This window comes from Quercus lobata, chromosome 4 (assembly GCF_001633185.2).
Source record: "Quercus lobata isolate SW786 chromosome 4, ValleyOak3.0 Primary Assembly, whole genome shotgun sequence".
NCBI classification, from domain to species: domain Eukaryota; kingdom Viridiplantae; phylum Streptophyta; class Magnoliopsida; order Fagales; family Fagaceae; genus Quercus; species Quercus lobata.
Window position 1 is genome coordinate 42,247,465 of NC_044907.1, and position 72,089 is coordinate 42,319,553.

General features: G+C 35.6%; 4 protein-coding genes and 1 pseudogene across 5 annotated transcripts; 2 read left to right on the forward strand and 3 right to left on the reverse strand.

Annotated features, from left to right (window-relative positions):
- Positions 1 to 4,164: 4,164 nt before the first annotated feature.
- Positions 4,165 to 12,331, reverse strand: LOC115986388. Of its 2 annotated transcripts, XM_031109339.1 has the most exons (6): positions 12,161 to 12,331; positions 11,906 to 12,001; positions 10,375 to 10,495; positions 9,812 to 10,248; positions 8,989 to 9,328; positions 4,183 to 5,603 (listed from the first exon to the last, which is right to left on the reverse strand). In XM_031109339.1, the coding sequence occupies exons 2-6, from the start codon at positions 11,938 to 11,940 to the stop codon at positions 4,527 to 4,529; spliced, it is 2,010 nt and encodes a 669-aa protein (XP_030965199.1). In that variant the 5' UTR covers positions 11,941 to 12,001; positions 12,161 to 12,331; the 3' UTR covers positions 4,183 to 4,526. The 2 variants fall into 2 exon arrangements, with proteins under 2 accessions (XP_030965200.1, XP_030965199.1); XM_031109340.1 differs by lacking the exon at positions 11,906 to 12,001 and having other exon boundaries at positions 4,165 to 5,603.
- A 5,039-nt stretch (positions 12,332 to 17,370) lies between these two features.
- LOC115985217 lies at positions 17,371 to 18,723 on the forward strand (annotated as a pseudogene).
- Positions 18,724 to 31,009: 12,286 nt separating this feature from the next.
- Positions 31,010 to 32,376, forward strand: LOC115987946 (beta-D-glucosyl crocetin beta-1,6-glucosyltransferase-like). Its single transcript, XM_031111555.1, has one exon. It carries the CDS (start codon positions 31,016 to 31,018, stop codon positions 32,207 to 32,209), a length of 1,194 nt encoding a protein of 397 aa, XP_030967415.1. The 5' UTR covers positions 31,010 to 31,015; the 3' UTR covers positions 32,210 to 32,376.
- A 3,588-nt stretch (positions 32,377 to 35,964) lies between these two features.
- On the reverse strand, positions 35,965 to 36,933 carry LOC115985218 (NAC domain-containing protein 91-like). The gene has a single exon (XM_031108184.1). The coding sequence runs from the start codon at positions 36,931 to 36,933 to the stop codon at positions 35,965 to 35,967; it is 969 nt and encodes a 322-aa protein (XP_030964044.1).
- Positions 36,934 to 40,923: 3,990 nt separating this feature from the next.
- On the reverse strand, positions 40,924 to 41,472 carry LOC115985219. Its single transcript, XM_031108185.1, has 2 exons — positions 41,395 to 41,472; positions 40,924 to 41,241 (listed from the first exon to the last, which is right to left on the reverse strand). The coding sequence occupies exons 1-2, from the start codon at positions 41,470 to 41,472 to the stop codon at positions 40,981 to 40,983; spliced, it is 339 nt and encodes a 112-aa protein (XP_030964045.1). The 3' UTR covers positions 40,924 to 40,980.
- Positions 41,473 to 72,089: the final 30,617 nt, after the last annotated feature.

The window sequence follows — 72,089 nt, forward strand, 5'->3', positions numbered from 1 at the left end:
CTATAAATCAGTTGTCTATAATCAGAAGTCAGCAATTAATTGTACGTATCAAGAAGCCAAGAAAACAAATGGACTTTGTTTTTTTTTCCCAGAATAATTGATTAAATTGTATAATCCATGGACTTATCATAGTCAATTTAAAATTTTCACACCAATAACTTGTCTATCTAAATGGTAACAGTTCTATATAAACAAAATTATAACTTAAAGAAATCAACAAAAACCTATAAAGAATTTACCATACAACTTAGCATTGAGAATTATCAATTACCAAAATATCAGTCATCTTAATCACAATATCTGTAATTCACTCTAGCCATTAGTAGCAATACAAATTCTCTAATCTCTGCTGTAATTCAATCTACGCTTGAGTTATAATAATACAACAAATAAACAAAACAAAACAAAAATACAATTCATATATATATAAATAGTATCCATAATATAGGGTTGTAATTTTAAGCAAATCTAGATTCCTAATTAAACTTGGAGTTGGAATACAAAACGTGATGGGTTAGGTTAGCCATCCTACAAACAAAAATTAAAACAATATTCATAATATAGGTGTTGTATTCCTAAGCAAATAACCCAAAAACAACACTATTCATAATATACATAATATAGGGTTTGTAATCCTAAGCAAATCTAGATCCCTAATCAAATTTGGAGTTGGAATACAAAAAATAATTGGCTAGGTTAGATGTTTTACAAACAAAATTTAAAAAAAAAAATATATAGAGGGAGATAGGACTGCATGAAGAAGAAGAAGAAGAAGGAGGAGGAGCTAGGAGATGGGCGTGCATTTGAAAGAGAGATTTTGATATCGGGGTTTATGGTTTTTTTGGAGACTCGGTGAGTGTGTTTGAGGGAGAGTGCTTTTTTTTTATTTTATAAATATTTCATCGGGTTTTGTTTTTTTGGTATATAGAGAAATTTAATATATATATATATATATATATTATTGATGTGAAAAATTGTGAAAGCTTCAAATCTTATGTGGCAAGCTCTTAGAAAGTCAAAAAAGTAATTAAAAAAAAAATGTTAGAGGCTTTGATTTTACAGTATATATAGATAATGTAATATCTAAAAGCATGCGAGTGTTTTTCTCTCTTTGGATATGAATGTTAGAGTGTCTTTGACTTTTGCTTATTTCTGATAGCTTATTTGCATAATATTTATCAAAATATATCATTTTAGTATTTTATAAGCAAATCTGTACAAAGCTCTATTATATAAGCCTAAAATAGAGACTAACCCAATAACTAACTCAAAATAGAAAATAACTAACTTGCTAATAGCTTTACCCACCTAAATAGTAGCAAATACTAAGGATCTATTTGAGATTCTATTTTGCTGAAATTGAAAACTTTTTATCGAAAGTATTGTAGATAAATGTAAAAGTTAACCGAAATAGTACAATGAGATTCATGAATAGTATCGAAAAGTGTAGTGGGGCCTAAGAATAGTAATAAAAATAAACTGAATAGTAAAATAAGCTAGTTTTTCAATCTGGAGCCAAACACACACTAACAAATAGAAACTCGATAGTTGGACTTAATCATCATGTGAGTGTTGCAACAGTGAGTTAAAACTGAACTAAAATTGTAGCTTTGTTCAATCTCAACTTCACATCGCTATCAATTAGTCCTAAACTGTTGCATCTTGAACTTATTCATATCTTAGCTTGATATTTTGAGAACATAAATGGGATATACATGGTTTTTAGACCTAGACTGTTCAAAAAACCAAAAAATGAAGAGGTTCAAGATTTTTAAGGTTTGACTGAGGTTGAATTGTGATTATGTCATAATTAATTTAGTAATTAATTAAAATATAAATTAATGTATATTAAATTTGTAAATATTAGCAAAATTGCCTAAAAATATCTATACAAAATGAAATAGACTTTCAAATAAATTTTTATGATATTATAAGGTTAATAGAAAATAATACAACATAAATAAACATGAAAAGAAACTTGTATAATTATCCTTCAAGTAGAAATAATTTTGATTAAATTAATTTTTTTTTTTTTTTTTTAGTAAGTTTCCATGCAAATGATTTATTCTTAAATCACAAGTAAATTTAGCAAAGAAAACAAATTTAGTAAATATTTAATAAATTGAGATAGAGGTGATAAAATAAGTTGAGAAATTATAAATCATGTAAGTATAAAATTAATATAATAATAGATCATAATTAAACACAAGGAGTTCAAGTGGTCTATTGGTTATAATGCTAATCTTTTTTTCGTTTTCTTTTTTAATAGAGTTGCAATGCTAGTCTTGGTTCTAAAGCGAGGGTGAGATCTTAGGTTTTACACCCCATAGCACCCAATTCAATTCATTTTCGTCCATTTTTGTCCACTTTGGTTTGCTCTTAAATCTATGATACTTCTTCTTCTTCTTCTTCTTTTTTTTTTTTTTTTTTTTTTTTTTTTTTTTTTTAATTTTATAAATGGTTTGCTCTGTAATCCATGATACTCCTTAAATATACAAAAAATATTATAGAAATATAAAACCTAAACCATTATGGGTTCTAATAACTTTTTGTTTGAGAAAACAAACTTAGGCTATGTTTATTTTGGGTGAAAATCACTTCCGGAAATGCGGGTGTTTGGTTGGTCCGGAAAATAGAATTTTCCGGAAATCAATTTCAGTTGACCGAAAAAAATACGCTTTGACCACGGAAATGAATTTCCGTTCCTATTTTCACTTCAAATGAATTCCGGAGAGAGAGAGAGAGAGAGAGAGAGAAGAGGCGAACCCCGAGCTCCAGTCCGACGATCGCATGCACCAGTCGCACCGGTCTCGTCGATCGCAGCACTGCGCCGATCGCACCGCGCCGCTTGATCTCGCGAGGTCCAGTCCACCGATCACACCTTCGATCTCGCCTCCGCGCAATCTCGCCTTCGACCCACTGATCTCTCTCTCTGTGTGATTTTGATTTCTGTGTGATTTTGATTTTTGTTGTTGTTGTGGTGGTGTGGTGGTGGTGTTTTGGTGGTTGTGGTTTTTGATTGCCGGAGTTTGCTACCATGGGTTGAATTGTCGTGTGAAAAATTTGTAGGAAAATAGCATTTTCAACAATACAACCAAACACCAGAAAAAAATTTTCACAACATTTTCTGAAATGCAACCAAACACTTAAAAATATTTTCCTTTCCGGAAAATAAGTATTTTCTGGAAAATCACTTACATGAAACAAACACAGAACATGAAACAAACACAGAATAGCAATTCAAAATCGGAATGGTGTTTGGATATGATTCTTACTGTTGAACAAGTGATCTTGAATTCTCGATTTGAATTTAAATGGAATTGAGTGACCCCATGTATTATTTACATACAAACCAATTGTAGTTCTGTTTGAAACGTTCATGAATTCAGGCTTGCTAGATTGGTTACCTTGGGTATGTACTGGGTCTTAGTTCTAGACTATAGTCATCTAGGATCGGAACTGATAAATTCCATCAAACTGTACAAGACATGGCCAGGTTGAACTTCCATTAAAAAAAAAAAAAAACACACAAACAAACAAACTTGTATGAGATTGATTTCTTTCGCCATAATTTACAGGAATTAGAGGATTTAAGGAAAGAAGAAATATCCATTTTTGCATAGCATACAAATCTGAATTTCTAGTACGTGTTTTATTTTATTTTATTTTTTTATATAAAAAAAATCATGTAGTTTTTTACCATTGCAATAAATACACGCATTTTAAAATCAATATGAGAGAAAAATAGAGAGAGAAATGCAAGAAGAGGCATATTTACACACGAGCAAATCTTGAACTCGCCTTAAAATAAATACATCATGAAAAATCTTAAAATTAATTTGTTTTAAAAATCTTGAACTAACCTTAAAATAAATACATTAAGAAAAATATTAAGATTGAATTTATTTATTTATTTTTATAATAGGTGAATGGGAGGGGAAAGGGAGGTAAAAATTCAACCCACATAGAACACGACAAAAAATGCTATTACTGCTAGATTATTACTTAAACCCAAAAATTAAATCCTACTATGGTGAATCAATAATGCAAGCTTTTCAAAGCATGAGAGAAACTGTAAAACAATGGCATATAAAAACTTATTAAGAACTTCAAGCAAGCAGTAGACTTAAACAAAGGATAATCCTTCAAAAACATCACTGAAGATCATCTAATGAACTAAAATTTATTGAATACCCAACATTTGACATATCGGAATTTGTTTTATCCCCCAAACATAGAGGGGAAGAAAAATGATGACTGAAAAGAAATACAGAATGTTTCTGAGCAGAAATTTAGATAGGGAAAAAAGAGAGAAAAAGATACAAGATACACAAACGAGAATATGGTCCCTACCTCTATACAAAGTGGAAAACTGTCTCACTTCCATTCTGAATCCAAAGAGAGGTACAGATATGGACTTTTATGGCACATCATTACAACAATATTACACTACAAAACATGTATGCTGTAATCTTAGTGGTGAACCTGTAATTTTAACAACCTAATTGATTATTTATGGTAAGCTACTACATATACATATTGGATCTACCATGACCATCATAAAACATGTTATCAGCAGGAGGTACCCCAACTGTCCGACTAGAAAAAGTTCGCGAAAATCCTTCACTAGGGGGCATCCTTGGCATTGTTCCAGTATAGGTGGGATAGGATGGATAAGAGGGCTGGGTTGAATTTGTGTATCTAGTGGAAGACGATAGGACTGTATCCCTGTAGGGATCAAATCGTGGCCTCTCAGAAGAATATCTTGACAACGTCCGACTGGTGAAATATGGATCAGATGTAGAAATATCAGATCTAGTCTCCAAGTAAGGACCGGTGACAAATCGATCACCTGCAGTTATTGCAACTCCTTTGTTGCGATAATAGTTTGTGGTACTCAAGCCTGAATCAAGGAAGTTGCCTTGCATATTAGCTTCCACTGAATAATCGGTTGGCAGCCTAAAAAGCCCAGCACATCCAACAGGAATCTCCATCCTGTCCCCAGGGTTCATGGCAGGGACAGAAGGTTTAGCAACAGATCTTCCTTCAATTAAAGGCACCTGATTAAATTTATTTTGCAGTGATACCCTTGCTTGTTTAAGTGAATCCAGCACACTACTCAAATGATCAGATGGTTGATGTGGCACCAATGCATAGTGGTCATTTCGGCTCCCTGAAGTATTGCCCTTTTGGAAACTACTCCCAGCAACAGATGAAGTTGAATGCACCGACTGGTTTCCAGGGGAACCATGTGAGTGTGGCTCATTATGCAAGTTATGTGAATATTTATAATGGTAGGTTTCTTGTCTCTCTTCATTTTGCTTCTCCTTCGCCATAGGGAATGCAAATTCTTGAGTGGAAGATTCAGAAGCGAAGCTATTCATGTTATTCTGATGCTGTGTACCTCCCATATTGACACTTGAAGGTTGCAGAACACCATTGGGCTGAGCTTTGGACAATTCTTTAGGGAAGCAAACATCTCTCACCTCTGACTTTTCCTCTTCAGCATAGGAGGCGACTGCCTCAGCCAGGTGGGGAGCTTGTGCCTTGATGTCATCTCTATCCTCAGTGACATCTGAGTGGTTTCCAGGATCGCAGGAATCCTAAACAATTTATGATCCAGAGTCAAGAACTTAAGATTTAGTGGAAGAAGAATTAAATAAGATGGAAAAAGTAACAAAGAAACTATTTCAAGTACAAATCCAATATATATACATAACTAAATAACTAATACAACTAGGAGAATGATACTTTCTTTTACCTTGCTCATCCCTCATCTTGAGCCAGGGGTAATATGAAACACTTCAGAAGGCTAACGCCTAATAAAGGAGACTTACACCCCACGCACTTCCAGTCCAAATTATGCAAAAGCAAATTGCCTTGAACCGCAAGGGGCATAGCACAATCGAATTGATTGGGGATCACACCTCACGAAGTGAATGTTACTAGTTCAAATATCCCCCTCCCCTTTGCTTGGGGCCAAAACTTAGTTGTTTTGAAAAACAAAAACAATAAAATATAAAAATAAAATAACAAAAAAAGGGAAGGAAATTGCCCCGTTTATTAAGGCCAGTCAACTTGTGGAGATCAAAGGCCGATGGCCCCAAATGATGTATCTCACGCAAATTAGTCCATGATTATGGATAATGGTAGGTGCCAAAAGGTTTGAATTGGAAGAGGACAATTACAATGGTCAGGAGGTACTTATTAAGTGCATGAACTATAGATGGTAGTGGCTGTTGTAGCAACAGGGGTTGGTGGTAATAGTTGCAGCAGTGAAAGTAGTCAAGAGGACTGTAGTAATGAGTGGTGGCTGAGATAATGGAGGAGGTGTGGTAGCAGTGGTAGTGATTGGGCAGATGTTCAACCCATACTTTTTTTATTGGTAGATAACAAATGCACCCAGGGGACACTAAACCCACAACCTCACCCACCACCTTAGTCTTACAAGAAGAAGAGAGAACATTTGAGCTAAAGTTCATTCGCAAAGGTTCAATGCATACTTGTTTTATTCTCAGAAGCTCGTGTTTCCTAGTACCACTTTTTAAATTAAGAGAATATATTTGGAATAAGAATCACTCAAATGCGAGAACCCTTAAAGAATTACAAATGGACACTCATGATGTCAAAAAAATCATCAATAGAACTACAGGACAAATTGTTTCAAAATAAACACAGCAATATATTACCAAACATGTTTTTGGGCAATGTCATCCATATTCCATACTCTGGAACAAGAGTACAACATATAACAAAACCAGTCCCATATGCTCTAAACCTTCTTTTCTTTTTTTTAGTTGGAGGGAGGGTGTAGAGGAAGTAAATTTTGAATCCAATCTCTATCATATACATAAGTAACTATGATTTTAACCAAAAAAATAAAGCTCCCATGTGACAGCTACACTAACAGACATAGGAGTGCACTAGTGCATACATACATACCCACACTCACACACCCCCACACCACCCACCCACCCACATATCTCATATTCTCATTAGCAAAGAAATCGCAAAAACGTTGATCTCAAATTCTCGGTACTTTTTTCTTTAAGATTTTCCTATTCACGAGGGAGATGGGTTATTTTACGTAAGGATAAATTTAAATCAACATTTCTTTTTTCCTAATGACCAAAAGTATACATAACGTCATTAGGCATCAGCATTATATGCATTAACTTACAATATACTATTACTATTTACCACAAGGAAAAGCAATAAGAAACAAAAAATCAACTAGAACTAAGTATCTCAATGACAATCACATTGCACAAATAGAAGACATTACAAAAGCTTTTACTGCCAACACAGTTCAAATTCTTACATCATTCTTGTGCATAAAAGGAAGATGAGACATAATGATAAAATCAACCAACAGTAACAAACTAAAATCAAAGGAGGATAGCTCATTTTGATTAAAAGTATGATTACTATTCTCCCCACTTAAGTCTTTTTCATTGTTCCCATTCCAATAGCAAGTGGCAAATAGGATGGAAAAACTTCAAAGGGATTTCCTCTGAGGTGGTATAGGGGATGATCATAAATTTCCTACTTAATTGGCAAACTGTTTGTGCCTTTTTTTTTTTTTTTTTTGGGATAGGTACCAAACTGTTTGGGCTTCTGTTCAAGCTGGAGGATTAGGGAATAGAAAGCTGTTGGTTTTTCAAGATTTTACTTAGCAATGGTTGTGTGCATAAGCAGCGAAGAGAGATGCATGATGGGGTAAGGTGAAAGATGAAAAAAGAAATGTCCCTTCCTAGGGCAGATGGTGTTCAGACGTAGTAGGGGATTCTTACAGAGTGTCTATGGAAACACATTGGAGGTGTTTGGAAAACTTTCTTAGATTTGCAAGGTTTGAGGTAGACGATGGTACCAGGACTCATTTCTGGCATGCTTGCTGGAAAGGAGATTCACCTTTCTTGGGCAGGTATCTTGAACTCTTCATGATTGCCAGGGAGAGGGATGGACAAGTGGAAGATTACATAAGTGATTAAATGGAAGCCTATATTGGAACCCTATATTCCTGGGAGCAATTTAGTATTACTCCATGAAATTTACAGAGCACTTCTGGATCACTCATATTCTGTTAAAATTAGAAAGGAGGGAGCAGATAAAATGATTTGCAGAACAAGTGGATTTCAGGTTAAGAGCTACAAGGGGTTGAAATCCAGGGGGTGGGGGGAAGGGAGTAAGAACTCTGCCACATGATGCTTTCTCATGTGGACCACTGAGTTAGGGAAAATTCTGAGAGGATAATTTGAGGATGCATGGCAAAATAATTCTGGATAAGTGTTGTATGTGAAAGTTGAATAGAGAGTCTGCAAAACAATTATTTTACACTGCAAAAATGGCACAGGAGTTGCGGACACTAGTTTTATATCTATTCTTGGGTGATGTCGAGTTCAGTAGATGACCTTTTGGCAGGATGGAAAAAGGAAATTGGTAAGCATAATAATGGGGAGATTTAGCTATGTTTAATGTGGAGAATTAGAATTTGGAGAGAAAGGAACATGCACACTTTTTAAGGGAAAGGGCCTACCTATAGTGCAACAAAAGTTTTTATTCTTAAAGTACTTTTATGAGTGGATGTTGACTTCCCATTCTTTCTCTTCCCTGAGCTTTGTTAATTTACCAGCTCATACGAATTTTATATAATAGTCTTGGATTTTTTTTCTTTTGGCTTTTCCTTTGTATTCTATGTTTGTAATCCTTTTTGCATTTCTTCATTGAATTAGTTACTTATTAAAAAAAAATAGTAAAAAACTAAACAAAACTTTGTATAGCATACAAGTGACACTAAAAAGTTGAGGCAGAAGCAGAATCATCCAATGAGTTCTAGTTCAAATAGCACTTCCTCCTTCCAAAAGAATGGTTTGGAGGGTTAGGTCATGGGTTCACATCAACTGGATACATGTGCAATCTGTGAATAAGATTAAAATAAAGCTGAAGCAAAAGCGTTCAAATGGCTAAAAGGCCTCTAATGAAGCATACCGGTGTACTACTGTTATTTTCTCTGAACTTCTCTTCCCATTCTCTTTGAGCTTTTTCCATTTCTTCATATTGGCCAATGAGTTGTGCTTGATCTTCTAGTGCTTTTTCCATATCTCTGTCTCTTCCATATCCATTGCAATCAAGGTCATTATCTCCTACGTTCCTATGATTTTCTAAGCAACTTGGAAGTGGACCATCTTGTACAACTTTCTCTTGGATTTTAGAACCTTCTTTCAGCCCACCATTTGAGCAAATTGGAAAACCTTCTGAAGAGGTGGCCACTCCATTTTCTTCAGAACCAACCTTCACAGGCTTTGTTTTAAACTCCTCAACAACAGATCTGAGAACACAAGAAAAACAAACATAAATTTCTTCAATACACAGGTAGTGAAGTGTTGAGAACTAAATAGGAATGAGAAAATACATGGTGTACATTCAATACTTGACAAGAACTAAGAGAGTTGGAACAGAATCCGACCACCAGATGAATGAAATTAGTCAATTAAACAAAGAGTAGCATAGTTATAATCTTCTTTTTGCTTTATAATTTTTCCTTGTTATGTATTACTTTGCACAGATGTCAAATAGAAACTTTATGAGCATGATGATGTTGAAACTAACAAAATGTTTTAGATGGTGTCAGGGTTGCACAAGAACTACAAGCTAATAAAGCATATACTGTTTTATACAAAAGATGGCAAAACCACATTAACTCTTACAAACTTAATAATAAATTTCTTATGTTGATCAAATGAGGGAAAAAGAAAATAAATATTCTTATTTTTAATTCGAAAAAACAAGAGAAAAAGGAAAATGAACTGACCCTGCCTCTCTGCGTCTTATCTGGCGGCATGATTTACCTAAGTGATGTTTTGGGGAAGAAGAATCTGTGGAAGCCAAACTGCTCCTTCTTCTCATAGAAGAGTCCTTGTACTTCTGAAAATAACGTGGAGAATCATTGCGGCCTTTCCAAGACAAGCTTCTTCCACGTACTGGAGAAGAATCAAGGTCAGAACCTGAAAGATCCCCTGATTTATTTTGTCTGACTTTTGAATTGAAAGAGCAGTGCTCCTCTTCTGTTGTAGACTTATGAACTGCTTTGGATTCATGGGAAGTTTCTTCGTCTGAGCTCAAATCATATTCCTCAGAAACATCACTTAATCCTTGGCTTTCCAAAATGGCAAGAACATCTGCTGTTGCCTTCTCAGCTCTCTTTCGTTGAAGAGACACAATCTTTAGCTGTTCCTCCAATTCTGCCACCTAATTGATAAACATAACCAACATTTCAGGATGACAAACAGATCAAGAGAGAGAGATAGCAGTTCTTCACTCAGAAGGTCAAAAAAAGTTAACTCCAAAGAGTGCAGAAAATACATTAAAACATACCCTTTTTGCCAGTTCGTCAACTCTCTGCCTTGCACTTCTTGAGACAGATCTTTCTGACAGCAATCTTGCCCGAAGGAATTCAATAGTCATTGTAGATGAGTCTTCCATGCCAGAATTTGTTCTGATAAACAAGAAGCCCCCCAGTTAATTATATAAAAATTATAAAATTATAAAAAAAAATCCCAAAACCATTTTACATGATACAAAATACCTACATAATTTACACATGACACTTTGCGTTCAACCTAAAACATGGATGCCTTGTGTGCCTATGCATCCATGTGTGCTTATCACGCATTGAAACCATATGTTACTTAAATAATTGAATAAAACCACATACAACTTCTTTTCTTTTGACAATTCAATAGTTGGGGCTTGGGGGATTAAAACCATGGATGTCTACCTTGGAAACACTAGGAGATGCCAATTGAGCTACAAGACTTTTGGCACAAACAACTTCTTTTCTCACTGATCTTTCATAAATAAGAATCAAACCAAGCTTCACTTTATTAAGCAATCTAGCAGGTGGTTTACAATCCTTCTCAATGAATTCTTTTTACTTACCCAAAATAAATAAGTAACCTACCAACCTCCAAATAATCCAAACACTAAATACAATTTGTTTCAATGAGAAACACTAGGATCTCTCATATATCTAACATGAAAGGATATTCTTTCTGTCATGAATCTAGCTAACTGAGAAGACACCATGTGATAAATCCGTCTAAAGCTTCACCTGAGGATCTTCTCTAATTATCAACATAAAAATAAACAAGAAAATTTGTGACTACTACTTTTAAAACAAGCAGAACATTGATAGGGATTCAATCATAAATCTAGAAGAAACAAACAAAGAACCAAAGTAAATGAAAAGTGGAAAGAACAGCTTAATTTACCAGCTTGAACAAACCCCCGATACTCTAGCAACACAGTTTGAGAAATTCCTAATTAACAAACTGCAAACCATTCACCTCCAAAAAGAAGCTGAATTCCCAAATTGTTTATATTTAAATGGATACATTCTCTATCACTCTAACCAATAGTCAGACAAGGGGATTGGATTTCAAATCTTCTAGTTGGAGCTTGAAAGAATAGACTTTCACCTCAATCAACCCATGCAGTAGCACGGACTCAGTTGATCCACATCCTAAACAATAAAAAATCTATAATTTCAAAGTTTAGTTCTTTCATTTTCCAACATTTCCTTAGCAATTCAATCAAGCTGTAAGCAAAAACCAAAATCCAGACACTCCAAAGGATAACTATATGATTTTAGAAACTATTAAAACCACAAAATTACACAATCCCAATTGATCCTCAAGTTCAAACTTTCAATTTCCTAACTTCTCCTTAGCTTTCTCAGTAGCCAAACATAAACCAACAGAAACCTAGTACAAACAAACACTTCCAACAACAAAAAAAAAACACACATAAAACACAAAACCCAGAATCCAAAAACACTTCAATCAGGTAAATCCGTAACTAAAAGCACCAAAAACAAAGAAATGAAAGAGACCCAGATGATGATTACCTCTGATCTTGCTCTTCCTGGTCTGGATTAAGCATTATCAAACAGAAAAAAAAACAACCTCAAACCCACCAAAACCCCAACTTCAAAATTCACTCTCTGCAACAAAGAAAGACAGAAAATGACTCTGAAGAAAGAGCATAGAGCAGAAGAGAATAGAACCAAAAAAAAACCCAAAATGTGTGATTCACATAAAATAAAATAAAAAAAGCTATAGAGAATTTTTGAAGTTAGTAGTAGTAGTAGTTTTGGTCCTACCTCAAAAGGAAAACTCCATGTAACAGAACCGAGGACTTTTACTTTCACACTGAGGAAAAAAAAAGAGAGAGAGAGAATCTGGTCCGTTGAGAATGAAGACAGGAAGCTTCTTTTCCTTTTCACTCCGCCATCCACAAAACATAATAAATTTTGGGCCAAACAAAACCCACACTTCCTGTCCAATACACTCTCTTTGCTTTGATTTCTCTCTCTCTCTTTGTTTTTGTTTTTTGTTTTTCATTTTTAACTTTTTTTTTTTCCCATTATTCATAGAAAAAAAAAAGCTTTTTTTTTCCTTTAAAAAAGTTAAAGCTTTTTTCTGGGATTTCTATTTTTTTTTTTCATTGTTGGTCAAACTATATTCTTTAACTTTTCCAATGAGTTAAAAGTAGACCCGAAAACCAGAAAAAGTGTTTCTAGAAAATTGAAACAGAACTATTTTGTAGGGTTACTGCCAAATAAATTTAATAAAAAAATTATTTTCTTTTTTGGAAAAGTTAACCAACGTACGCTCTGCAAGAATAAATACTTGTAGTGTATGAGACGCAATAGTTGGAGTTCAAACTTTCAAGAGGAAACTTCATACACATATACACTTATGTGACGTTTAGTACGTGATAATGTTTTAAGATTCCCATAAATATTTAAAAATTCTTATATTTGGTTGCAAATCACACTAGGGAATTAGATATCAAAGGAATCTAGATTCCTCTTTTAACTCCATTTTAGTAGGAATGTGGATTCTATTTAAAATAGGTGGGTATCCAAATTCTTAAACTTAAAGGAAATTGTATTTTCTTATAAATTGACAATTTTATCCATTCTTCCTTATCATTTAAGCAATTTAGATAAAATATAAAACAAATCATCAACATCTTTTCTCACTAATACAACATTATTTCTTTTTGCCAAAACAATATAAACAGGATAGACAATTCTGTTGCTGTATTCATCTTTTTTTCTTTTAGATGATAGTTTTAATGAATTTGTTATAATTTATAGTTTATATATATTTTTTCATTATTTATTTAGAGGAAGGTTATTATTTTATTTTTTTAGACTTATATTGGATTTACAAATCTAAGGATAGAATGAGAAAAATAAATAATTCAGTTAAGATTTCTAGGAATAAACCAAACATTATAATTTCACATTCTTAAGAATCTTATTAAATTTCCAATTAAATCAAACATAGGAATAGTTACATTCCTAGACACTTTAGATTTCCCGTACCAAACGCTATCTTAGATTGGATTAAAGTAGAATTTCTATCTTATATATATATATATATTTATAAACTTTTTATGGAAAAGGAAAAAACAATTAATTTTTTTGACGACTTTTTATGCTTCTCTAACAAAAAGTAATGTCAAAATTTTTCTAAAATAGTTTATTAATAATTATCATAAAGGTAATAAGACCATTTTATTTTTTTTCAGCAAAAAAATATCTTTTCTTTTTCATTATTTTAAAGAAAAGATTAATAAGATCTGTTGTTATTCAATAGAAGGCCGCACAATAATTATTTCATCAATAACTCACATTAACGGACTTTAAAAAAAAAAAATTGCTACTTTTACACTATCTTTTTCTTTTTGAAGTAAAAAAAAAGGGGCTACTTTTACACTTATCTATAAACTTTGATAGACCAATTATTATTTATTGTACTAGTTTGTTACTGTTTAGTGATCAAATATTAAAAGTTAGTATTAAAATAATCGTATTTCTTTTTTAAACGAACGACTTACTATTGCTATTAGTTGACTTGCCCTTAAATGAACTAAAAGAATTGCCGACCCTAAGGCCTAAGTAGAATAAAGGAAAAAAAAAAAAATAAAAGCCAGTTTATTTATTTTATATATGGACAAAACTTATGTTTAGGTTCTGTTCTTTAGGATCTTATTTTAAGATTATGTTATATGATTATTTAACTTAAAAAATACACTTCCATCTATGAAAAAAAAGGCACATGATAGTGTAGAGAGGGAAAATTCTCGACCTATCACAAGCTGACACGTCACATTACCAAGTCCACAAAATACAGCCAATTACAGAGTACCATGTATTGCTGCTAGGTTTTGCTATCACTATTCAGAAGCCAACAGAAATTTGCCAAGTGTCATGCAAGAACCAATCAAGCAGCCTCGCACGTGTAAGCGATGACTCAAGCAACCTCGCACGTGTAAGCGATGACTCAAGCAGTCTAACATGTGTAAGCGATGACACAAGCAGACCAATTAGGCTGTGACATGTGTCACCAATCAAGTTCCGCCACGTGTCGCTCACCCACCCCAAAACTCCTATAAATAGAAGCCTTCCTGAGACATTTAGGAGGACCAGGATTCAGAAGGGAAAAAGCTCTGCTGGAATCAAGCCCTGAAGCCTCCAGGAACTTCAAGAACTTCAACCCCAAAATCGGAGAACATTCGAAGCAGAATCATCCAGATCATCTGCCTAGATCCTAAAGTTTGCGGGAATCAAGCTCAAAGGTCCGAAAACATCAACAAATCATAAATCAGTGAAGCTCTACAGATTCAAGCCTCTAAAGCCCCGAAGAACTTCCACCACAAATCTTCAAATACAAAGAACATTCGAAGCAGAATCATCCAAACTATCTGCCTAGATCTCAAAGTTCACTGGAATCAAGCTCAAAAGCCTCCAGAAACCTCAAACAACCACAAATCAGTGAAGCTCCACGGATTCAAGCCTCTAAAGCCTCGGAGAACTTCCACAACAAACCTTCGAAGACGACGAACGCCCGAAGAACACAAAGAACACGAAGAACAAAGAATTTCTAACAAGCTCATAGCCAGAGATTCATTGTAATTCTGTTCCAAAGATCTTCGATCCATTCCTCAACCAAATTGAAGTACATCGGGTGTTCGAATCAAAATCACATTACTACAAATCCAATCAACAAATCTTTTAAGGAGATCGAATCAGAGGATAACTCTTTTGTAATCACAAAGAATTGTACCACACAATCATCAATACAAATTCGCATTTGTGAAACTATTTTCACTTGTTCGACTTTATTTCCAAACGAGAGATTTAGTCGCTTACAGATAGAATCTTAAGAGAGGAATTTAAGAAACAGCACCTAAGTACTGTACTTAAATCTTGTTCTTTATATATTGTCCAATTATTAAAAGAATTTAGGTTAGTTTGTTCTTTGACATGGTTTTGAAAATCTATAGGGACGGCAGCATAGTTTGTTTGTTTGTTTTTTGTTTATATATATATATATATATATATTTTTTTTTTAATGCTTACTAGGATCGTCAATTATTATTTTGGGTGGGAATGAGACAATTTCAGGCAATATTGGACTCTACCTAAGCTGTGTTAGAGTGTGACTGATGATTAAAAATAAAAGTTATGTGCAAGGATATTTGTACTTATATAAAATTAGATTTTAAAAGTCATATATAAATAAGAAATGAAAATAAACCGACATTTTTAGCTCTAAAAAAAAATTCCATTCATACCAAAAAGAAGTTGAAGAGAAATTTGGGATGTGAGATACGTGTGGAGGGTAATGGTTAGAGTTTAAGTTTTTAGAAAAGAGTTTCATCACATATATACCTAAATTATGTTAGAGTATAATTTCTATCTTTTATATATATATACACACACACAATTTTGGAGTAATAATTGAGCTGTGCTTAAACCAAGTGGACACGTTGGGCTTTGGGCTAGACAGATTCCTAATGACATATGTGCTTGGGTTAGCGTAGGCCTATGGTCGAGAGATCCATATACTAACTAAAGTGGCTTGGGCTCAGTTGCAGCCCACAACTAGGAGATTCTTATAAATCGGCTCAACAATAGCTCATAAACCATGACAGCCATGCGTACAAGTAGGTCTTGTGTTTAGCAAAAGCCATAAAAACCTAAATGAATGAGATTGATAATAATTACACAATTTTTATATGGGACTTATACCAAAGCACGATGTTAAAATGTGAAATCATGTTTTGATTATTTCAAAACATGATTTCAACTGAAGTATATACAACAGTATGTAACTTAACGTGTGTAATAATAATTTGTGATGAATGAATTAAGGTTAGATTGGATTAACAAAAATACAAAATACCCTCTTGTCAAACTATTGTAACAAAATAATGACACAAACAAGATCCCTTGAAAGCTTTACTACATGAACATCAAGTTGCCATTGAGGAAAAAAGAAAAAAAAAAAAGAAAAAGAAAAAAGAAGAGTGATTCAACTACATGATTAAGCACAAGAAAGCAAAATAACTTAGAACTGAGAAGTCTGGTTCTCCCACAAGGTCCAAGCCCATGCTGATTTGGGGGCTATGGTAGGAGCAATGGTTTGGTTGGTCAAGATATGTGCAAATGGCCATCGCCACATTCAATGCGGGCTTTATCATGAAAAGGTGTATGATTACATTAATTATTATCCGTAACAATTAAGCATGAATCAACGTAATAATCAACGTATTAGAAATTAAGATTTTAATCCTTAGGAAATCATGTGGTGGGTGTCACACACATAATCTCTCCATGTCAAAAAAAACAAAAAGTGCTTAATAACTTCCTTTTAGATTTTGTTACAGCCTTTTAGTGATAATATGTAAAATAAAATGAATAGCAAAATAGGATTTAAAAAAAAAAAAAAAATCTGAAGTAAGATAGTAAGACTTTAGTTCTTGAAAAAATCGTACATGCATTGTCTTCAACAACAGAACCTCATCTATGTATATACCATTTAATTTTGAACTGAAATCATGTTTTGAATAGCAATTTTAGTTCAAAACTCTTTGAACTGAAATCATGACACAATTTCAGTTGAAAAAATAATTTGTGCATGCAACAATATATGTACTAAAAATCAGCCAAATGAAATTATCAGCATTTTGTGCGGTTGGCATCACTCATTACAGTAGCTAACCGAGTCTCAGTTGTTATCATTGATTCATTATCCAATGTAGTTCAAAAAGCACACGTATGTATTGAGTCTATTGACCCTTACACCAACCCTCTTGTCCTGCTTTCACGCCCTATGAATTCTCGCTGTAAAAGTTTTTTTTTCCTTCTCCTCAAGTCTCTCAATCCAGTGCCACGCCAACTCATGTTCAATTTAATAAAAACCATTCGGCATAACGCAAACCAATTAACACCAAGGAACAAATATAAGGAGAGAGAGAGAGAGAGAGAGAGAGAGAGAGAGAGAGAGTGCAAATATGGATGCTACACAAAGGAGGCTAAGCATTCTAATGCTACCATGGTTGGCTCATGGTCACATATCACCCTCCTTAGAGCTATCAAAGAAGCTCACTGAGAGAAGCTTTCACATATATTTTTGTTCCACACCTATCAACCTCGATTCCATCAAGCCAAAACTTTCTGAAAAGTACTCTCATTCAATACAACTTGTGGAACTCAATCTTCCATCATTGCCTGAGCTTCCTCCTCAGTATCACACAACCAAAGGCCTCCCACCCCACCTCAATAGCACCCTCAAAATGGCCTTTGACATGGCCAGTCCTAGCTTCTCCAACATGCTCAAGACCTTAAAGCCAGATTTGGTTATATATGATTTTCTTCAGCCTTGGGCACCGTCAATAGCTTACACCCATAATATCCCAGCTGTTAACTTTATAACTACTGGAGCTGCCGCGACTTGTTTTGTGCTTCATGCCATGAAAAACCCAGGTGAGGACTTTCCTTTTCCAGAACTTCATCTTCATAAATATATGAAAGTGAGGTTAACCAATTCGCTTGAAGGTTCTTCCACTGTCCACCCTTACATTAATGGCAAAGAACGCATTCTTCAAAGCTTTGCACTATCTTCTAATATCGTTTCGATGAAGACTTTTAGAGAACTTTAGGGGAAATATATTGATCTCCTTTCTTCTCTAATTGAAAAGAAGGTTGTTCCAGTTGGTCCACTTGTTGAAGACCCTGTATGTGAAGATGAGAAATCCAAGACCATTGACTGGCTTGACAAGAAAAAAGGGTCTTCAACTGTGTTTGTTTCGTTTGGTAGTGAGTATTTTCTGAGTAAGGAAGAAATGGAAGAGATAGCTCATGGGCTTGAACTTAGCAAGGTGGATTTCATATGGGTTGTTAGGTTCCCTGTGGGAGAGAAAATTAAGCTTGAAGAGGCGCTACCAGAGGGGTTTTTGGAAAGGGTAGGAGAGAGAGGAATTGCTGTTGAGGATTGGGCACCTCAAGCAAAGATTCTGAGGCATTCAAGCATTGGGGGGTTTGTGAGTCATTGTGGATGGAGTTCTGTGATAGAAAGCATAAAGTTTGGTGTGCCAATCATTGCCATTCCCATGCAACTTGATCAGCCATTGAATGCTAGAGTGGTGGAGGAAGTGGGTGTAGGTATGGAGGTTAAAAGAGACAGAGATGGGAAGCTTGAAAGAGTAGAGGTTGCAACTGTGATTAGAGAGGTAGTGATGGGGAATATTGGAGAGAGCATAAGGAGGAGAGCAAGAGAAATGAGTGACAGTTTAAGAAAGAAAGGAGAGGAGGAGATAGAAGTGGTGGTTGATGAATTGGACCAGCTTTGTGCAGCAAGAAGTTAGTTTCCATGGTTGCACCAATTCTCCTGATAGTAAATATATGTATATATATAGCCTTGTTTGGAATATGTATGGTGTTCTTTGAGCACTGTCTTTAACTGAAAAAACTGGATTTTTCAGGTCTTATATGAAGATGGGATGAGTTGATTCACTGGAGCATTCAAGATTTCAAAGGCAGTAGTTTTAAAGAAGTGCAAAATTGCCTAGGTTGCTTCAATCTACTGCATTCGGCTCCAACAAAATGCTCGGATTTTGTAATGGTGTTTCATCGGAAGAAGGTCATCTATTCCATTATAGATGACATTAGATTTAGAGCTAGCTCTTGTCATAGTAAATGTGAAAAGAACTCAAATCCAAAACAGGGTACTTTGTAGTTGTTTGAGAATTCCTTTTATCTGGGTGTCAGTGTAGTTAATTGTAGTGTAGTCTTTTGCAATAAAAGATCTTGATCATACAGAGATGGGAATTATTCCGACCTCAAATAATCACTAGTAAATCTTTGCAGGAACCACAGCCAGCTCTAAGAGTAGGCCACTGCCGCAACTCCATAGCCCACGCTGCATACTATTGAAAAAATCTTAAAATTGTGATCAAATAATTGGTTCCACAACAAGATTAGTTGTAACCACACTCATTGTTATTGTTGGTATGGGTGTTTCATACACAGGCTTTTTCCTTCGTGTCCCACATTGGTTAGAAGCGAACCATATGATGTTTTTATAATATTAAGTCGATAAGCGCAGTATTGGATATGAGCTTTCTATCACCCCTGCATGTTAAACCCAAATCCATTTAGTTTTGTTTTGTGCTATATTTTTTCCTTTAAATTTCTTCAGCCTATTGGGCATTAACTGGGTAGATTAATGCTAGAGATACAAATTATTTTACAAAATTTTTTACAAACTGTGTTGATGTAGTGAGTGATTATTAGTAAATGAAAAATTAATAATAATGGCGAGCTTAGTTTGATGAAAACCAATAAAAAGTTAACTACATTAACATTTTATAAAAATGTTGTAAAATAGTGCATTACTCTATTTTTTTTCATTTTATTTTCTTCATCCCATTGGGCATTAAATTTGTACAGTAACCATTAGAAGTTAGGCCTGTCAAGGTAACCATTAGGGGTTAGACCCATTGGAGAGCCCACATCCCTTCTCTTTAGTTCTTTTTTTCTCCTGCCGCAACTCTTTCTGCCTCTCTGCTCCTCCGTTCTTTTTCTTCTCCCACTAAATTTCAGCTCTCGTTTTTTGGTTTAAGGAAAGGCAAAGTAAAATTTTTTTCTTAGTTCTTCGTGATTGGACATGCATCCGTTTTGAAAATAGTTGCAAGTCTAATATTAGGGGTTGTTTGGCTAAAAGAGTTACATGTACCAAGTTCCATGTTGAGTGGCATAAATCAACATTTAAGAATAATGCTATTGCATGATTTTATAGTTTTGTAAGACCTAGTACTAGCTCTATGCTATAAACAATTAATGCAGTTGCCTAAGGGCTCAATTTAAAAAAAGCCCCTCAAATTTTAACCGATATCTTTATTTCGTTTATTGTAATAGTATTAAAAGCATGAGCAATGGTGGTGTAAAAAATTTAGCAATTTAGCGCCACAAAAGTTACTTTATTTATTTTATCACCTCACTTTACAAAACACTCAATATCAATTGTTTTTATTTTAGTATTCATCACAATAAAATAATATAAATAAGACAACAAAATAATCTATCTACTAAAATAAACAACAACCACCACCCCAACATAATAAAAAAATATTTTTTTTACCATCTTAGCTACCATGCAGAGCCATCTTTGGCTGTGCACTATAGCTCAACAGCAGGGAAAAAAAAAGGGTTTGCTCCACTGATGCAACCCACTTTTACTATATTTTGAAAGTAAATTTAGCTATGTACGTTCACAACATTTTTCATAATACTTTTACTTTCAAAATGCTAAATTTACTTTCAAAATATAGTAAAAGTTGCACTATCCCTTACTTTTGTAGATTTGGTTGGCCTCTCTTTTCAAATCTACAAAAGTTGCACTATCCCTTACTTGGGTGTATGCACCTCCTCCCTTCACTTCTCCTTTGCGCACGTATTTACCCCAATATCTGATTAAATTCATATTAGCCTATTAATCACCACAATTAAAATGAATAAAATAGTCTCTCTCCTTTTCAATATGAAATTAAACATTTTTACTAACTTCTCATATTCCATATAAACTCCCACATCTTTACATTTATGTTGTAATATAAATCAATTTTAATTATATAATATTAAAATGCTCCAGCAATCCCCCACCAATTTTAATATTAAATTTTTTAGTTAAAAAGATATTACCAGGCAAAGATAGGTCACTAAGCATCATGAAGGTGTGCTTTGCATTGAACCTTCACTTAATAAAACAGCGATCCCAACTCCAGAGTCGTATTGATCTTTGACTTGAATTAGAACTGCTTTTGGAAAATTAAGCGTCACTGCTTACACATAACAACCCAGGTGTTAACGTGAGCTTTTATAACTAACACTTTACGGCCATATGCGAATCCCAATTTTACGAGTGTATTTGAGATTAAGTCCAAATCTCATAGGGAGCGGCTCCACCCCCACTCTCACATAGGTGAAATTTTGTCAAGGGTGCTCTTGTAATTCTGACACCCCACTTATACGAGCTACAAATTTCATTAAGATTTTTTACTCAACCTCTCCACATTACATGATAAATGCACTTACATCATAGGGATGAACAATTAATTTTTTTTTTTTTACAAAATAAATAATTAAAAAAAATATATAATGCATTTCTTATGACCATCGTATGATTCGTTTTTCCCATTGAACCCAATTCTTAGGATCTCTGGTCTTTGGGTTGGGTATCCTCATACATGGTTCATGAATCTATGGACTTTAGTCCCATCCCCCTCGATGTATTTCAGACTCTATCTTTTGCCAAAGCCTTGGTAAATGGATTTGACAAATTATTCCAATCAACATCACTAAAAGCTTCAATCACAGCAGGATACTTTTTATAAAATAAGCCATAACTTTTGGTACCAACTAAATATCTAATGATTCGCTTAATAGCTAGCCAATGATCCTTACTAGGCTTGCTAGTAAACCTGCTAAGCACTCTTACTGCATATGTAATGTCAGGTTTAGTACAATTTGTAGCATAACGCAAACGACCAATGATGCTAGTATAATTCTTTTGATTAAAAATCTCATCATCATTATTCACAGGAAATAAATGAATACTAGAATCAAAAGGAGTAACTACACTTTTGTGATTTTGTGATCATGAAAATTATATTTTCTCAACATAATGTGATTGATCAAGAACTATTCCATCACATGTTTTTGTAATTTTCATGCCCAAAATAAAATTAGCCTCACCATAAGATCTTTCATATCAAAATGGCTTTTAAGCATATTTTTTGTCTCATTTATAACATGCATATTTGAGCCAAAAATCAACATATCATCCACATAAAGGCTAATAATAACATGTAAATTATTCCATGATTGAGAATAAATACATTTATCACATTCATTTGATTTATAACCATTCACAATCATGTAGGAATCAAAATTTTCATGCCACTGTTTAGGTGCTTGTTTTAAGCCATATAGGGATTTCGTTAGCTTACATACCTTACTTTCTTGTCCAGGCTCTATAAAGCCTTTGGGTTGGTCTATATAAATCTCTTCCTCTAGGTCCCCATTTAGAAAAACAATTTTTACATCCATTTGATGATTTTTCAAATCAAAAATTGCAGCAATAGCAATTAGCAATCTAATAGATGCAATTCTTGTTACCGGAGAAAATGTATCAAAGAAATCAAGATCAGCTTTTTGTTTAAAGCCTTTTGCAACAAGTCTAGTTTTAAACTTATCTATTGATCCATCCGGTTTCAACTTTTTTTCTAAGGACCCATTTACAACCTATGGTCTTACAACCCGATGGAAGATCTACTAATTTCCAAGTTGTATTAGAAATTAGATATTCCATCTCATCATTTACAACCTCTTTCCAAAATATAGCATTAGGTGACGTTAAAGCCTCTTTTAAATTTTGGGGATTTTTCTCAATGTTAAAGATATAATAATCAGGACCAAAATTCTTTTCAACTCTAGCTCTTTTACTTCTTCTAAGTTCCATTTCAAAATTTTCTTGATTTTGTAAATGAGAAGTAGAAGAACTAGGTTGTGACAAAATATATTCTTCACCCCCACTATTTTTCAATTTAAAAGGAAAATTTTCTTCATGATAAATTGCATCTCTATATTCAAAATTATTTTGTTTTCAAGATCAAAAAATCTATAAGCTGCACTATTAATCGCATAACCAAGAAAAGCATAGGTAGTAGCTCTTGTACCTAATTTAGGTATTTTAGGATGAGTAAGCCTTACATAAGTAAGACAACCTCATACTCTCAAATATTTCAAATTTGGCTTATGTCCTTTCCACACCTCAAATGATGCGGTATGTGACTTTTTATATGGCACCCTATTCAAAACATGACATGTAGTTAAAATAACTTCACCCCAAAAATATAAAGGTGCACCAGATTCAATTAACATGGCATTTGTTAACTCAATTAGAGTTTTATTTTTTCTTTCAGTCACACCATTAGAAGCAGGTGAATATGGTGCAGTAGTTTCATGGACAATTCTCAAAAACTGAACAAATGAGTTGAATGCACTTGATTCATACTCACGACTTCTATCACTTCTTATTCTTTTTATTTTTCTATCGAATTGATTTTCATCTTCTTTTATAAAATTTTGAAAATTTTGAAAATTAGCACTTTTACTTTTCAACAAATAAACAATTGTATGTTTTGAGAAATCATCAATAAAAGTGATAATATATCTATTTCTTCTACAAATTAAAATTGCCTCAAATTCACATAAATTAGAGTGAATTAACTCAAGCAATTCGGTATTTCTTACAACATTTTTATAAGGCCTTTTTGTAATCTTAGCTTGACTAAAAGTTTCACATTTTTCAAAATCTTTGATAGTCTTGGAATTAATCCTAAATTACTCATGATTCCCACATATCTACTATTTATATGACACAAACTAGCATGCCAAAAATTAATAGAAGAAAGCATACAAACCGAATTGGTAGATACTTTATTATTCTCATCATTTAACTTAAACATTCCATCACAAGCATAACCCTTGCTCACAAATAATCATTTTTTAGTGATTACATAATTATCAGATTCCATAGTTTGCTTGAAGCCAGCCTTGTTAAGTAAAAAGCTTGACATCAAATTCTTTCTCATGGACGGAGTATAAAGTACATCTTTCAATATTAGCACACGTTCAAAAGTGAATTTCAAATTGATCTCACCACTCCCAAGAACCTTGGTTTTGCTAGAGTCACCAAGCATAATTGTTTTTTCTTCTTCAAATGGAGTGTACAACTTCAACCAATCTTTGTCATAATAGACATGCCTTTTAGCACTAGAATCTGCCCACCACCCTTCAACATATTGCACTATATTGATGTTTGTAATCATAGCCATTAAAGTCTCTACAGTTATGTTAGCCTGTGGAACAGATTCACGTTTCTGAAATTCACAAAATCGAGCAATATGCCCACTCTTGCCACATACAAAACAAGATTTATTAAATTGATCTTGTGAAGGGGGTCCTTGATTCTTATTATAATTTTTATTCGGGTTTCCCTTTTCTTGAGGTCTATTATTATTTTTAAAGGCTCTCTTTTTAGGCTTCAATTGACCATTTCTAGGAAAATGATTTTTGAGCTTATTATTATTGGTTGAAATAAGGTTTACCTTTATGGTGGAATTACCATTGCACTCTTGTGTCATGAGTGCATCTTGTCCTCTAGCCTCCTCCTCCACACAGATGCATGTGATCAAAGTCTCCAAGGATGTCTCATTTTTTTTGTGCCACACAATATAAAATTAAACACATTACAATTAGGACGATTATTGGTTTATATAACATGTGTGTGAGATATAAGATGAATTAGTGAAAATAACACAATATAAAAGTGAACACATTACAATTAGGGCAATTATTGGTTTATATTTATTGTTCATGTAAATTGTACACATCTACATGAATTGTGTACAATATTATACACTTTTATGTAAAATATAAATTTCACATGAATAGTTAGATATAAAGTATAAACTAATCATTTTCCTTATAATTATTAGATTATTTTAACATATATATCAATCCATTCAATTCTTTTTTTCTAATTTTAATTATTGTGCCAATAACTAGGGAGATGAAGGGTCAAAATAATACTAAAATCAAATTCTCTTTCCTGTTTTCTCTCAATTTTTGAAGGAGGAAAAAATTTAATGGGCCCAAGAAGCATGGTTTTAAAAATCAATACGGTGAAAGAACCGGAAAAGGGACTGATTACCAATTTTCTAGTTGAACTGGGGTTCGACCAGTGGTCAAATCATTAGCATCATAAATAATTTAATTAATAATTTTAAATTATATAAATAAAAATATAATAAATTTTTTACTAATAATATGTAGGTAAAAATATTTTTTTTAAAAATTATGTGAGATTTCACATCTTATATTTAGAAAATAAAAATAGAAAAAAATAAAGGGACAATCTCACTTTTAGTCCCTACATTTTGAACTTTTTCCATTTTGGTCCTTACATTTTATTTTTTCCACTTTTAGTCCCTAAAACCAATTAGCGCGTCTCATTTTAGTCCTTTCCGACATCTAACTAGCAGAAAAGGCTGACGTGGCAGCCGGAGCGAATAAAAAAATAATATAAAATGCCAGTCAACATTTAATTTTTTTAAAAATAATTTATAAATTTTAACTAAATAAAAAAATTAAAAACAGAATTAAAAACAAGAACACAAAGAACACAAAAAAAAAACCCATAACCAAACACAAACTCAAATTTAAAAACACAAAAAAGAAGAAGAAGAAGGAATTCAAAATCCCAAAATGGCAGAACACAGGAGCATAGACCCAAAAAAATCATTAACCCAGAACAGCTTCCAGCTCATCCATCTCCGACGACGACGAAGAGTACGACGTCGGATCATGTTCCTCGCTGAACAGCTTCTTTAGTGGAATCCGAAGACACCGTACATCCTCATCTTCTTCTTCTTCTTCTCTGTTCTTCAAATCCTGGCCGTCGGTCATTTGTTGACTTTTGGTGGGGTTCTGATCAGACAGAAGGTCGCGATTGAACACCGGGAAAACCGGACCGATCTGACCGTCCAACACGACCACGTGGTCCTCGTCTTTACGAACGGACACGAACTCGAACTCCTCGTTTTCCTCGAACGCTTCCTCACCATCGTGATCACGATGATCAAACTCGCGGGTCACTTTAGCGGCTACGTCCACGAGTTTATCAGAAGAGTAGCTATTGAAGCTTGGACACACCGAAAGTTCCCAACTTTCTTCTTGCATTTGAACCCTCTTTCACACCCTTCCTCTTCTTCTTATTAAGCTTTTTTTCTGGGTTAATAAATAGGGGGATTAGTATTTTGTTTCTGTGTGAATAGTTGTGATGGTTGGTTCTGGGTTTGTGTTTGAGTTGGGTTTGGAATAGAGAGAGAGAGAGAGAGAGAGAGAGAGAGACGAAGGTTTGAGAATGTATGATTTTTTTGGGTCTATGCTCCTGTGTTCTGCCATTTTGGGATTTTGAATTCCTTCTTTTGCTTCTTTTTTGTGTTTTTAAATTTGAGTTTGTGTTTGGTTCTGGGTTTTTTTTTGTGTTCTTGTTTTTAATTCTGTTTTTAATTTTTTTATTTAGTTAAAATTTATAAATTATTTTTAAAAAAATTAAATGTTGACTGGCATTTTATATTATTTTTTTATTCGCTCCGGCTGCCACGTCAGCCTTTTCTGCTAGTTAGATGCCGGAAAGGACTAAAATGAGACGCGCTAATTGGTTTTAGGGACTAAAAGTGGAAAAAATAAAATGTAAGGACCAAAATGGAAAAAGTTCAAAATGTAGGGACTAAAAGTGAGATTGTCCCAAAAATAAATACATAACATTTAGTGACACTTTTCGTTTAAATTTAATTAATTTTTCTTGGAATGGACAATCACATTTGTTTAATTGTAATCATTAAAATAATAAAAATTATATATATATATATATATATAATGAATTAGTTAATGTTATATAAAAATTAAGTAACTTTTTAAGTTTATTCATTGAATTAACTAAAACTAATATTTTTTTAATCATAATTATCACAAAAAGGAATAGTAAAAAAAAGGCTAATTTGACGTGACTTTAATCAATTAGTCGTATAATATAATTTTTTTTGTAGTTGTACAACATACAACATGTAAGTAAAACAAAAACTAAAAGTAAAGCCGTATTAAAAGAAAATCAAAAGCATGTGGTTCTCTTTGATTCTAACTTAAAAACTAAAAAAAAAGATTTGGCTCTCATTGTTTTGTTGTGTATACAGCTAGCAAAGCATAGTTTTTAAAAATATAGGGGCTGTTTGATTGTGTTGTTTTTTTTTTTTTTTTTTTTTGAAAATGGCGCTGGCTTTCATTCATTTAACTGAGAATAGTCATGGTACAATGCATTAAGAGCTAGTGGAGGGGCCCCCTCCATCCAAAACATATCTTCTTCTATGTGTTTAGCATACCGAGCCATAACGTGCGCCACTGAGTTTGCTTCCCTGTTAACACGGCTGAATCTTACCCATCTAAGTCCATGCGCCAGCCATTGAATATCTTGGATAATGTGGCCAAGACGTGACTGGGCTGCCGTAGAAGACGTGATAGCTTGTATGATCGCAGCGTTGTCTCCTTCCACAATCAACTCTGTGAAACCTGCATCGATGGCAAACTCCATAGCCTTTCTGCATGCTAGAATCTCAGCCTCTTCACTGTCATTAACGGGAGGACCTCTTGCGGACATTGAAGCCATCACCTCTCCCTTTTCGTTGCGAATGATCGCCCCAGCTCCTGAGCAGTTCAAGTCCGCAAAAATCGCGCCGTCGAAGTTAAGCTTTAGAGCTGGATACAGAGGAGGTTGCCAGGCTCTCTCAGTTGCACCAGATGGACCCGTTGGAGCTTGAAGATGTTCTTGTGATTGATGGAACTCATTCAAGAACTCCCTAGCCCTTTTATTTAACCCCCTCGGATCCTTCACTTTCCCCCCATGCGCCACCTCATTCCTCTGGTTCCAAATCATCCAAGATTGAACTAGGAATAACTTAAACTCTGCTGAGGACAGCCTATTCGTCATCTCATGGAATAATTCAAGTATATCCAGCTGGCCTTGACCACTTTTTTGTAGTTTTACCACACACCCCGCCCATACATCCTTTGCAACTGCACATTCCCATATGGCATGGACCCCTGTTTCAGGCACCCCAGAGCAGAGCATACAACCATCTTCCTCTATAATTTTCATTCGCACCAAATTTTCCCGTGTAGGCAATATATCTTGGCAAGCTCTCCAGCTAAACAATTTGATCTTATTAGGCACATTAGTTTTCCACAGTGTTGTCCAAATTTTGCCACCAACTGGTCCTGTGGAAGTCTCTGCTACTTGTTCATTTTTCTGGATTTGTCTCGCCACGTGATAACCGGATTTAACCGAGTACACTCCCTGTTTGTTGTGTTGCCATACTACTGCATCCAAAGTGTGTCTGTGACTCAGCGGTATTCTTAGAATAGCATCAGCATCCTCCTTGTGAAACTTTTCAGTGATTAGCTCTCTTCTCCACCATTTCAGGTCCGGGTCTATAAGCTCTGAGACACGCCATTCCCACTCCTCCTCGCCTGGTGGGTGAATCACCCTATTTGTTGGGTGATTTGGGATCCACCTATCTGATAGGACTCTGATATTTGAGCCATCCCCAACTCTCCAGTAGCACCCCTTTAACAGGATTGGTTTGGCTGCCATAATGCTCTTCCACACATAGGAAGAGGCTAGTGACTCAGAGGCGTCCAAGAAGTGACTCCGTGGAAAGTATTTGGCTTTGAAACACCTTGCCATTAACGATTCTTGCTCCTGTATTAACCTCCACCCTTGTTTTGCCAACATGGCAAGGTTGAAAGTCCTAAGGTCTCGGAAACCCATCCCTCCCATCCATTTGGCTTCTGTTAATTTACTCCAGCTCTTCCAATGTATTTTTCTCTCATCCCCCACCTGCCCCCACCAGAATTTTGCACACATTGAGTCCAATTCATCACACAGCTTCTTGGGTAATTGAAACACCCCCATGGAATACGTAGGAATAGATTGTGTTGTTTAAACAATAGTTTTTATTGTTTAAACAACACAACATGTATTTTCACAACACTTTTTTATCGACACGTATTTCTACAATACTTAAACTACGTTACTATAATAATATTACCAAACGGGCCCTAGGTTTAATTGGTTCAGTTGTTTTGTAACTTTTGTTTGTTAATCTTTCTCTCCCTCTTTCCGAAGTAGACACTCATTTCAAGAAATTTAAGCAATACCATGTAAATCTCACACTCTATGTGAAGATCTATGTTTCCACACATGGTTTGGAATCTGGGTTGCTTCAAGAGGCTAACCTCTGATGCCATACTTTACTTTAGTTATTACAGACGCAAATTTGAGAGCTTTTTCAGCAAAGCACACTTCTCTATAGATACGTTTCACTGATTTAGCAAAATTAGTGCAACCATGCTGTTCCCGGTTTTTTCGATTGAACCACCGGTCATTGGTTTTATCCGATTTTTCCTTTGTTTTTAGTTTTTCTAAATAACCAGATTGGATTAGTGTTCAATTCTTGATTGAACCAGTTGAACTGACCCGTTCGGTTTGGTCCGGTTTTTAAACCATGCCAAGAAGACTATGCTCCCAACCCTATTTTCTTTCTACCAAAACCAAAATCTCTTTCTTAGCAAATGGTGGAAAATTTGAATCAGTCTCCCCCCTTTCCCTTCTCCCGTTTTTCATCCCATCTAAAGTCTTCAGAATACCAAACTCCCATTTTTCATCCTACCTAAAATCTCCAAAATGCCAAACGTACTAAAAGAATATTCTGTCTTTCTTTTCTTACTCTAAGTGGCGGGGCACACAGCTTGCCTTGGACAAGAAAACAATCTCTATTTATTCTCTTCAAAAAGAACTGCAGAAGGCTCACTTTTTGAGCTGAAATTCACACCACCCACACTTTTACTTATATATGTGCAACAAGTCATCTTCTCCTTCTTTTTTTTTTTTTTTTGGAAGTAGAAATAGAAAGCTTGAGGTGACACAAACCTTCCAATGAGTTTACCAAGCTGGTTCTAGTGGAAATAGAAAGTTAAGGTGACATTACTCTAGCGGCGGTCACCAATTCAATGCAAAATTAACACCTTATTTAGTCATAAATTACCAAGAAATTAAAACATGATCATTTCTTTCGCAAAAAATTGTACAACTCAAAAAGCTTAAGCACGTTGCCAAAATTTTTTGTACATTATATGGGTTGCTAGCTAGTTAGTTTAAATTTGGTAATATCAGTTGACTTAATTAGTAAAGTTTTTTGTTATTGAATAAAAGATATATGGTCAATTATATCATGGAACAAACATCATATATTAAAATTTAATAATTTCTATTGAAATTTTTTGGTAATATAAAATCAGGTTAAATTTGGATCTTTTATCCAAAATAATAATAATAATTCGGATCTTGTAAGATCTATTGTATTTACGTAGCTTTTTTTTATATTCTAATTAGACATAGTTACTCTGTATAAATCATATATAATAAAGGACAAATGACGACAATATTTTAAATTGTAAAATAAAGGTCGAATATTCAATTTAAACTTTTCTTTGTTTAATTATTTGTCACCTGTATCGCTTATGCAAGCACTTACGCAAAGTTTTTTTTTTGCTGAGGTTTCACGAGCGACGTTTAAACTTTTTGACCTTTCCACACCCTTATTTTAGTTTAGTTTAGACCAGAGTTAACGTTTCTAACTTTTGTATTACCATTCTTGCCTACTTTTTAATTATTCTTCGTTTTTTTTATTCTTATTATCGAGTTAAAATATTAATCAATTTGTGATATAAACCAAGTTTAAAACCCAAATCTTTGATTTAATTTCCAAAAATTTTAGCAATTGAGCTCATAGAAACTCACTCAAATTTTACATACCTATGCTTACGTCTCTTCTTACGCTAATAGTGTGTGTATATATATATATATATATACACAATATGTATCTGTCCCCAAAACAAAACAAAACCAAAAGCAATAGTCCCCCAAAGAGCAGGAAATTGAGAATGGAAGCTACAGACAATACTATTAGCGTCTTAATGCTCCCATGGTTAGCCCATGGCCATATATCACCCTTTCTAGAGCTAGCCAAGAAGCTCACAACTAGAAACATTCATATTTATTTTTGTACTACACCTATAAACCTTGGCCCGATCAAACAACAACTATCTAAAAAGTATTCGCTTTCAATAGAATTTGTGGAACTCCATCTTCCATCCTTACCTGAGCTTCCACCACACCACCACACAACCAATGGCTTGCCACCCCATATCATGCCCACACTCAAAAAGGCCATGGACATGGCTAGCCCAAACATCACCACCATTTTAAAGCAACTAAAGCCTGATTTGGTTATTTATGATTTTCTTCAGATATTGGCACCATCACTAGCTCAGTCACAAAATATTCCAGCCGTTGAGTTCATGGTCATGAGTGCTACAATGACATCTTTTTTTTTGCACCTTGCCAACAACCCTGGTGTTGAATATCCTTCTCCAGAAATTTATCTTCAGGATTATGAGGTTGGTAAGTTCGCAGATGATAGTGAAGATGGGGATCGAATGCTAGAATGCTTCCAACAATCTTCTGAAATCGTTTTGATCAAAACTTTTCGAGAAATCGAGGCGAAGCATATTGATTATCTCTCTGTTTTAGCGAAGAAGAAGATTGTACCGGTCGGTCCACTTGTTCAAGACCCCGTTGAAGAAGATGAGAAAAAGGAAATCATAGAGTGGCTTAATGACAAGGAACCATCATCAGCTGTGTTTGTTTCGTTTGGCAGCGAGTTTTTTTTGTCAAAGGAGGAAATGCAAGAGATAGCTTATGGGCTAGAGCTCAGCATGGTACCCTTCATATGGGTAGTGAGATTCCCTCGAGGTGAGAAAGTCAATCTTCAAATGGCACTTCCAAAAGGTTTTCTTGATAGGATTGGAGATAGGGGAATGGTTGTAGAGGGATGGGCACCACAAAAAACGATTTTAAAGCACTCTAGCATTGGTGGGTTTGTGAGTCATTGTGGATGGAGTTCTGTGATGGAGAGCATGACGTTTGGGGTTCCAATTATAGCCATGCCAATGCATCTTGATCAGCCAGTGAATGCTAGGCTGGTGGAGGCGTTAGGTGCAGGTGTAGAAGTGAAGAGAGACACGAAAGGGAGGCTTGAAAGAGAAGAGGTGGCAAAGGTGATTAGGAAGGTACTTTTGGAGAAAACTACAAAGAGGAAGGCAAAATAATTGAAGGAGAACATCGAAAATAAGGGAGATGATGAGATTGATGGAGTGGTGCAGGAGCTGCTACGACTTTGCAGCAAATTAAAAGAATAAGCAATGGTAGGAAATCGTAGCACACAAACAATATTTCTGCGCAGTTAAATTTCCAGAACCTCGCACCATCCTTTGCTAGTTGTTCCTTTGTTTGGTTTACTAGACTTTGCTTTATCTTCTGTTGTTTTTTCTGTTTCAGTTATGACAATCACCTCCCCCCCCCTTTCTTTTTTTTTAGAAGAATTGATAGTAGACTTTATTAATACAAAATCATGTTATACAATTGGGAAGAGAAAGAGGGACATTCTTTTAACTAAATAATTACCTTCTCATTCCCTTTTGCAACACTAACCAAATCTAGAGTAGCACGATTACATCGTAAAGAAATACTAAAAAAAAGAAATAAATCAAAACTATCACACAAAAATATAATGTCTTCAAAAGTCCAAACTACTGCCAGAGAACAAATCCACTCTTCAAAGTTTTTGGATGCCCATAGAACTTGTAAGGCGCCAAACAACACCCTCTTGATTTACTAAGGTATCGGTGTGATATGGATATATATATATATATATATTTTTTTTTTTTTTGGTTTTTGTTTTTGTTTTTTTGGGAACTTGGGGACCTTCTTTTATGCCAAAACAACGAAATCTGTCACTGCTTGCGGAACCTGTATGCTTGTATGGTATTGTAACTCTAATATTGGTAGACAATTAATTGACCACTTACCATTTTTATTTCACTATCCAATTGATTTACACATTGTCTTTTTGACTTCTTTGAGTATCCACAATTGTCTATTTGAATATCTCTTCTATATTTTGCCATAAATATATATGTTCACTAATAGTAATAGGTCATAATGAGGAATTAAAATTATATTTTTTAAGAATAAGTGATTTAATTAATTATGGTATTATATAACCGGCCCATAATTTGTCTATTCAAATCTTTCTTTTATATTTTGCAATAAATATATATTTCCACATAGTGATTTAATTATGGTATTAGACTTTCATCATACCATTAAATAACTTTATATATATATATATATAAACTATAAACAAATTGAAATTTGCCATAAAGCATTATTAGTCCATAATAATCACGGAAAATTATTAGGTACTCCCGGAATACTATAAATGCATACTCTCCTCTCTCACATAAATGGTGAGTCCCACCATGAATTTAATTAGTGGGACCCACAATTTATGTGAGAAGAAGGAGTATATATTTATGATACTCTAGGAGTACACAATAATTTCCCTCATATCACCTTAGCTTTATTGAGGATTTTGCTACATGTCAATGTTTTGTGCTTAAGTAAGGGGAAACGTATGCCATTTTGGATATACACCACTGTAAGTTTCTTTAAAAAACATTCTCCCCTCTCCCCGTGTGTGTGTGTTAAAAATACTTAGTATTCTCAAAAAAAAAAAAAAAAAAAGTAAAGGGAAATGTGTCATTGTACTGTGCATCTACACATGGAAAGGAAGAAGAGAGTTTATAAGTGGCTAGGTTTCATCTACACAAAAAGAGGAAAAAGAGAGTTTGTGGGTAAAAATAGGCTTTGATCTACACGTGGATGGGGAGGGTCAGACCTTTCAGCGTTTGATCCACACATGGTGGGGAGGGTCAGACCTTTAAACTTTGATCTACCTTTAAGCTTTGACATACACGTGTCTGGGCAGGGTCGAAACCTTTAGCCTTTGATGTACGCATGGGTGGGGAGTTTAGACTTGGGTCATAAGGTTTGGGCTTGGGCCTTTAGTAAATTTGGTCTATTTATAAAAGGTAGTGATTTTTTTTAGAGAATTACATTTGGTCTAAATGTCAAGCTCAACCTATAGTGGATATAACAGTAAAAATAAGTTACTCTAATCTGTTAGGTAATAGTTGTTGATGCTCACTTTTGACAAATGGACTAATAGCAGAAAAAGCCCAACAATATGAAGAAGGTGAGAAGAGAAAATAATAATATGCTCACAAGATGATCTGGTCCACATGTTTTTTTTTGATAAGTAAAAGATTATATAAATCAGATATACAGGAAACTGTGATGAGTCTCACAAGTACACAGGAAATTGTGATACTGCATACATCCAAAACATTAGATATTTTTCCCACTACAAAGACCATCAATTGATCACGTATATGGAGAAGTAAGAAATTGTGCATACAGGCTGGCTGTAGAAGTAAGAAATTCGGAGTTGTAGGTCTATCCCATCTCCACGTAATATAATTCCCCTGGACTCTTTTCCTTGTGTGTTTGAAATGTTTTTATATCTTTATATATAGAATATCTATGCTTTCCAAGGAAAAAAAAAAAAACAATATTTTTTCCATAGGACCTTTTAAGTATTCTCATAGAAATTGAACAAAATTATCAATTTAGGTCACACTTCTTCATTTTTATTGGATGAGGATTATACTTATAGCAACCCCATCAACAGTTTTTCAGGTTTTGAAAAGAAACATGAATACATGGCTGAAGAAAACTTTGTGAGAGTTTTTACTTAAAATTCTTCATATCCCTTATCAATGGAATTCCTGATCTACAAAGATGTTGTCCTGAAAGAGGAATTTGAAAATTACTTATACAAAATTTAATTCAATATACACAGTTTATCAATACCTTATCAATGGAATTAACTACTCTTTCAGTTTAATTTTTAATATAAAAATATAATTTATTATTTAAGTTGTACAAAAAAATTAATTACAGTGAAAGTCATTCCTACCAACAACAAAAAATAAAAGAAAGTACTCCTAATATCCAAGACTCTTGACTGACTATGAGCACTGACATCCTTCCTACCGTATAAAAAGCATCTGAACTTGTCACCTACACCTTCCTAAAAGAAGTCTAGCTAAACTTCTCCAGCTTATTCACTGTTGAGACAATACATGTTGCCAACAACAGCTCACTCAAACTCAACAGGTCGTTCTTTGTCAAGCAATAAGACAATTGTGCACACTACGTGTTGTAAAAATATTCTACAAAGTGTTGTAAAAATATTCTACAAAGCATCAGAAGTTTATACCTAGGCTTAGGCTTCAATACATATACAGATACAAGAATAAACACTTATCAATTTACTACCGATTGGGGTTTTCAAATAAGATCGAATTATTTTTTTGCCTCCTCAATTTTTGGTGCATCCTTGCCCCTCACTCTGCATTCATTACTCCTCTTCTTCTCAGACTCATTCCTGCACTGCCACACACTTCTCTTTTTCATAAGTAATAGAATTTACTGAGAATAAAAGGATGAATCTATGTTCATGATGATGAATAAAGCACCTTGTAAAAATACAATCAACTCAAAGAGAAAATCTAAGATTGCAACACACTTTAATTCCTTCACATTTGCCACATGAACAGTTAATGTTGGCAAGTTCAAAAGAGTGGTCTTATAAGAATAGCATGGCCTTTTTATATGTGATAAATGAAACCAAGAAATAATAGAGTCACACTATATCTAAACCTTCACAACACATTTATATATCAAAACATAAAGATTGAAAATAAGAGAAGAAAGCATAAGAAGTTTATAACTTTGAGTTCCTTCACCATCAAAACAAGTTTCTGTACAATCCTTCAATTCTTAAGCTACATTGCCAACAACCCATTTGCCAGAGTTCTAACTATAGACATGCTAACTATAAACTGTAAAGAGAAGAACAAAAAATCTGTGCAAGACTAAAAGAGAAGAAAAAGAATTCTCATATACAAAAGATTTTACTCCATGCTTCATCAGATTGTGTCGGATCAGACATTAATGAAGTAATTAATGCATCAAAATCAGCATCAGCAACAGAGTCTGATTTGGATTGACTGCATACTTCAACCAGGGGTGGTAGATCAGAAAATATTTGACTCAATGGTTCATCTGGGAATGTGGGATCAGTTATCCATGCAGCAAACTCTTCATCCGTAAAAGTATCAGCATCCAACCGTCTTTTTTTGAGTTCTTGGGCTTGGGCATCTTCTTGTCCATGTGACATCACACCAGTTGTATTGAAGGTCGAGGCCTCTTCAGCTACAGCGGCAGTAGAAGAAAAACATCCAGAAACCCATGCAGCAAACGCTTCATCATCAGCACTAGGCATCATAGGCTCAGGCTCAAGTGAAATCACAGCAGCAGCATTTGTAGTAGAAGAAAAAGCTCTTTTGAGACCTCTTCCGTTGGCCTCCTCACAATCTGACCCTGACCCTTTGTTTAGTTTATAGATGACACACAGGACTGTGTTGATTCTTCCAAATTCCTGATTCGCCAAGGAGAACTCGTGCATTATCCAATTAGTTTTATTGAGTTTGGCCGAATGAAGATCCTTGGCCTTAAAAGAGAGCATCCTGTCGATCCCAATAACATTGCCCTGAGAATCATAGATTCTTTTGGGCTTGCTTTTTTCAAGCCAGGTTCCGCAAGCGGCAGCCCTGCACACACGATTGCCGGTTGTTGTTTTGAGGTCGGTGAAGACGTAGAGCTTGCGGTGGAAAGTGCGTAAATGATAGTGGGTATGAGAATCATATATTTCCCAGGGAGGAATTTTGTCATATACCTCACAATCATTCACAATAAAATCAAAATGATGATTTAGGTGAGTTTGTTCAGCATCGTTGACCTTCTCCTTTAAAATCTTCATCAACTCTTCATCTGTAGGATCATATCGAAACCCCACCATCTCCATTGTTTCAGGAAATCAATGAATTTTCTTTCCCTTTTCTATAAACACGTAGGAAATCGTATGAAATTTTTGACGAATGTTTGATAGTCTCAAACTTTTTGATGAATGTAAAAAAAAAATTATGAAACTTTTTGATGAATGTTTGATGAATATAAGAAGTCTCAAACTCAGAGTTAAAAGTTAGAAACCTTTTTTCTGGAACAAATTAGAAGCTCTGAATATCTAAGGGGCGGTCTATTAGGGCAAGGCTATGGCTATGCGTGATATATATCACAAGGCTAAGAAGGGCCGGTCTATTAGGGCGGTTATATATATATTATATATAAAATTATTACTAATACCGTAAATATACCATAGTGTGGGCGGTTATATAAAACTCTTGCGGGTTATCATCAAAATCTGCTCTTTTAGCATATAATTATTACAAACCCCTAAAAAAAACCCCAAAATCAAGAGAACAATTCAGAACCATTACTGCTTCAAAAATACTTCAGCCCATACAATACCAAAAAATAAAAAAAGTTCTGTGAGCAGTATAATCTTTCCATATTTTAAGCCCAATATAACTCCCCTCCATTCAAGCCCCAAAAGAGAATAGATTTTTTTTTATTTTATTTAAGAAGGGAAAAGAGAATAGATGATAGTTGTTTTTTATTTTTATCTTTTTAAGATAAGTTCAACTTATTGTGTTTGCTTAAGATAATAACTCTTTATCATTATATCAAGATATCAATAAGTTTTTGGTGTAAGCAGATACAACTCCCCTCCATTCAAGAATGGCTTTTTTTTTTTTTAATTTTTTTTTTAATATAAGTTTAACATATGACGTTTGCTCCTGATAATAACTCTTTATCATTAGATCAAGACACCAATCAGTTCCATAAAAAAAAAAAAAATCAATCAATTTTTTATATAAATAGAAATTAAACTCCATATTTTTTATTCAACCATCAACTAGTTCTTGTCCAAAAAAAACATCAGACAGTTAACCAAAAATAGACCGTAGTAGTTGATTACGAAGAGCTGGTTAATAAAATCAATCACTGAGTTATTATATTCAGCGGAAAAAAAAAGAAAGAGGTTATATCCCCATTTTGTCCTTATTTTTTTGATAAAGAAGTTAAGAAAGTATAATTGACGCCAACATGGTATTTGATCTTTTGGTGAGTTGACGTCTTCTCTAGTAATGTAAGTAAAGTTGTATACCTCATAATATCAATGGTATTGGCTAGTTAGCACTATGAGACATTTTCCCAAAAAAAAAAAAAAAGAAAAAGAAAAAGAGAAAAAGAAAAAGAAAGTAATGCGTAATGTATAATTTAATGGAATTAAAGCACCATTAACGCCAAAGTCTTTGACGTCTTCTTTAAGTTAGTTTAGGCTTTCCTAAATAATGCATAATTTATAACACAAATGGTACGAGCTAGTCATCATTAAACATTTTTCAAGAAAGTAATAGACACGAAACTTGGAAAGCACCATTGACGCTAATATTTTGGCTACGAAGTTGAGCTATGTCTTCTTCACTATTTTCTCAACAAAAAAACACAATGTTCTTCAGTAGGACCATATTGAAAAATTAAATCCGAAAGATATAGGAGTAAGTCAATTAAAGTATTTATATATCAAAGGAGGGTGAATTATCTTTTTGGTGAAACTAATTAAAAAATATTAAGAGTTTTATTCCTGCGACACACTAAATCCTAGACTTTTAAATGGGACATGTTAAACTTCATAATTTCATATATATCCAAAAGAAGAAAAAAGAAATCTAGCTAGGGTTTAAACTTTAGAATGTTTTATTTGTTTAAGTTTGGGGTTTAAACTTTGAAGTGCCTCATTTACAAATTTAAAAGTGTGAGCTTAATTAATAGGCCAAAATTGGCAAATGTCTCTTTCACACAAACTTTCCAGCATTTTGCCCCATTTTTCAAACTAATTAAGGAAATGCCCCTGTTTTGAAACTCAATTTTCTAAAAATCGAGTTCCAAATGTAAAACTCGATTTTTGGAACATTGAGTTATAGCGGACGTGGACTTAGATAAATTTTTTTTTTTGAAACTCGAGTTCCATGTGAAGTACGCAAGTTCATGGAACTTGAGTTCCATTTAAATTTTTTCAAGGAACTCGAGTTCCAGAAAAAAAAAAAAAAAATTAAATTTTTGGGTTCGCTATAACTCGATTGTCCAAAAATCGAGTTTTAAATTGAAACTCGATTTTTAGAAAATCAAGTTTCAAAACCAAGGGAGTTAATACCGTACCGGAAGCTGTACCAGTTTAGCAAGCGGTACGATATATTTCAGATATCGGTCAATACCAGTGTATCGTTTTGGGTTTACCGCTATTTTTTATATTTATAAATAAATAAATAAATATATATATATATATGTATGTATGTATGTGTGTGTATATATATTATAATAAATATAAAAGTTTACCATAAAACATTTCCTCAATTCGGAACTAATTATTCTTGGTTTTAGACTTTAGTATCAATTGAAAAAAAAAATACAATATAAAAAATAGAAAGCTTAAAAGTTACCATTACATATTAAAAAAAAAAAAATACTAATAAGTTAATGCAAATAAGTTACCATTCTACCCTAACAAAAATTCAAAAAAAAAAAAACTTTTTTCTGTACCGGTTGGTATTGCCCGAAATTGGCCGGTACGGCCGGTATTTTTTCTGGTACGAAATAGGGGGTTATATGTACCGGTTTGCTTGCCGGTACGGTATATTCAAGAGGTACCGGCCGGTACGGTATGGAATTGACTCCCTTGTTCAAAATAAGGGCATTTTCCTAATTAGTTTGGGAAATGAGGCAAAATGCTAGAAAGTTTGTGTGAAATGGGCATTTGTCAATTTTTCTCCTTAATTAATATGTCCCATTTCCTTTGATATGTGATTCGTGCAAAGATAGAGAGAGAATTCACCTTCCCTATGTAAATGCTCAACAATTATGTTCAAGTGTGTAGAGGTACCTCTATTATGATGCATATATACTCCCTCAAATGTACATTCCCCTGACAATGAACAAGTTGAATGACATGCCCAAACTATCCAATCTCTTGCTCATTTGTCATGTTTTTAGCTTTACTTTTATTTAAGGATTTAATTGTTATTTTGAATACATTAGAACTTCGATCTTTATACTACATAAGTTGTCTATAATTTGCTTACTTTTTATTTTGAAAATTCTCAATTTCAATGAATGATCCAAAATTATGATATTATTGTTTGTCCAAGTGTCACATAATTATTTAAGTTCAAATACCATACTTTTGTTCAAGTCAATAGTTTTTCTTTCCCCCTCTGAAGTTATTTTTAGAAATCAATTTTTATAAGTTTTTCCTTTCTTTTTTGTCAATGTTTATGAGATTGACTCTTTTTTTCCAACTTTTACTTTCAATGTTACTAATTTTTTTTGAATTTCAGTTAGCTCAATTGATAAATTTCTTATCGTCGAATAAGAGATTTGAAGTTTGATAAAAAAAAAAAATGTTACTGGTTTTATTTTAATTAGGAATTCACAATATGTTCAAAACCAGAAGATAGGCACATCGAATCCTATCGCCCATTTCAGGAAATTGCAAAAACAAGCACTTCTTTTATTAGACACTGATAAGCCCAGCGGAAACCAATTGAATAAGATTTACCTTTATAAAAGCTTCACTACATATATATCCATATGGCCAATGTGTAAAGCTAGTAGAATCAATGGTATAGGCTAATCATTACTATGAAACATTTTCAAATAGTGTGTTAGATAGTAAATAAGAAAGCACAATTGACACGCCAAATTGACACACCAAGAGCATTGTAATTCCATTAGTGGCCACTTTTTAGTATTTCCAATAAAGACATTAAAATCTCTCATACCCTTAACTAAAAAAAAGCAAAAACAAAAAACACTGTAGACAACCAAGAGCCTTAAATGAAGAATAGATATTCTTCCCATCCACACTCCCAACAGCATCAACTTGAGCCTTAAATTAAACAATGTAAGTAAATTATAAAATTATATAGAATGGAATGAGAGAGAAAGAGAGTTAGGGATGACATCCAAAGCAATTACAGGTCTTGGGAGTGAAAGAGCAAAAGCCAAAAGGCCTGTTGGGAATGTTGCAATTGATGGCATAGCAACAAGGAGATGGCAGGCAAAGACCTTTGGCCCCACCACAGCAAGTGCATAGTGCACATATCTGGAAGCTCCCTAACCTCCTTCTGCTATCATTCATCACCATCATCATCTTCTCCATCCTTCCTGACTCCACCATTGGCACCATCATCTCAGTCTCAGACCCATTAATCTCCAAAATCAAGAAACAAACTTTTCAATTCAAAAATACCCACAAAAAATCATAACAAATTTCACAAGAAAACTCAAGGGATCTATGAAAAATCAAGCCTTGGGGTTTTTGAGTAAAAAAATAAAAAAGACATTAATTTGACAATATACTCACATGGGCTTCACTGTAGTTGACCACATTAGCTAAACACAGCAGCAATATGAGAGAGAGAGTGACCCCATAAGCAGACATTTATTGGTGTTTCCAATATAGACAACCAATGTTGAAATCCCCCTTACCCTTAACTATCCAAAAAAACAAAAAAAGAAAAACAACAAACATTGACACCAAAGTCCTTGGCCTCTTCTTCAATTCAGGTTTTTCTTAAACAATGCAAAGCTCACCACTAAATATTTTCCAAGAAAGTACTAGATACAAAATTGGGAAAACACCATTGATGCTAAAGTTGTTAGCCTCTCTTGAGTTTAGGCAAAACTAAAGGTGAAAGAATACATATAATTGGGTTAAGTCAATTAAACTATTTATTGACCAAGAGAAAATGGATCATCTTCTTCCACCTTTTTATTTTATATTGGCAAAATAAAAAGAAGATACCATGATCGTGGGTGGAAAGACACCATTGATGTGAAGTCTTAGTCCAGCTCTCCTCAAATAACATAAACTTTGGAAAAAAACATGAGATACAATCTGGGAAAGTGTTGGTTATAGTTGGAATCTGGGAATAGCTTTAAGGAACGCGCTTTGCAGTATTAGAGCAAATGTAGGCGTTTTTATAACAGTATACAAGTTTTTTTTTTTTTTTTTTGAGAAATAATTACAACATGTTGCTAACCCCGTAGTTCAAACAATTTTCCTCTTAGACCCTCAAACACTTTGTATATAGGGAGGTGTCAATTCAGTTACAAAGCCTTTGGCAACAATATACAAGTAGGATGGTGGTGGTCTATTTATTATCATAAAAGATACGTTTTACCTATCCAATGGTCTAGATTATTAATAAGTTTATAATTATACATAATTATGACCCTATCAAATTTGATGAGGAATCCCCTTATTATAATTTACTAAAATGGAACCCATGCAAACGCATAGATGTACTTAAAAATGAACACAATTTTTATTATAAAGATATAAATAATTAGTCAAATTATCAATAAAAAATAGCATGTAACACATGCATATGTATTGATACATTTAAAATTAAACACAATTTTTATCTTAAAAATATAAATAATTAGCCAAATTTTTTTAAGTAAATATAATTAGTCATATATTAAAATTCTTACCCAAATTTAATACTACTTATGATCATTTTTTTTTTCTAATTTTTAAAAAGATAGAATGTGTGGTTATCTTTGTTGTGTGGTGATTTTTATTGAGTATATGTGATTATTTTTTATTTATTTTAATTTTATAGTCCATTAATATTAGATTCTTAGTATTTTGCACTCATTAACTCACTTGGCACAAAAATTAAAAAACTTATGAGGACACATGGCATAAACTTAAATGGATAATTATAGTGTGGTTTCCACATAAATTTAGACATATGATGCAAAATTAGATTCTAATTTCAAATTATAATTGAACTTTCTCTGAGTTTTGCATATTAATATATATATATATATATATATATATAAACTACTTTATTCCTTATTAGAGTTATTGACAAATTAAATTTCAATATTACTTTCATAAAATTCATATGCATTTTTTAATTGAAGAGTTCAAATAATAATTGATTTTGATACGATTCATTGTTAAAAGGATCCCTAATAAAACTAAAAGAAAAAAGTGATTGACACTGAAGAAAAATGGAAAAAGAAAAAAAGATGTAACAATACCGTTCAAAATAGATTGGAAAATTTAATCGAGTGAATAGAAATGTATTGCAAAACTCGTCATTGACCCCAAGTCCTTGGCGTCTTTGTTAAGTTTAGCTGTTTAGGTCTTCCTAAATAATGCAAAATTCGTACATTACTAGTGGTGGATGCAACTTTTTTGCCTGTTGAATGAAGACTATCTTTCCAAAAAACAAAAACAAGTGTGTAATTAATTATGATATAGAGAGGAAAAGGATAGAATGGTTAGAGTCCGTGAAATACTAACACATCATCTCTTCGAGGACTTACTCTTGGAAATGTGCTTTGCATTATTATTACAGTATATTAGCACCATTTATGCTTAAGAGCCCATTTGGATTGAAGATGAGAGAGGGGGAGTAGAAGGAGAAATTATTAGGTCCACCAGAAGGACTACTGATGTGGTCCTCCTTGAACTCCCAACAAATAAAATGCTGTTATTTATGCAAATGTGACATTATCTGGTAATTTTTATTTTTTATTCCTTGTACTGATTAGGAAACTCACACATACATTTGCATAGATGTAGACACAGCAAAACGGGTCAGAATTTTCTGACCCAACCCAATTGATCCGCAACCCGATTGACTTGTAACCCGATTGACTCGAACTGTACCCGAACTGACCCACCCGTTTTGCCACGTCTACCAACGTTGAATAAATTAAGATTGAGGCATAATTCTTATAAAATATTTACTTATTCTTCTTTACTTAATATGTTATGTACTCCATTATAGTTTGTCATTCTTTACTTGCCACCTTCATTTTCTCTTCCTACTTTAAAAAAATCGAAGATTATACCAAGATTAGCTTCTAGAAAACTGGAACAAGAGTTGCACCAAATTTTGGTATCAAGTGTTTAGTGGTAATCGGTAAGTGGTAACAATATCATTAATGAGAATCTAATCACAGTTAAAGAACTCGTAAACAATTGACAGATTGAATCTATTTCAAAAAAAAAAAAAAAAAGCTTGTTTGAAAAATACGGGTTAACTCGACTTGACCTGCGACCCGACCCGACCCACGACCTGATTGACCCATTTAAAAATGACATGTTTTGACCTGCGACCCGATTGACCCACAAACCTGATTGACCCGACCCGACCCGCCCATTTTGCCACGTCTACGTAGATGGCATCATCTCATTGGTCAGGGAGGACCACATCAGCAATCCTCCTGTTGTAAATAATAATTTCTCGAGTAGAAGGGAGTAGAATAAAATTAGCAAGAAGTTACCCTAATTTTTTGCTAACTCTACTCTACTAGCCTCTACTCCCTCTCCCTCACCCTCACCTTCACCCTCACCCTCAATCCAAATGCGCCATAAATCTCTAGCATCTTCTTGGTTTTAGGTATTCTCATATAATGCAATGCTCATAATACCAAGGGCATAGGCTAGTCATCACTAAACATTATCTATGAAGAAAGTACTGAATACACTGACAAAGTCTTTGGCTTCTTGTTGGGGAGAAATTATTAGGTCTATCAGGAGGGCTGCTGACATGGTTCTCCCTAGCCTCTCAATCAATAAAATGTTATTATTTATGCAAATGTGACATCATATGGTAATGTCTCTATATGTTATATTAAATGCTTAATTAGTGGCTTTTCATGATATTATCTTCCTAACAAAAACAAATAACAGAAGTAAGTGAATAATGATTACTACAAAGAACACGCTTTGCATTATTTGACTAACTACAATACTATAACATGGACCGTTTGATACAAATATATATGTAGCATGCTTATGGCTATTTTAACTGAAGACCACTTTGTTTGGAGAAAACTTTGTCTTATTTTTGTCATGGAAATTTAGGAGAAGAAAAATTAGATAAGTTGAGATGTTTTTGCTTTTTGGTGGTGTTAATTTTTGTTCAATTAGATTTTAATGGGTGCTTTGGTTGTTGGAGAAGACAGAATAGCTCTCTTACAACTCAAAGTTCCATGATCAAATACATAGATGAAAATAATTTTACATCTTGGGACTCAAGCAAAAACATTATGAAATGATATTGAAATCAACTTAAAGTCAAATCTCTTTCATAAAAGTGTATCCGCAAGGCCATTGGTTGTTTTTTATTCCCTCAATGAAAATATTCATTCATTAAAAGGGAAAAAAATTCTTCTAGTACCTTTTCTATTTAGTAGAAAAGGTTGCCATTGTAGGGGGTGGAAAGACACCACGATGCAGAGTTTTAGAGTTTGTTTGACATCAACTTTTAGTATTCGTTTTTAACTTTTAGCTTTTACGTACAACTTTTTAAAATCTCATATTTTCTTGCATTTTCAAATTTTTTTAAGGTACAAGTATACTTTATGGTGCGGACACAGGGTACAAGCCTCCAATTACACGCACGTATAGGAGGAAGAGCAAAAAGAAGACCGCCCAACCTGTGACCTTATGGATGGAACCTATTAGTTATTGGGCTTGAGACTAAGCAAGCCCGAGCATTTAATAATTAGGGTTTCTTTATGCATTTTTTATTCTTAGCTATTTAAACACTTTTTCAGATTATTGTAAGACAGTTTTGGAGAATTATTAAAAAAAAAACGTGTGTTTTCTTTCACTGGTGCTGACTCTAAGCAGCTCTTAGGTGCTGACTCTTAGGGTTTATCTTTTGTTCTATTGTTAGTGTGGTTGTCCTACGTCAGTTTTGGTATCAGGGCAGACTTCTGGTCCATACAACACAACCGTAGACAACCAATTGAAAGCAAAACCATCAAAAGAGCAAGCCAGCCAAATATGACATTACCTTTCAAGTTTTTGCCCCATGAGATCTTGAACAAGCCCAAACCAGCCCTGGCAATCCATATATACCCCGCAGCCCCACATGAGTTTTTCATCCCCAAGCCAATAGAGAAGCCAATGACGCCTCCCAAGCCGGTGACCACCATCCGTGCCCACCTTTGATCACAGAACCCACACACACAAACCCAAAAAAAAAAAAAAAACCCACGCAAGCCATCAGCCACCAACCGAGACACACAAATCAACCCTCAGCCGCCGCAGCCCATCAGCCACCAGTTGCAGACCCATCAGCCATCGCCGCCGACACCATCTTCGCCCTTGACCATCATCATTAAGGACGTCAGCCACCGCCAATGCAAGCCTCAAGACAAGCAGCTGCCATTCCATCGCCGTCTTATCGTCTTGCGCCACCACAATCGTTGACCACTAGCACCGCCATCCATCGCCGAGCCGACTATGTTGTCTCTTTTTAGTTTCTATGGTTTTCCTTTTAAGTCTGTACTTGAGTTTCTTTTAAAGTCCTTCATATTTCTTTCAAGTCCATGTTTGTATTTTTTAAACCAACAGTGCATTTTATTGTATTTCACCCAAAAAAAAATAGTATTGTTTCTGTGAGCCCATTGCATGTATTGGGCCTTAAATTGTTCTCCACAGGTTCACTTGTCCAAGTCAGATCCATTTACTTGAGGAGCTAAGCCCGTGACTATCTAGTGCAAAAAGTTGGCCACTGACTAAGGTACAACTCTTACTCTCTTTTGGTGGGTTCAATTTTGTCTCATTGAAAAATATTGTCTTTATATTTTTTAAGTGCATATCCCACCATACCTCATTGGCCTACCCATTTTGTGCTCAAATTAGCTATTTTATTATTTGTGCTTTCTCTTAATACCCATTCTAAAATTTCAAAAAAAAAAAAAAAAACCCAATTTCTTTGAAATATCTGATTCTCATTATTAATTGTGGAGATTATTGGAAATTGACTTTTATTTGGGCTATCTCTCAATATTGTGAACACTGTCACTACTTGACTGCAATTTATTCCTTTGATTCATTGATCTAATCTCTACATGCACTCTTGCTTGACCTTAATTATACATTGAGAATTGGTTACTTGAACTTTTGTGAATCTTAATTGCATTCATAAATATAGTGTGTCTGCATCTATGTAGTGATCGCATCATGTCAAACTCTGAACATCAATCCACTTCTGAGCCTAGGCCCTCCTTAGAGCAAACCATAGAAGACCTAGCAAAAAGTGTCCGTAATTTACTAGATAGGGTTGATCAAATTGAAGCATCTCAAAGAGAGACCATTAACCATGAAGGAGATAACATGCTTAGGCAAAATAACCACGATTACTTTAATAGGGCTCCAAACTTTGAACATGATTACTTTAATCACAATGGTCCTAGGGATTATGATGATAGGATGTTCAAGGAAAACATAGAAGCACCCACCTTTGATGGCTGCCTAGATCCATGGGTTTTCACTGATTGGTTACGTCAGATGGATAAATTCTTTGACTACTACCATTGGGCTGAGAATAAGAAAGTGAGGTATGCCAGGATGAAATTAATTGGAAGAGCCGACCTTTTTTGGGAAAACCTTGAGGATACCCTTAGGCGACGGCATGAGCCCCCCATAACTGATTGGCTTGGGATGAAGGATTCACTCTCGAGGAATTATCTTTCTCCAACTTATAGGAGCTCCCTCCTTAAGGAATGGGATCGCCTAAAGCAAAGCACCACTCTTGTGGCTGAATATATAGAGAAGTTCAAGGAGTTCAAGAGGCGAATTCGAATAGCCGAGGAAGAGGTTGTCACACTCAATAGGTTCAAGAAAGGTTTAAATGCTAACCTACTAGGCAAGATTATCACCCGAGGAGTCACTACCTTAAAAGAAGCATATGACCTCACTAGGAATTGTGAATTAGCATCCAAATCTATGTTTTGGCGACGATCTGAGCTCCGAAGTGTTCCCACCAACCCTCAACCTTTTGGTAGCAGATCTAGACTTACCTTACCCCCTAAGGTCAACCCCAATAGCACCCCAATAGAAAAAGAGGACAAGGGAAAAGGTGTGGTCAATGAGCCTTCAAGATTAAGCTCTCACCTCCAATGCTTCAAATGTAATGGGGTTGGACACATCGCAGCTAGGTGTCCCTTTAGGGCCTTTATCATTCAAGAGGACGATGAAAAGGTTGAAGATGTTGAGGAGCTGGTGTATGATCCAAATGTTGAAGGAACCCAAGATGTTAAGGCAGAATGGGAAGATGATCCTAGCTATCTCGCATGCATTATAGCCATTTCTCCCCAGGTTGATGACTTCAAGGACTTTGATGTCCCTAGGGTGAATGTGGTAAGGTGTGCTTTGATAGAATAGAAAGACACTGATGATTGGCGAAGGAGTGCCATCTTCCAAACTTACACTAAGTGTGGAGAAAAAACTTGCAAGGTTATTATAGATAGTGGGAGTTGCATTAATGCGGTGTCCTCTAATGTTGTTTCCCACCTAGGCTTGAAATTGACCCCTTACCCTAACCCATATAAAGTTTCTTGGGTGGATACTTCCTCCATAGCCATAAAAGAAAGATGTGTTGTCCCACTCCAATTCCTCACCTACAAGGTTGAAATATGGTGTGACGTAATTCCCATGGATGTAGGGCATATTATCTTAGGTAGGCATTGGCTTTATGATTTGGATGTCACCCTTCATGGGCGATCCAATTCTTGCTCATTTATGTTTGAAGGTAAGAAGATTGTGCTCAATCCTTTAAAACCCAAGCCAATTGACATGAGCAAGAAGACAGAAGCACCAAAGGCAAAAGGCCTAAACATTATAAGCCCAAAGGAATTTGAAAGGGTAGTAGTTCAAGAATCCATTGTGTTTGTCTTAGTTGCCAGGGAACTACCTGGGAAGATCCGTGAGGAGCAACCTGAGAAAGTGAGGTTAGTGCTCTAGGAATTTAAGGATGTTTTCCCTGAGGAACTCCCCGATCATTTATCGCCCATGCGTGACATACAACACGCCATAGATTTTGTGCACGGAGTAACCTTACCTAACTTGCCTCATTATAGGATGAGCCCTGCAGAGCATGCCGAGTTGTAAAGGCAAGTAGAAGAACTACTTAGGAAGGGTTTTGTAGGTGAAAGCATGAGTCCTTGTGTAGTTCCTGCACTCTTAACTCCAAAAAAAGATGGAACTTGGAGGATGTGTGTTGATAGTCGTGCCATCAACAAGATCACTGTGAAATATCGTTTTCCTATCCCTCGATTGGATGACATGTTGGATATGATGGTTGGTGCAATGATCTTCTCCAAGATAGACTTAAAAAGTGGCTATCATCAAATTAGGGTTTGTTCAGGTGATGAGTGGAAAACTACCTTCAAGACGAAGGATGGTTTATATGAGTGGATGGTAATGCCTTTAGGATTGTCCAATGCTCCTAGTACCTTTATGAGAGTGATGACTCAAGTGCTCAAGCCTTTTATGGGGAAATTCTTGGTTGTGTACTTTGATGACATCCTCATCTATAGTAAGTCTAGGGAGCAACACTTAGACCACCTAACTCAAGTTTGTACTACCCTTAGGAAGGAGAGTTTATATGTCAACCTCAAGAAGTGTTCTTTCTTCACCAATAGAGTCGTCTTCCTAGGTTTCATAGTATCCTCTGAGGGAGTTTCAGTCGACCCCCAAAAGATTCAAGCGATTGTGGAGTGGCCCAAGCCCAAAAATATCCATGAAATTCGAAGCTTTCATGGGCTCGCTTCCTTTTATCGCCGATTCATCAAGGGGTTTAGTACCATTATGTCCCTCATCACTGACTGCATGAAACAAGGGGAGTTTGTTTGGACTAAAGCTGCTGCTAAGGCTTTCAATGAGGTAAAGCAAAAGATGACTGAGGCACCTGTCATGCGTCTCCCTGATTTTACTAAGCCTTTTGAAGTGGAATGTGATGCCTCTGGTATTGGTATAGGGGGAGTACTTAGTCAAGAGCATCACCCAATTGCTTATTTCAGTGAGAAGTTGAATGGCGCTAAGCAAAAGTACTCCACACATGATATAGAGTTTTATGCCATTATTTAAGCTCTTTGGCATTGGTGCCATTACCTGTTGTCTTGAGAATTTGTTATCTACTCTGATCATGAAGCTTTGCGCTATCTCCATTCCCAAAAGAAGCTGAATTTTAGGCACGGTAGTTGGGTTGAATTTATGCAACGCTATCACTTTGTAGTGAAGCATAGGGCAGGAGTTGAGAATAAGGCTACTGATGCACTAAGTCGAAGGGTGTCTTTGCTATCCATCATGAGTGTTAAGGTTACTGGGCTTGAACGACTCAAGGATGATTATAAGTCATGCCTAGATTTTGGGGAGCTTTACACTAGCCTAAGTAATGCCCACTTGTTCAAGGCCAACAAGTTATGTATCCCTCAGTCTTCAGTGAGAGATTTCCTAGTTTGGGAGATACATGCGGGAGGCCTTACAAGTAATTTTGGCCGAGACAAGACAATTGAGGAAGTGGAACGTCAATTCTATTGGCCTGGTCTTAAAAGGGGCATTGCCAAGATAGTTGGTTAGTGTCGTACATGTCAACTAGCCAAACATCGCAAGTAAAACACTGGCCTGTACACACCTCTACCTGTTCCATATCACCCATGGCAGGATGTGAGTATGGACTTTGTGTTAGGTTTGCCCCAAACCTTTAGGAAGCATGATTCCATTCTAGTAGTTGTTGATCGTTTCTCCTAGATGGCTCATTTCCTACCATGTTCTAAGACCTCTGATGCTTCTAAGATTGCAAAGCTCTACTTTGATGAGATTGTCAAACTTTATGGTCTTCCCAAAACCATAGTGTCTAATAGGGATGCTTGCTTCATGAGTTATTTTTGGAAGACCTTGTGGCATTTAGTGGGCACCAAATTGAAATTTTCCACGGCATTTCATCCTCAAAATGATGGTCAAATTGAGGTGGTTAATCCTAGTCTAGGCAACCTCCTTAGGTGTCTAGTGGGTGAAGCCAATCGGAATTGGGATTCAATTCTTCCTGTAGCCCAACTTGCATATAATAGCTTTGTCAATAGGCCTATAGGTGCTAGTCCTTTTGAGATTGTTCATGGATATACACCTAGGAAGCCCTTAGATCTTTTGCCCATGTACCCACATGTTAGGATTTCTGAGTCTGCTGAGGCATTTTTACGACATATTCATGATTTGCATAATGAGATTAGCAAAAAAATTCAGGCAAGTAATTCTCAATATGAAATTCATGCTGACACTCATCGACATCATGCAGAGTTTCAGGTAGGAGATTATGTCATGATTCAGATTCGACCTAAACGATTTCCCTCTGTGACCGTTAAGAAATTGTAGGCTCGTAATGCTAGACCATTCAAGGTATTGAAACGAATAGGTCCAAATGCATATGTCATTGACCTTTCTCATGATTATGGTATTAGCTCCTCCTTTAATATTGAGGATCTAGTTGCTTATAAAAGCCCCATAGCTATTCCTGATACCCCTTTTAATGAGTCTTTGCCTAATCCTATTGATGCCCCTATTCCCACTCCTTTACCCTTAAATTTGCCCTATGCACATAAAGAATCTATTGATACTATTTTAGATGAGTAGATTGTTTCAACTAGGGATGGAGGAGTTCACCGTTTCTTAGTTTGGTGGTGAGGGCGACCAGATTCTGATTGCACATGGATTACTCGAGATGAGCTACTGCGACTGGATCCTAACTTGTTGGAGTACTATTAGAGCTCTTCAGATTTCCACTCGACGGGGTCGAGTTCTTCTCACCTGGGGGGAGTTGGTGTGGACACGAGGTACAAGCCCCCAATTACACGCATGTATGGGAGGAAGAGCAAAAAGAAGACAGCCCAACCTGTGGCCTTATGGATGGAACTTATTAGTTATTGGGTTTAAGACTAAGCAAGCCCGAGCATTTAATAATTAGGGTTTCTTTATGCATTTTTTTATTGTTAGCTATTTAAACACTTTTTCAAATTATTGTAAGATAGTTTTGGAGAATTATTAAAAAAACGTGTGTTTTCTTGCATTGGTGCTGACTCCAGTTTGCTTGGTGCTGACTGGCCAAAATGGCCAACTGACCCTAAAATCATAACTATTTAGTTTGTAGGCTCCATTTACAAACTATATCACTCACTAGCATCTCGAGTCTAAGAGACTCGATTTTGGTTATAAATCGAGTCTCAAAGACTCGATTTCCATGGTCTGATCTGGCATTAGTTGCCCACCTGGAAATCGAGTCTCTAAGACTCGATTTATAAACCAAAAAATTTTCAAAAAATTCTAAGTCTCAGTCTCTCGTACAAGCCAAACACCCAAAAAAAAATTTAAGAAATCCAGAAGGAGATCAGAGGGAGAAAGATCAGAGGGAGAAAGAAGACTCAGATTAGAGGGAGAAAGAAGAATCAGATCAGATAGGAGCCGAAGCAGGCCTGGGCCGCACGCGACCTGGGTCTCGCGCGGCCTGGGTCGCGCCCCGTCGCGACCTGGGTCGCGCGCTGGGTCGCGCACCGTCGCGACCTGGGTTGCGCACGGTGCGAGGCCTGCGTCGCGCGCCGTCGCGACCTGGTTCTCGCACGATGCGCAGCCTGCGCGCGACCCAGGTCGCGACGGGGCGCGACCCAGGCCGTGCGCGAGCTGGCGCTGGTTCGTCGCGACGGGGCGCGACCCAGGCCGCGCGCGAGCTGGCGCTGGTTCGCTCACGGTGCGCGGCCTGGGTCTCGCGGCGGTGGTCTGCTCCAATCTCAATCTTCTCTCTTTCTGTTTTTTTTTTTTTTTTTTTTTTTTTTTTTTTTTTCCTGCTCTGATGAAGTTTTGGGTGGGCTGTGGGATGTTGTAGCTGTAAAAGTTAGAAATCGAGTCTTTAAGACTCGATTTCCATGTCATCGCCACGTCAAAAAATATGTCAGATCGGACCATGGAAATCGAGTCTTTTAGACTCGATTTATAAGCGAAAATCGAGCGTCAAACACTCGAGATGCTATAAATGAAATATGTTTCTAAAGAGAGCCTACTAACTAGATAGTTTCGTTTTTAAGGCCAGTTGGCCATTTTCGCCGTGCTGACTCCAAGCAGCCCTTAGGTGCTGTCTCCTAGGGTTTATCTTTTATTCTATTGTTAGTGTGGTTGTCCTACGTCACTTTAACACACTTTCAGTAAAAATATTTCAACAATAAATTAGATAAACTGTTCCCAAATAAACACTTAGTCTTAGTCATCATGTTTCTCAAATTAAAAAAAATAAACTAAAAGAAAAAAGAAGTCTTGGTCATCTCAAATAATGGATGTAGGATTTTTGCTTTCAAAAAAATCACAAATATGATATGAGAAAGCTCCTTTGTATAGGGCTGAAGCCAGGTGGAGTCCAAAGGGGCTCGGGCAGAAAGAGAAAAAGTATATTCTCCACAATTTTATATTTGGCTCCCTTTTATAAAAATATTGGCCTCTTTTTCTTATAATGCTACATTGATTTCATTATATCAGTAAGGTCTACTTCCCTCAATCAAAGTATTTACTCATCAAAAGAAAATAAATTATCTTCTTGCACCTTTTTCATTTAGAAAAGATCGTCATCATAGCTGGGTGGAAAGACACCATGATGCGAACTACGAAGTCTTAGTCCAGGTCATCTCAAATAATGGATGAACATTGTTTTACACCTTGGGACTTAGCCGACAAAGAGAGTGATTGCTATGAGTGGGAAGGTGTCAAGTACAACATCACTACTAGCCGTGTAATTGATTGATGCCAATCACTACGAAGCATTTTGCAAAGAACATATTACATTTAAATTACGAAAACACCATTGACGCCAAAGTTTTTGGCATCTTCTTGAGTTTAGGACTTTAGGTATTCTCAAATAATGCAAAGCTCATTATACCAATATTGTGAGCTAATTATGAGCTAGTCATCACTACAAACATTTACTATGAAAGAATTATTGAAGCCAAAGTCTCCTCTTCTTGAGTATGTTGTCTTCTTGAACCAAAGCTCGTAATATTAGTGTTATGAACTAGTGTTCACTTTGAAATACTTTTTGAGAAGGCACTAAATACGAGTTGACTTGTTGAAGAACTCATAAAACGGGATGGGCTAGTCATCCCTACCAAACAATTTCCAAGAATCTACCAGAAATGAATTACGAAAGTACCATTAAGGCCTAAATCTCTAGCCTCTTCTTGATTTTAGGTCTACTCAAATAATGCAAATAGAATAATACAAAGGGTGTGGGTTAGTCATCAAAAAAAATATTTTCTAAGAAAGTACTAGATAAAGAATTGAGAAAACACCATTGACGACAAAGTCTTTGGCTTCCTATTAAGTTTAGGTATTTTTGTGTAGGACCAAATTCCCAAATTATAACAGAAAGAAAAGTGCTGTGAAAATAAATCATTTAAGCAAGATTAAAGAAAAGAGAAAAAAAATTTATACATAGAGAATTTACGTGATTTGACAATTTGTCTACGTATATAGACAGCAATAGAGAAAGTTGCCACTATAAAATTAGGAGATTACAGTAGTAGTACACACATGCACTCTCACAATACCAAAACCCCAAATACACATTTAGTTTTCTCTCACAAAGAATAAAGAACACTCTATTGTATTTGTACTAAAGCTTGTAGCACCACTCTTTCTCACACACATAGACATAGTCACATAACCATATATTCATATTAGGCTAGGCTAGTTTGCGCTTCCTAATTCTATTTAGAGTACTAAGAGTAGGAAGCGATAGTCTTGTCTTACATGAATCCAAAACCAATTTGGAAGTCCAACATTCAGTCTTAGTCATTTAGCTATTTAATCAAGCGTTCTATTAAGTTTCTTAGCTCTTCCATTTTGTTGAAGTGTTCTTAGTACCGTAAAGTGCCTTTTGATCGGGAGGGGGGGAGGGGGTTGACGTATTTGAGGGCCTTTAGGTGAAAACTGATTTGAGGCTATATATATATATATGACTTTTTTGTAAAAAAAATTAATATTATTTAAAATTATATTATTTTGTTTTAGATACAAAATTACTAATTAAACACATAGAATTATTTTTTCTTTAGAAAATCTATAAACAAAAAAATTATCAATTTTTCATAGCTATTGATGTGGCAGATTGGTAGTGGTAAATAAATAAGAGATGTCAGTGTTAGCCCTATATGAAAACTAATAAAAGTTTGCTAACTCAACTGTTGTGATAAATGATGTGAAATTCTTTGGGTATTGCTCTTATTATTATTTTTTTTTAATTGTGAAAAGTGCTATATTCACAATATTTTCACAGAAAATCCTATGTATTAAGTTGTTACTAATTCTAAATTTTTTTTTTTTTGAAAAGAGATCGTTCATTCATATAATCATAGTAATAGAACATCCTGAATCAAGTTATTGAGTGGTGTAACTCTAAACAATGTTACACCACCCAATAACTTGTTATTAAATTAATATTTTGAAAATCCAACTGTTGAATTACATGTTCTATATGTTCTTAATATGCATGCCAATTTTCATATCAATCAGATGTTATTTACCATTTGATCCATAAACTCATCTTTTATGCATTATTTTAAACTACAAAATTTGAATTTTAACAATTGATTGATGACATGGTTATTAATCTTTGATCACCTTGAAATTTTGCAAGCATGAAGAATATATGATGGTAACGTAATCTAACGGTGGATTTGTCAATATTTGCAACCAATTAAAAAATATTGAGTGGTGTAACATTGCTTAGAGTTACACCAGATGTAATTTGAACCGAACTCTATATATATTCATTAGTATCATCGTTCCTTGGGTTAGTGATTCAAAGAATTAACTAAAAGTTATGTGCTAATCATACAAGAAGACCATGGGTGTGAAGAAAACAAAACTAAGACCCTGTTTGGTTTGCCCTGTTTTCATCACTCATCATTCAATTTTCATAACTCATTACTCACTTTTCGTGGGACCCACACTAGTTGTAGCTGTTTGGTTTTATTTCAATTCTCAATTTCCATAACTCATGACTCAAAAAATTGAGTTAGAGTTATGGAAAATGAGAACAAGTTTTTGGTGTTTTCGGATTCTCAAAACTGAGCTATGAGGGCAATCAAAGTCATAGTTTCACATGCACTACAACGACAATCACTGCGCACACACTAGACTTATGTTGTTCTTTCACTTTTCCTTAGTTTCACTTTCCTTAAATCATTTCTTTTAGTTTGGAGCTTCATTTCTTCCAAAAAATTGAAGAGATATCTTTCCTTCTTGCATCCTTAGAAATGAAGAACAACTCCGATAACTGAGGAACTGATCTGGGTCTTGCAAACTCTGAAGTTTCGATCTCTCCTCTTCCATGTCTGTGTGTGTTATGAAGTTTGCAGTGAGTCTTGCATCCTTGGGTCTTGCATCTCACGATAAACCCAACTGTGTAAGCACTTTCATAGTGAATTGGGGGAAAATTTCTCGGAACTTTCTATAATTTCTAAATTCCTAACTCCCTAAAGCCGAATCCGATTCTCTCTATAATTTCTAACTTTTTTTTCATCCTTTTGTTGTTGGATTTTCTATTAGATTGGGTTTTCATAAAACCCATTATCATATAAAGAAACTTCATCCATGTAGCCATACAACAACTTTGAGAAAACGGAGAGATAGAGGAAAGCCAAATTTATGTTAGGTTTTGTTTAAAGAGATGAAGATGTGAATGGGTTCTGAAGAGGAGAGAGAAAGTCTATGCGAGTACTCACAGTTAGGGCTGTCCACGGGTCGGGTCGGCTCGGGTTTGGGCCTGACCCAGACTTGACCCGACTGGATCGGGTTACCAAAATTGCAACCCACAACTGACCTGATATATGGGTCAGACCCGACGGTTCAGGTCATCGGTTAATTAGGTCGGATTGGTCGGTTTGGGCTTCAATTTGGGCTGAATTTGTGATTTTACATAAAAAAATTTTTAACTCAATTTTTGACAGGTCTTTTGGGCCCAAATTAATGGGCTTAGTTTTAACAAGATTTATATATTTTTGAACCATTATATATATCATATGTGCCTCTTTTCACATCCTTTATTTCAAATTGGGCCTTCAAGCTCAGCTTGTATGCCATTAAACAACTTCTAATCTATTGGGCCTCCAAGCCTTATTAGTACAAATTTAATGTTTCTAGCTCACACCTAATGACAACAAATATAGTAAATAACACAAAAAAACTTGGGCAATTAGCAAGCACATAAAAACACATAATATCTCTTTTTAACCACCTGTTAAAACCACACAATACAAGAAAGAAATTTTTTTCAAAATGCCCTTAGCATTAAGACCTGGGCAGTACCTTAAAAATCCAAAAACAAATCAAGAAAGTCTAATAAGCACAAAAGCACATCTCAACCTATTAAACCTGCCAAGTTGTGCCAACCATTCCATACATGTAACACAACTTACACAAGCCAGCAAACAAATTCTAACAAATAATTCAATCACAACCACACCACAAGTATGACAATAAAAGATAACAAGAGCATCTTGCAATATTTCCATAGAGCCAGAGAAGGTAGAAAGGTAGTTACTGCAAGTGTTAAGGCAGTAAACTACCAAGGCAGTAGCTAGTTATAATTAGTTACAATTATGAAATACCTAAGTATTTCCAAAAAATAGCTTTTCTAAAGCATTAAAGAGCAACTACTCTATAGTTTTGTCCATGACTAAAAGAAAAGAAAACCTATAAACTTAATAAGATTTCTTTCCTATAAGCAAGAGTTAACAAGTTAGAAAAGCACTACGTCCAAAAGAACTTCCAATATGTATCCAAAAATCAGCCTCCTATACAAAAAGTGTCCTTCCTCCTACAAGAAAAAGGGCAAAAAGATATTTATCAACAAAAATATAAGGACAAGACCAAAAAATATAGAATAGTAATAGCCAAAAACAATAGAGAGGGCAGAACCAAACTCAATAGAAACAACAGTAAGGGCAGAAACTTACCCAGTTAGTGATTAGTCATTAACACTAATTGGGATACCTTTTCTTGAACTTGAACTTCCACCACCTATTGCTACTTGACGTATAACTAGAAAAGAGAAAGAAATGAAGGCTATTAGATTAAATTTCATTTGCATGACACATTTAATAGCACTTAATAGACAAAATTTTTGGAAGTTAACATATTACCTAAATCATGAAATTCATCTTCCAAGACCTCTACCTCATCCTTTGATTTGCGAAAAGAATTTGGAACCAAGGCTTGAAGCCAATCTTGTGCACAAACAAGATTTTGAACCTTGAGTGGAGAAAGTGAACTCCGAAATGGATCAAGTATGCGTCCTTCGGTACTAAACGCTGACTCAGAAGCAACAGTAGAAACAGGTACAGTCAGCACATCCCTAGCCAATTTGGACAGCACTTGATACCTATTTGAATCGGCCTTCCACCACCCCAATATCTCAAATTTCACATCCCCCCCTTCTACTTTCACAATTTTCATCCAAATATTTGTCAATCTCATTGCTACACCCTATGGACTACTCAGCCTCCAAGAATCGGTCAAACCTAGAATTAACCATCGCATATGGATCGCTACAGCCAATTGACTCACCTTCTATGTGTGTCCTCTCACTCCCACTAGGTACTTGTACATTTGATGAATCAACACAAGAGTAATAATCATACAGCTTGACAAAGGAACCCCTCACCAATTCAATCATCACATTAGTCACTTCATTCCCATAAATTTCAGAAAAACAAAACTTCAAAAACCTCAACTTCTTTCTTGGATCAAGAACCACAGCCACATACAAGAGATGATTCATTTTATCCCCTTTCCCCCAATACTTATCAAACTTATATTCCATTTTAATTGCCATGTTTTTCAAGAGGTGGTTTTGAGATTTACTTAAATGGGAAATATTCTCTTGAATGACAAACATCTCATTAAAAAAGGTGTTTGCAGTAACATACAAAGAACCTGAAAACTTTTTCGTTGCATTGTAAAAAACCCACAAATGTCCTACAATTTTGGAAATCAATACCACTAGGAGATCCCATACCACCACTATTCTCCTTGTTCATAAAGTATGAAGAATAACTATCATCCTCATAGTCCATTCATACGAACACTTTCTCAAATTTTTGTGCGGTTTCTAATATGAGGTAGGTAGAGCTCCACCTAGTTGGTACATCTAGACAAAGAAGAGACTTAGACTCAATACCTAATCTCTCCACAAAACCCACAAAAGTTTGATTCCTATTTGGTAAGGACTTCACATACCTCACAAATTCACGCACCTTAGCAATGGATGCATCAATTTCTCTCATACCATCCCCAACAATCAGATTTAGGATATGTGCACAACACCTCATGTGTAAGAACTCATGTTCTAAAACAGTCCCCTCCCAATCTTTAGTTACATTTTCCAAAAACTTAACGGTGGCACCATTTGAGCTAGCATTGTCCACTGTTAAAGTGAATATGCCATTAATACCCCACTCACGTAGGGATGGCAATTTTTGCCCGACCTGCGGGTACCCGGTCCGGCCCGACCCTAATGGGCCGGATTTTACCCGGTCCGATTAGGAATAGGGTCGGGTATGGGTTTAAAAAAAAAAAAACCTGAAGCGGGTCTGGGTCGGGTCCGGGTTTTATCAAAAAAATCCGAAACCCGACCTGGGTATAACCCGGTTACCCTGAAATTACAAAAAAACCCCTATATATATATATATATATATTGCTATTACTAACCCTAATTCCCTCATTTTTTTCGTTAGCAGCAACAGCAACTCACGCCACCCTCACACACTTACCCTTAGTCACTCTCACACTCACTCTCATCCCTGCATCACTGCCGCCGGCCACAGCCCCATTCATTCCACGCCTCACTGCCTCAGCCCAGCCGCCTCGCTCCCTCCGTGTGTCTCCACCAGACCGCCTCGTTCTCTCTCTTTTCTTTTTCTTTTTCTTTTTTTTTTTTTCGGGGTTCATTTCGTCTCAATCATTGAGTTGTTTTCTCTGATTTTTTGAGGCTTGATTCAGTGGTGGAGGAATGGGTCCCGGCTATGGTTGCTGTTCTGTGATTAAGATGTGGGTGATGTCTTTGGGTATTGATGATGATAGCAAGGTATTACAATTGTTTTGATTATGGTATTATGGTGATACTAAGATTTTTCTATGGGTTTTTTAGTGGGTACAATAAGAACACAACGCAAGGAAGGATTTTTTTTTTTTTTTTTTTGGGTATAGGTTTTCCTGTGGGGATTGGGGATGGGTTATTGATTTCGTTACTGATTTCCTAATTTTGATTGTAAAAGTTCACAAAATGAGTTGAATTTATATACAAGTTTCTAGCTGTGATTATTACACAAGTTTCGGTTTTTGAAAGTATTATATTTGCATTCATGTAATATAAAAAAAATGATCTTTTTATTGATTCCTTTGAAGAGCTTAGGTAGTTTGAAACTATGATGAATTTGTTAAAAAACTCTTTGAATTTCTGTGTGGTGTTACTTTGCATACCCAATTCATTAGCAATGGGTCGGCACAAAAGTGGTGTTGCAGAGGGAAGAGAGGGGGGGCAAAGTATAAAAGTCTTTTATTCTTCAATTCTTTTTTTTTTTTTTTGGTTGGGCCACGATTTGGGCCCAATTTGGCCCAAATCTGGCAGGGCTTAATGGGGCTTGCGGGGCCCGTGGGGCCCCAAAAAAATCCGTTTAGTATACGGGCCGGGTTCAGGCCACAGGTCTTGGCCCGCGGGTCGGGTCCGGGTATGGAAAAACCTGGCCCGAACCCGACCCGTTGCCATTCCTACACTCACGCAAACACATCTCAATCTTTTTCCCTATAGTCTCCCCCTTATGGTCTTCAACTTGACAAAAATTCAAAATTCTCTTATGCAACTTCCATTCATCATCAATAAAATGTCCTGTAAGGGACATATAACACAGATTTTGAATACTAGTCCATGTGTTCGTAGTAAGACACACCCTACGACCTTTCAAGGCCCCCCTTAGTTTCTCTTTCTCAACACCATAAATGCCAATCACATCCCTAGCCACAGTTTGACGAGATGGGATATCCCTAATTCGCAACTTAGGTTGTAAGGTTGTCGAATATCTTTAAAACCCATACCCTTCAACAAACCTAAAGGCAACTCATCTATTATAACCATTTTAGCGAGTGCCTTCCTAGAAGCCTCAACAGTAAAGGCTGTTGGTACAAGCTGAAACGCTTCCTCCCCATCCTTTTTGGGTTCAAACGCTAATGTTTATTGCCCTTTAAGTGTAACTCTATTAGGGTTCTTAACACAAACTGGCGTATGATTCAATAAATTAGCAGTACCATGCCCCTTGCTATTAGCTAGATAAGTTTTTTGACAGTAATTGCAAACAGCCTTAAAATGACCCTCACCAATATCTACTTTTTCAAAACTGTCCCAAGCAATAGAATTTTTCCTATTATTACACACCTTGCCTTTATCTTTAGGTGGAAGTGGGGGAACCTTAGCATTAGTTGGAGTGGCACTAGGTACAGCTTGGGCAATAGGTGTTGTTTGAGAAGGGGGTGCATCACTAGAGGGTTCCATAACCTAAAGGCATCAAATTTATGCATTAGCAAACAACCACAAAAAAACTAATCCTAAGAAAGATCATTGTAGTTGACCTTTTAGAGGGCAAAGTCACATACACTGGAGCTTTGTAGAATAAGAGATATCATTGTGCATAAGAATTGTCTTCACAAGTACTGATTGGAATGTATCCTCAATCAACTAACAAGATTGACCAAAAAATTTAGAAGAAAATGTGCAAGAATATATCAAATTATCAAGTCTAGTGAAAGGGTGCATCATATCTGAATCTCTATCTAATTGTCAAAGTATTCATATGAATATCAAACTTACAATTAAGAATGACCTTTTTCTATAATTTAAAAGGAAAAAAGTAGGACTTCTAAACTCTTGGTTGATGAGAAGATAACATAATCCTATTTAGTATGATAACTCTGATCAAGACATGAAGCAATGGATTGATATAACATTTTACATGTAAATAAACATTACATAGATTGGGTGGCCTAATAGCTTTGGTGAGAAAGAGTAAATAAAAGCCTAAAAAAGAAATTACAAAGACATATCATCGTCAATTTGCAAACACAATAATTGCAGTCAGATATTCCTCAAACAATGACAAAACTCACAAGTAACACAAACAATAACAAGAAGTTAAAAGAGATACAATAGAAGAGAAATGATACCTCAGAGAACTCTTAGCTATTAGGGATTCAACCTTGCAAAGGAAGCAAAAAGCCTACTTGAACAACTTTCAACTCTTGTATAAAATTAGGATTTCAAATTTTTAAGTTAGGAAAGCAAAATGAATCAAACAAATGAGCAATAAAATACAATCAGATAAGAAAATAAGAATGTGTTTGGATTTCATCTTTTTAAAATAGGGGTTTATCATCTTTTTTTAAATTTTTTAATTTTTTTACAGTGAAGATACAAGTATATTGATCATAGAAAAAACAAAAAACAAAACAAGGAATAAAACAGGCAGATAAGAAAATAAAAAAGTGTTTGGATTTTATCTTTTTAAAATAGGGATTCATATTCTTCTTTTAGAGTGAAGATACAAGTATATTGATCATTAAAAAAAAAAAAAAAACAAAACAAGGAATAAAACAGGGCAAATACAAATCACACTCAGAGTCAGAGCACACTAAAATAATGAATCAAACTAACTATAATGATAACACAAACAAACACACTCAGGGTTCCATCTTTGAATCCAATCTATTGTTCAGTTTTGGTCCCTAATCTTTAAGTTTTAAATCATTTGAACAAGATCCCTTAAGTTGCTTTTCATATGATTCTTATTACATATCAAAAAATAAATCATTTGAACAAAATGATAAACCCATATCACAAACACAAAATACAGAAAAAGAGGGATGATAAGGGAAATTTTTTTACTTGATCTGAGACTAGGAAGCCGAGACTAAGAGGCTGAGAAGACCCATGGAGTGAAGAGGACGGCGTCAGGTGAGCTGTGAGGCAGCGGCAATAGCAACTAACAATCTGTTTTGATGTAGAGGAGTATTTATTTCAAAATAAAAAGGAGAGATTTTGAAATCACTAGAGAGACTAGAGAGCAAAGAGAACACAGAACACTAAGAAAAGACCAATTTATAAGAGAGAGAGATGAGGGTTTTGAGTATGAGCCGAGTAAGGAGGGTTATGGAAAATCTAATTTTGATTTTGAAAAGTGTAGCCAAGTACCTACTTGAAACCCTAAACCTAAACCATGATTCATGACCAGAGCTAGAGGCATGGGAAAGTGAAAATTTGAGATTGATTTGAAGGGTAGCCGACTAGTTGTTGGGGCGGGTAGAGAGAAAGATAGAGAGAGAGTGAAGTGAAGATTGAAGTGAAGGGAAGGGAGGTGTTCTAAATCTGATTTTTTTTTTTATGTGGAAGCTGTGAAATTTCAGCTTTTAGTCCCATCCTCTTGAAGCTTTACGTGTAGTATTAAGCAAATCAGCTTTTAGTCCAATCAAGTAGACTCCTCTCTTCAGAGTTCAGACTTCACGTGATCTGAGATAACCCACATATATATATATATATATATATTTTAACCTTAAACCATCGGTTGGGTCGGGTTCTACGAGTTTTTAACCCAGTAACCTGCCACCTGAACCGATTATTCTGGTTTTATTAGAGATAGACCCGAATCCGACCTGCCATGGACTTTGGGTCCACCCGCTGGGCCTCGGGTCGGTCGGATTCGGGCGGGTTGGTCAGGTCTTCTACCCGCTGGACACCCCTACTCACAATAGTCGTTTTGTGCATTTTGCTGAGCAATAATTTTCGTAGGTCCCACAACTTTACTTCAAAGTTGAGTTTTTGAATTTAAATACTGCTAAGGATTTCTATCCAAACAGATTGCAAGTAGATTTTGGAAAAATTGTGAGTTAGAAATATGAGAATTCGGTAATGAGTTGGAGTGATGAGATTTGAGTGTTAAGATATGAAAATTGAGTACTCTCCAAACCAAACATGGCCTAAAAGACCTTTTTTAAAGTTATTAAGACAACTCTATTTGTAATTCTTTAAATCCTACCCATTCATTTGAGCGAATAGATTAGATTTTATCACAATATTATTTATATGAATTATTGTTAAGGTAATAAAATCGAACAACTCATCTTGAAATGAATGAACATAATTTAAAGAATTTTACAGTAATATTTTCATAAAAACCCTAGAGTACATTAATTGAAGAATTTAAGTCTTAGTTAAGCATATTTCATAAAACAATGCCAAAAGTACTCCAAGACTCTTACATAGTCCAACATTCTCTCTTTTTTCTTTTTTTCTTTTTTTCTTTCTTTTTTATGAAAACCATCGCAAATATACTATTCATAAACAAAATTTGGGCATGTTCCACACATAAAAATTTTGTCTTGTTGTGAGCTTCCTCTCTTGGCCAAGCCATTAGCTACAGTGTTGGCCTCACGGTATGTGTAAAGTGGAAGGATAATCCACTCTCACTTGATAAGATTTCTACAATCTCCCAATTTGTGAACAAAACATATGGTTGACTAGCCTCTAGTAGGTAGCTCCTGCATTTTTCAAACCAAATGGCATCACTTTATAACAAAACAAACCTTGGCTTGTAATGAAGGATGTTTTCTCCTGGTCTGCCTCATCCATCTTGATCTAGTTATACCCTGAGAATGCATCCATGAAACTTAGCAGTTGGTGTCCAACTATTGAATCCACCAACTAATCAATGCGTGGAAGAGGGTAGCTATCCTTTGGGCATGCCTCGTTTAAATCTGTGAAATCCACGCACATCCTCCATTTGCCATTAACCTTTTTTACCATCACTACATTAGCTAGTCAATCAGGTAGTAAACTTCATGGATGAACTCTACGGTGATTAACTTATGAACTTCTTCTTTGATGGCATTATCTCGTTCTGGGGCAAACACTCTCTTCTTTTGACAGAAGGGCTTGCAAGATGGGGACACATTTAAACGATGAGTAATCACATGGGGGTCAATCCCAGGCATGTTTTCATGGCTCCAAGTAAAAACATATGTGCTTTTTTGAGGAATCCAACGAGATCCTACTTGGTCTTCTCCCCCATACTCGTCCTAATCCTGGTAAACTTCTCCGGGTTGGACTCGTCCAACGGTACATCTTCCAATACCTCAATTGGCTCAGCCAATGTTCTTCTTTCTTCAATGTTCATTGTCTGCATCTACTCATCCATGGCCAAAATTGCTAAGTAACATTCTCTAGCAGCAAATTGATTTCCTTGTATTTTTCCAATGCCATATTCTGTTGGGAACTTGACAAACAACTGGTAGGTGGATGTTGTTGGAAGGCTGGATAGTAGAGGATGTCTACTGAACTCCCATTATCTATTAAAACCCTTCTAGTTGTATAATTTGCAATCGCCAAAGTAATGACAATCGCATCATCATGAGGATAGTGCAGTCATCTTGCATCCTTGTCCATGAAAACAATGGCTGGTTCATCTGCTCTGATCATCCTCGGTAGTCATCCAGATATTTGAACATTCTAGACTTCCCACAAGTATGTCTTCTTGGCTTTGGACAAACTTCCTATTGATGTACCCCCTACAATGATCCTTATTTCTCCAAGCGATTGACGTGCTGGCTCTTCTGCTTTGCCCTTCATTGGCTGTCTCTCGTCCTTATGGTCTCGCCCAAGAAAGTTTTTTAACTTTCCCTGCTTAATAAGAGTTTCAATCTGCTGCTTCAAGTCATAGCATTCATTCGTATCATGTCCATGGTTGTGATGAAAACGACAGTACTTGCTTTTGTTCTGCTTGCTAGGATCTCCTTTCATCCTCTCGAGCCACTTCAAGGATGGATCATCTTTAATCTGCATTAACACTTGGTCAAGTAGAGTATTCAAGGAGTGTAGTTGGAGTATCTTCCTGAGGACGACCTTGCCTTCTTGCCATCGCGACCCTTTGGATGAGGACCTTGCTCTGGATGGTGTATATAACCATTGTCCAACCGTTCACCTTTCTTCTTTTTCTTAGCAATGATCACGTCTTCTGCATTCATGAAACTTTGGGCTGAATGTATCAATTCAGCCATCGTCTGCGGCTCTTGGTTGTACAACTTATGGATAACAAGTCTGAACTAACACCATTGTAGAAAGCTGCTAAGAGGATCTTGTCATCCATCTCGTCCACCAACAAGGCTTCTCTGTTAAAACGGCTAATGAAAGTATGCAGACTTTCATTTTCTCCTTATTCTATGTTTAACAAGCTAGACGAGGAATGCTTCTGCCTTTGTCCCCTTACAAAGTTGTTGATGAACAACTTACTTAACTCCTAAAATGAAGTTATGGTGTTTGGTGGTAGCTTACCAAACCATAATTTGGTCAGGCCTTTCAATGTGGTAGGAAAGACTTTGCAAATAATTTAATCTAGAACACCTTGGAGATGCATGGTTGTCTTGAACGTAGCAATGTGATCGCAAGGATCACGGTCCCATCATATGAGTTTAGGGTAGGCATTTTGAGCTTGGAAGGCGGGGGATGAATCGTGATGGATGCAATGAGGGGGGAATCAATCCTGTGGACGAGGTCATCCACATGATTTTCTCTCCTCATGGAATCCTTCATCTCTTACATAGCTCTTTTCATCTGGTCCATCTCCCTTTTCAAATGTGGTACCCTACGAGTAACGGTACCTTTGGATTGGTCTCCTTCATCATTATTCTCAGCCCTTTCATTCTTTGAATTCTAGCCTCGTTCTTCACCACGTCGCTGTTGACACTGTCTATTAACTTCTCTAGTTAACTCCTAGTTCTGTTGCGTCAATTCTGCCATTGCTGCTGCCATGGACTGTAATTGTTGTTGGATGGTCATCAGGGGGTGCTAGTGCATGGTTTGGGTGACTGGAGGCGTTTCCACTCTCTTGGTGAGGACGTTTCCACTCTCTTGGTGTCCGGGACTGGTGGCCATCAACCTAGTTCGAACCATGCAGTATTTTTGTCTTGCAAAGCTAAGAAGTTAATACTTAGAAATTTAACTAACTCATCTCCCTATAGACAACGCCAACTGATGATGCACGAAAATCAATAGACTGGAATGCTTCAAGTTATAGTGATGGATGTAACCTGACCAAGGACCCTCCGACGGTTAAGTCAATTTTCTCTCTATAACACAAGGATGGGAAACTATGAATAGTAGAACTTACCTTGAGTGAATGGGACTTACTTCTTTTATAGAGAGTTTGGAGTGGGTCTACTTGTTCGGATTCACTACCATCGTGGGTGATGTGAGTAGTTAATGGAGAAAATGGGTAAATGGAGTATGTGGAGCAAATTACGAGGAACTCCTTCCACGTTATAAGAGTAGCATGTTATGGTCAGATCATAAGGAACTTTATGAGAAGTTCTTTTGTAGGATTCACCAACTGTTATTTAGTCGTCCTTGCTTTTGTGCTATGGACGACTAACCTGATCTTGTTATAAAGGGACACATAGTGTTCCTAAGTACAATGTCCTTGTTCTCCACTTCTTAAGGTTTTATGGATGTGATCAAGTTATGGACGTGGTTACTGTGGACAACCATCATGGACAAATATCCTTAACTTAGTCCCCATCAGTTGCCCCTTTATCCTTGTGTCGTCCACGCCATCATTGTTTTTTAAATCATTAATTACTTATTAAAGGAATATTCTGGGGATGTGCCAAGGAAGTTGACATGTGGCTTAATCTTAGAGGCTTTTAGATTGCATCGCTTCGTTTTTCAAAAATGTGCCACGTGGCACATTTTAATTGGTCAGTGTCGCTTCAGTGTCCCATCTTGTTGGCTATGAATAGGAGAATACCCCTCCTACCCTCTCACATTTCTCATATTTCCTTCCTTGACATCAGTCGTCCTGCGCATTGTCTAGAAGTTTCCTCTCATCCTTAGTCATCTTCGTCTAGAATTAGGTATCCTCCTTTCCCAGTCTATAGGTTTCCTTCTTAACTTATTCTTTTACAAAATTGCTATCATAGTGTCCTCGTCTAGCAACAGTGATGAGAGGGAGATAGATGAATATCATGATGAGAGCAATAATAGTAGTAGTAGTGGGAGTGACAGTAGTGTGAGTAGTTCTTTAGATGAGCATTACTTGTCTGTGGTTCCTGGGGTTCCTTTAGAGGTTTTCCAAGAAGAGTTAAGGCAGAGGACGATGTCAAGTTTGTCGACTGGCCTGTCCTTTCGGGTACCAGCGTCCATCCCCTCTTTAGGTGAAAAGGAGGATATCTTATATTGCTGCGCAGTAGGTATTCCTTCTAAGATAGATGAGAAAAAACTAGGTTCCATTAAGAGTTGGTATCAAATCCCAGACGATCTGAATCCTCGTCTAGTTGTCCGAGGTGAATGGTGTTTTTCCCCATGTCTTGGAGTTAGTATATACGAGGCTTACTTGTTGGGGGGTCTTAGGTTGCCTCTCAACGCTTTTGCTAGGGAGATTCTTCTCAAGCTAGGTATAGGTATAAACCAGCTTAATCCGAATGCATAAGGCTCACCGTATCCATACAAGTGTTGTGGAGAGTAGTTTTTAACGAAAACCATCCTCTTATTGTGGACGAGTTTCTTTACTTTCATAAGCCCTTTGAGATTAGCCAATCCTTAGGCTTTTATTAGTTTTTAGCGAGGGGTTCCAATTGTAGGTTGGTTAGGTCCCTCCCCACGCCTAATAGGAGATGGAAGATGAAGTTCTTCTTCATCTTTGGGTTCTAGGCAAGAAACCCTGTTGAAGTGGGCAGGGATCCATTTACTCCTTATTCTAGTGAAATGGGTCATCTTCGTCTAGAGGGTGTGTTATTTTCCACCCCTTGCTTTATTTTTCCTTATCATACTTGTCTAATTTTTTTCTCTTTTGCAACTGTGAGACGACCTGCTCTATCCAAGTTCTATCTAGACCGTGTCTAGCAAGCTCGTTCTTTTGCAGATAGGACATTTCATTGCTTGGTGATACTTTGCCGTCTTGCAAGTTGGGGACTTAGACCTGAACCCACCGAAGAAGCACTTGCCCATGAGCTTACAACCCGAAGACGTGAGTTTTTTCTTCTCTTTTTTCTTTTATTGACTATTTAAGTCGTCCAAATTCTGAACTTTTTTTATTATTTTATTTTTAGGAATGGCAACCATGAAGGAAAACAAAGGAAAGGGCGTTGCTGGAGACGAGATTGAGGATGAGGCATGGGTTATCAACTCTAGTCCATTGCATATTTGTAGAAAATTTTTGCTGACATAGAAAATTTGATACATACACAGATTTCTCATCCCACGATCACAAAGGAAAGCGGCTACAGTATTGAAAACTCTAATCAAATTACCTTTGGTATACAGCACAAAAGAGGCAGTAACAAAATGTAAAAAGGGAATAAAAAACATCAAGCAAAAGAATACAACAAAAAAAAAAAAAAAAAAAAGCTGGGATTTAGAGATACCTCAATTGAATCATCCAGCTTCTATCAGTATTTATATACTGCGAGGAGAGTAGGGAGGAAGACAGAGAGATTGCCATTAAAAGGTGGGGAAGGGGAAGGGACTAAATTTGCATGAGAAACAGAAGGTGGGGAAGGGGAAGGAACAAAATCTGACATGGTGAATATAGAAAGTTGAGGTAACTGTGATTTTCAAGTGTTTTCTATTGAAAATGCTTGGATTTGGGCTTTATGGTGGAATTTAATTTATAAGAAGTGGGTTGGTGGAATTAAATTTCTAAGAAGTGGGCTTTATGTTGGAGATAAGTTGTGATTTATTTTAATTTTATTAGTATTTTAAAAGTGGAAATTTGGTCTTTATCTATAGACTTAACTGGATACAAGAGTCCTATATCAAAGTCAAAGGTTGGAGTTTTGGGCGTTTCTATGTCATCAATTGCCTTGGTAATTATATTGTTGATTTTGGCAATCTTGTTTTCCTAACCTTTGTTTTTCCTCGTTATAATTTTTACAATGGATTGTCTCATATTGAAGTTACCAAATTTTCTGTTCATTTTGTTATCCTAGTTATTTAACTTCAATAAAATGTATCCTCCCATTTAAATATGTTTCTCTAGGTTTAGAATTGGCAATTCTTCAAAAGGTTTTTTGTCAAATTGTTAGTAACTCATGGATTGATTTATCTACTTATTCTATTTTTATGTATCTTCATTGATGTCTCAATATTCTCGTTCCATCAGCTCTTCATCTATTTTGTTCTTGGAGGCTCGTCATTTTGTGCCATGAAGCATAATATCACAAAAGGACTTATAACTTAGTTTGATAGAGTCAATCCTATGGCATTTTTGGCAAGGTCCTGCTAGTTGGGGCAGCATTAATGGTTCATTTGGATTAAGGGGGAGGGAGGGGGAGTAGAGTAGAGTAGAGTAGATTTAGCACAAAATTAGATTATTTTTAGCCAACACTACTCTACTCCCCTCCACTCTCCCCTCCTTCCCCCCTCCATCCAAACAGGCCATAAGAGTTCTCTTATAAGTAGCATGTATCTTTCCACATCATCTGTCCTAGTAAAGTAATTTTTTTTTTTAAGTGGCAAAGCTACTAGAATTCTATTGGATTTATATTATTAAATGTGTGAGATGCTGAAATTATTATTATTTACATAAGAAAACTTCATATTTCTGATGTTTAAGATTCTGAATACATTCAGGCATACTTTTAATATGGTGCTGCACAAATTTGGAGAGCAACTCTACTCCGGGCTTGTGATGACTATGACTTCTTATCTAAGCGAAATATCTAAATTGATTCAAGATGATCAAGGATAGTTATTATTGGAAGAGCTGAACAGGAAATGGGCAGATTATAAGAAGGCATTGGAAACGATCCGAGTTGTAATGATGTACATGGAAAAAACTTTCATCCCAAGCACCCACAAAACTCCTATTCATGAGCTTGGGTTCAATTTGTGGAGAGATATTGTCATTCCCTAGACTAGGCTTTAGGATACACTTCTTGAGTTGTTCATCAAGAAAGGAATGGTGATGTCATAAATAGGGATTTAATGAGGAATATTATAAAGATTCTAACAAATTTAGGTTCTTCTGTTTACAAAGAAGACTTTGAGCAGCACTTTCTTGATGTTTCAGCTGATTTTTACTCTCTTGAGTCTCAACATTTCATTAGGTCTTGTGATTGTGGGGATTATCTAATAAAGGTTGAGAGACATCTCAACAAAGAAAAGGAGAGAATGTCCCATTATTTGGATAACTGAGAAAAAGTATAAAGAAAGAAAAATCTTCATGTTTGGCTGATATATGCCAATTATTAACAGGACACTAGTACATCATATAAGTAAAACACAAATAATGAATATGTTAAAACTAACGCTTCATTTTCCTATCGAAGATGCTAGGTCTGTAAGTTGAAATTGCCATGGCAACAAGAAAGGGGAACTGCATCAAAACAAAGAGGGTGATAGGAATACTAGCCTAATAAATAATAGGTTTAAAATCCATGATTGTTCATGTAGCATAAGAAAAAGGGCAGCGGAAGTTGAGGATTCTCATAAACTTCAAGACTGAAGTTGAGGAAGAAAATAGTGAGAGAGCATCGGATACTATAAAGACCATAAATAATTTTTATCATCGAGCACACACAAAGACAAAAAAGGGATGAGATTCCAATTATTATTTTTTTTTTTATAGGTAAATAAGAAAATTAATTAGAATGAATAAATGCACCTCCGGTACACAAGCTGCGCACTGGAACTGCAGAATTATGACATATTACAAGAGTCTAGAAAATTGAAAAAACTGGATCTCAAGTACATAGATGTTTCAGCCATCCAGTCAAAACAAAGATCTTAAAATAATCATCTTGAGCTCCATTGTTCTGCGTTCTGTTCTAATTCCTTCAAAAGCCCAATTGTTCCATTCACACCAAATGATCCACATAAGGAACAAAGGAATGGCCTTCCAGCAATTGCCTTCCCTGTTGAACTTACCACACCGACCTGTCCAACCAGCCAGCAAGTCCACTACACGGCAAGGCATAATCCATTGCACGCCAAATAGGCACAAACCCATATACCATAATTCCCTAGAATACTCACAATGCCACATAATATGATGCTATGATGATGATAATGTTGAAACAATTATGAGCAACCTTCATAAACAGTTCTAGAATAATACCCTTGCTATGAAACTTCTTCTAGCTACTATTAGGCAATGAAACTATGAGTA

Coding starts and splice junctions, on each gene's coding strand:
- LOC115986388 (XM_031109339.1), bottom strand. CDS start 11,940: ATGCTTAATCCAGACCAGGAAGAGCAAGATCAGAG. Junction 10,496..11,905: donor CAGGAAGAGCAAGATCAGAG/GTAATCATCATC, acceptor CTTGTTTATCAG/AACAAATTCTGGCATGGAAG. Junction 10,249..10,374: donor TTGACGAACTGGCAAAAAGG/GTATGTTTTAAT, acceptor TTTATCAATTAG/GTGGCAGAATTGGAGGAACA.
- LOC115987946 (XM_031111555.1), top strand. CDS start 31,016: ATGCTCCCATGGTTAGCCCATGGCCATATATCACCCTTTCTAGAGCTA.
- LOC115985218 (XM_031108184.1), bottom strand. CDS start 36,933: ATGGAGATGGTGGGGTTTCGATATGATCCTACAGATGAAGAGTTGATG.
- LOC115985219 (XM_031108185.1), bottom strand. CDS start 41,472: ATGTCTGCTTATGGGGTCACTCTCTCTCTCATATTGCTGCTGTGTTTA. Junction 41,242..41,394: donor TCAACTACAGTGAAGCCCAT/GTGAGTATATTG, acceptor TTGATTTTGGAG/ATTAATGGGTCTGAGACTGA.